The 71,691-nt window shown below is 44.6% G+C and overlaps 3 protein-coding genes and 1 long non-coding RNA gene across 16 annotated transcripts; 2 read left to right on the plus strand and 2 right to left on the minus strand.

Moving 5' to 3' along the window:
• Window positions 1–8,541: 8,541 nt before the first annotated feature.
• Window positions 8,542–14,073, minus strand: LOC123071929 (uncharacterized). Of its 8 annotated transcripts, XR_006434659.1 has the most exons (7): window positions 13,757–14,073; window positions 13,470–13,642; window positions 13,034–13,160; window positions 12,854–12,913; window positions 11,390–12,693; window positions 10,816–10,932; window positions 8,542–10,365 (listed from the first exon to the last, which is right to left on the minus strand). It is a non-coding gene; the product is annotated as an uncharacterized lncRNA (long non-coding RNA). The 8 variants fall into 8 exon arrangements; XR_006434656.1 differs by having other exon boundaries at window positions 8,542–11,442; window positions 12,565–12,693; XR_006434657.1 differs by having other exon boundaries at window positions 8,542–10,932.
• A 384-nt stretch (window positions 14,074–14,457) lies between these two features.
• LOC123071933 (uncharacterized) lies at window positions 14,458–15,962 on the plus strand. Its single transcript, XM_044495512.1, has 4 exons — window positions 14,458–15,137; window positions 15,440–15,539; window positions 15,615–15,701; window positions 15,772–15,962. The coding sequence occupies exons 2-4, from the start codon at window positions 15,446–15,448 to the stop codon at window positions 15,945–15,947; spliced, it is 357 nt and encodes a 118-aa protein (XP_044351447.1). The 5' UTR covers window positions 14,458–15,137; window positions 15,440–15,445; the 3' UTR covers window positions 15,948–15,962.
• Window positions 15,188–27,134, minus strand: LOC123071932 (proline-rich protein 18). 5 transcript variants are annotated; one of them, XM_044495508.1, is made up of 5 exons: window positions 26,010–27,134; window positions 25,247–25,435; window positions 24,702–24,747; window positions 17,352–17,453; window positions 15,188–15,517 (listed from the first exon to the last, which is right to left on the minus strand). In XM_044495508.1, the coding sequence occupies exons 1-3, from the start codon at window positions 27,096–27,098 to the stop codon at window positions 24,730–24,732; spliced, it is 1,296 nt and encodes a 431-aa protein (XP_044351443.1). In that variant the 5' UTR covers window positions 27,099–27,134; the 3' UTR covers window positions 15,188–15,517; window positions 17,352–17,453; window positions 24,702–24,729. The 5 variants fall into 5 exon arrangements, with proteins under 5 accessions (XP_044351443.1, XP_044351442.1, XP_044351446.1 ...); XM_044495507.1 differs by having other exon boundaries at window positions 24,702–24,773; XM_044495511.1 differs by having other exon boundaries at window positions 25,928–27,134.
• Window positions 27,135–28,160: 1,026 nt separating this feature from the next.
• Window positions 28,161–36,881, plus strand: LOC123071931 (proline--tRNA ligase, cytoplasmic). 2 transcript variants are annotated; one of them, XM_044495506.1, is made up of 13 exons: window positions 28,161–28,396; window positions 29,114–29,161; window positions 29,269–29,354; window positions 29,965–30,057; window positions 30,515–30,631; window positions 31,212–31,399; window positions 32,113–32,179; window positions 32,642–32,764; window positions 32,879–33,031; window positions 34,219–34,503; window positions 35,562–35,780; window positions 36,375–36,468; window positions 36,594–36,881. In XM_044495506.1, the coding sequence occupies exons 2-13, from the start codon at window positions 29,134–29,136 to the stop codon at window positions 36,656–36,658; spliced, it is 1,518 nt and encodes a 505-aa protein (XP_044351441.1). In that variant the 5' UTR covers window positions 28,161–28,396; window positions 29,114–29,133; the 3' UTR covers window positions 36,659–36,881. The 2 variants fall into 2 exon arrangements, with proteins under 2 accessions (XP_044351441.1, XP_044351440.1); XM_044495505.1 differs by having other exon boundaries at window positions 28,163–28,400.
• Window positions 36,882–71,691: the final 34,810 nt, after the last annotated feature.

A 71,691-nucleotide genomic window follows, 5' to 3' on the forward strand; every position in this document is an offset into this window, starting at 1 on the left:
TTGGAGGCAACATGTGAACACTTATTTACTACTCCCTCCGTTCCAAATTACTCGTCGCAGAAATAGATGTATTTAGAACTAAAATACATCTAGATACATCCATACCTGCCACGAGTAATTCGGAACAGAGGGAGTAGGTTATAACTGTTTACATTTTCACATATAATATTCTATGCAGATCGAAGTCACCGTCACCGATCCGTGTAGATCGAGGTCATGTTCACCACCTGAACGACCCATCTATGAGCTGTGTGTTTGCATTGAATCGAGGCCGCACACCCCACCTGAACAACCCATGGCTGCTATTCATTTAGGTGATTTGTCTGCATAATTTTTTGTTTGTGTAGGCCGTAACTTTTTGGTTGATTCATTCAACTTTATAGCTGCATAGATCGATGCACTCAGGGCACTAACAAATTTCTCCTCGATTGGAATGTTCAACCCATCCAAATAGAGAATGAAAAGCTTTGTAAGCATAAACTCAAACACTTGGTGGTCAGATTTTTTTTTCAGTTTTGCTAAAGCACATCTAGATGTGCCATAAGTATTGCACATCTAAGTCCTATATCATTGATCTTACGTTGAGATTCGTGTGAATATTTTCTTTTTCTTTTTTCTTTTCCTCTTCATACTTGATTCACTCACTTAGATGTGCAATAAGTAGGGCACATCTAGATGTGCCTTAGACATTTCCAATTTTTTTTGTGGATTATTCTATTTGTGCAAGATCTGAGGCATGAATCAACAAAAAGAATGCCTATGCGCCAACGGAAGGATCCCAGTTCATTCCACAGGATGGTATAGTGGGCCAGAAAATTTATTAATCCTCTATCTGCTTCAAAGGAAAAAAAGAATGAAGCTACTAACCTTTCTCTGGCCAGCGGGCTGAGGGCATGTGACGGTGTTGTGCATGTCAGCGGCGGAGGAAAGAGGAGTTGGCATCAGGGAGCACGCCGACAGCAGGGAGGCCCATGCCGCGGCACACCGGAAGCAGGAGGGACGCGCCTCCTTCACGCATGCACCCTCTACCCTGCAGTCCCCATGGCAGGGCCGGCTCCCGCAGGTTCACCGCCGCGCCCCGCACCCAGCGCCGCGTCCCTGGCTGCCCGTTGCGTCCCCTGCTGCTGTCGATGGTCGAGGGGTGAGGGACGCCGCCGCCAACGACGGAGGCCGAGCCAGCTGCGTCCCGCGCCGCCGCCGCTGCTCGATGGAGGAGAGGGATCACGCCGCCCGTCGACATAGACCGAGGCCGCTGCACCCCGCTCCGCTGCCGCTGCTCGAGGGAGGAGGGTCGTGAGCCGCCGGGCATGTGGGTTATATTTTAGCGAGGGGTGGCGGCGATAGGTGCGATGAGGCAGGGGCGAGAAGAGATGAGATCGCGGAGAAGAAAAGAGATGCGAACGCGGATTTCACGCTGCGAGAGACAACAACCGGCGATGTAGATGGGGATCGTGCGATGGAGCGGTGTCAGCGTGCAGGGAGCCGATTTCCTTCAGTTTCCTTAGCGATCATAATCCCGTGATTGTAGGGGACAACGGGCACTGGCAGGTAGAATATTCCTTCGCTGGTGGAGTACGGTCAGTCATTGAAAATTGTTAAGTCCACCCCATAAAACTATTAGATCAGTAATGGCTGTCGGATTGAAATTTGTGGGATTAATCATGCGGTGTTGATCGATCGTGTGGTTTTGTGGGACAATTTGTTGGGTGCATGTAAGAAAGTTCTTATTTGATTGTTTAATAGTAGTGAAGACAAAAGCTATAGAACATGATTACTACAGTAGCATAATCATGTGAGCACACAAAAACAGTAAGGATAAATATTGGGTTGTCTCCCAACAAGCGCTTTTCTTTAATGCCTTTCTAGCTAGGCATGATGATGACAATGATGCTCACATAAAAGATAAGAATTGAAACATAACGCGAGCATCATGAAGCATATTGTTGGGGAACGTAGCAGAAATTCAAAAATTTCCTACGTGTCACCAAGATCTATCTATGGAGAAACCAGCAACGAGGGGAAGGAAGTGCATCTACATACCCTTGTAGATCACTAAGCGGAAGCGTTCAAGAGAATGGGGTTGAAGGAGTCGTACTCGTCGTGATCCAAATCACCGGAGATCCTAGTGCCGAACGGACGGCACCTCCGCGTTCAACACACGTACAGCCCGGTGATGTCTCCCATGCCTTGATCCAGCAAGGAGAGAGGGAGAGGTTGAGGAAGACTCCATCCAGCAGCAGCACAACGGCGTGGTGGTGATGGAGGAGCGTGGCAATCCTGGTGCTACTAACACTTAGCAACCGAACCGGTATCTTAATACCCTGGTGCTACTAGGAGTACTAGTAAAGTACACATTAACATAATATATATCCAATATACTTCTATCGACCTTGCCAGCCTTCTCATCTACCAAGTATCTAGGGTAATTCTGCTCCAGTGGTTGTTCCCCTTATTACAGAAGCACTTAGTCTCGGGTTTGGGTTCAACCTTGGGTTTCTTCACTAGAGTAGCAACTGATTTGCCGTTTCATAAAGTATCCCTTCTTGCCCTTGCCCTTCTTGAAACTAGTGGTTTCACCAACCATCAACAATTGATACTCCTTCTTGATTTCTACTTTCGCGGTGTTAAACATCGCGAATACCTCAAGGATCATCATATCTATCCCTGATATGTTATAGTTCATCATGAAGCTCTAGCAGCTTGGTGATAATGACTTTGGAGAAACATCACTATCTCATCTGGAAGATCAACTCCCACTCGATTCAAGTGATTGTTGCACTCAGACAATCTGAGCACAAGCTCAACGATTGAGATTTTCTCCCTCAGTTTGCCGGCTAAGAAAATCATCGGAGGTTTCATACCTCTTGACGTGGGCACGAGTCTGAAATCCCAATTTCAGCCATCGAAACATCTCATATATTCCGCGACATTTCGAAAAACGTCTTTGGTGCCTCCACTCTAAACCGTTTAACTGAACTATCACGTAGTTATCAAAACGTGTATGTCCGATGTTCGCAACATCCACAAACGACGTTTGGGGTTCATCACACTGAGCGGTGCAGTAAGGACATAAGCTTTCTACTGTCCGCATAATCGCTACTGTCAACTTTCAACTATATTTTCTCTAGGAACATATTTAAACAGTGGAACTAAAGCGCGAGCTTACGACATAATTTGCAAAGATCTTTTGACTATGTTCAGGATAATTAAGTTCATATTATGAACTCCCACTCAGACAGACATCTCTATAGTCATCTAAGTGATTACATGATCCGAGTCAACTAGGCCGTGTCCGATCATCACGTGAGACGGACTAGTGATCATCGGTGAACATCTTCATGGTGATCGTATCCTCCATATGACTCATGCTCGACCTTTCGGTCTCTTGTGTTCCGAGGCCATGTCTGTACATGCTAGGCTCGTCAAGTTAACCTAACTGTTTCACATGTGTAAATCTGGCTTACACCCGTTGTATGTGAACGTAAGAATCTATCACACCCGATCATCACGTGATGCTTCGAAACGACGAACTTTCGCAACGGTGCACAGTTAGGGGGAACACTTTCTTGAAATTTTAATGAGGGATCATCTTATTTACTACCGTCGTTCTAAGCAAATAAGATGCATAAGCATGATAAACATCACATGCAATCAAAAATAGTGACATGATATGGACAATATCATTTTGCTCCTTTTGATCTCCATCTTCGGGGCTCCATGATCATCATCGTCACCGGCATGACACCATGATCTTCATCATCATGATCTCCATCATCATGATCTCCATCATCGTGTCTCCATGAAGTTGTCTCGCCAACTTATTACTTCTACTACTATGGCTACCGGTTAGCAATAAAGTAAAGTAATTACATGGCGTTGTTCAATGACACGCATGTCATACAATAAATAAAGACAACTCCTATGGCTCCTGCCGTTTGTCATACTCATCGACATGCAAGTCGTGATTCCTATTACAAGAACATGATCAATCTCATACATCACATATCATTCATAACATTCTTCATGGCCATATCACATCACATAGCATAGCCTGCAAAAACAAGTTAGACGTCCTCTAATTGTTGTTTGCATGTTTTATGTGGCTGCTATGGGTTTCTAGCAAGAACGTTTCTTACCTACGCAAAAACCCCAACGTGATATGTCAATTGCTATTTACCCTTCATAAGGACCCTTTTCATCGAATCCATTCCGACTAAAGCGGGAGAGACTGGCACCCGCTAGCCACCTTATGCACCAAGTGCATGTCAGTCGGTGGAACCTGTCTCACGTAAATGTACGTGTAAGGTCGGTCCGGGCCGCTTCATCCCACAATACCGTCAAAACAAGATTGGACTAGTAACGGCAAGCATATTGAACAAAATCAACGCCCACAACTACTTTGTGTTCTACTCATGCAAAGAATCAACGCAATAGACCTAGCTCATGATGCCACTGTTGGGGAACGTAGCAGAAATTCAAAATTTTCCTACGTGTCACCAAGATCTATCTATGGAGAAACCAGCAACGAGGGGAAGGAGAGTGCATCTACATACCCTTGTAGATTGCTAAGCGGAAGCGTTCAAGAGAACGGGATTGAAGGAGTCGTACTCGTCGTGATCCAAATCACCGGAGATCCTAGTGCCGAATGGACGACACCTCCGCGTTCAACACACGTACAGCCCGGTGACGTCTCCCATGCCTTGATCCAGCAAGGAGAGAGGGAGAGGTTGAGGAAGACTCCATCCAGCAGAAGCACAATGGCGTGGTGGTGATGGAGGAGCGTGGCAATCCTGCAGGGCTTCGCCAAGCACCGCGGGAGAGGAGGAGGGAGAGAGGTAGGGCTGCGCCTTGAGGGAGAGGTTCTCTTGTCTCTAGCAGCCCTAAAACCCCACTATTTATAGGAGAAGGGGAGGTGGCTGCGCCCCCATCTAGGGTTCCCGCCCTAGGGGTGTGGCAGCCCTAGATGGGACTTGGAGGGGGCGGCCAAGAGGGGGGAGAGAGGGGGCGCGCCCTAGGGTGGGCCTTTAGGCCCATCTGCGCCTAGGGTTTCCCCTCTCCCCTCCTAGCTGCGCCTTGGGCCTTGGTGGGAGGCGCACCAGCCCACTCTGGGGCTGGTCCCTTTCCACACTAGGCCCATGCAAGCCTCTGGGGCTGGTGGCCCCTCCCGGTGGACCCCGGAACCCTTCCGGTGGTCCCGATACATTACCGGTGAACCCCGAAACACTTTCGGTGGCCAAAACCTCACTTCCTATATATTATTCTTTACCTCCGGACCATTCCGGAACTCCTCGTGACGTCCGGGATCTCATCCGGGACTCCGAACAACATTCGGTAACCACATACAAACTTCCTTTATAACCCTAGTGTCATCGAACCTTAAGTGTGTAGACCCTACGGGTTCGGGAACCATGCAGACATGACCGAGACGCTCTCCGGTCAATAACCAACAGCGGGATCTGGATACCCATGTTGGCTCCCACATGTTCCACGATGATCTCATCGGATGAACCATGATGTCAAGGACTCAATCAATCCCGTATACAATTCCCTTTGTCTAGCGGTATTGTACTTGCCCGAGATTCGATCGTCGGTATACCGATACCTTGTTCAATCTCGTTACCGGCAAGTCTCTTTACTCGTTCCGTAACACATCACCCCGTGATCAACCCCTTGGTCACATTGTGCACATTATGATGCTGTCCTACCGAGTGGGCCCAGAGATACCTCTCCGTTTACATGGAGTGACAAATCCCAGTCTCGATTCGTGCCAACCCAACAGGCACTTTCGGAGATACCTGTAGTGCACCTTTATAGCCACCCAATTATGTTGTGACGTTTGGTACACCCAAAGCATTCCTACGGTATCCGGGAGTTGCACAATCTCATGGTCTAAGGAAAAGATATTTGACATTAGAAAAGCTTTAGCATACGAACTACGATCTTTGTGCTAGGCTTAGGATTGGGTCTTGTCCATCACATCATTCTTCTAATGATGTGATCCCGTTATCAACGACATCCAATGTCCATGGTCAGGAAACCGTAACCATCTATTGATAAACGAGCTAGTCAACTAGAGGCTTACTAGGGACATGGTGTTGTCTATGTACCCACACATGTATCTGAGTTTCATATCAATACAATTATAGCATGGGTAATAAACGATTATCGTGAACAAGGAAATATAATAATAACTAATTTATTATTGTCTCTAGGGCATATTTCCAACACATATGACTAGCACATTTAAGTCTAACCCACTTCCTATGCATAGGGATTTTGTGAGCAAACAACTTATGGGAACAATAATCAACTAGCATAGGATGGCACAACAAGCATAACTTCAAGATTTTAAGCACATAGAGAGGAAACTTGACATTATTGCAATTCTTACAAGCATATGTTCCTCCCTCATAATAATTTTCAGTAACATCATGAATGAATTCAACAATATAACCAGCACCTAAAGCATTCTTTTCATGATCTACAAGCATAGAAAACTTCTCCTTTATAGCATACGTATTATCACAATAATCATCATAGATAGGAGGCATGCTTTCATCATAGTAAATTTTCTCATCAAAGCTTGGGGGACAAAAAATATCATCTTCATCAAACATAGCTTCCCCAAGCTTGTGGCTTTGCATATCATTAGCATCATGGATATTCAAGGAATTCATACTAACAACATTGCAATCATGCTCATCATATAAAAACATTCTATAGATTTTTTCTTCTAGTACTTGAGCACAATTATCCTTTCCATCATATTCACGAAAGATATTAAAAAGGTGAAGCGTATGAGACAAACTCAACTCCATTTTTTTGTAGTTTTCTTTCATAGACTAACTAGTGCTAAAACAAGAAACAAAAAGATTCGATTGCAAGATCTAAAGATATACCTTCACTTACCTAGCCTCCCCGGCAACGGCGCCAGAAAAGAGCTTGATGTCTACTACAAACAACCTTCTTCTTGTAGACGTTGTTGGGTCTGCAAGTGCACAGGTTTGTAGAACAGTAGCAAATTTCCCTCAAGTGGATGACCTAAGGTTTATCAATCCATAGGAGGCATAGGATGAAGATGGTCTCTCTCAAGCAACCTTGCAACCAAATAACAAAGAGTCTCTTGTGTCCCCAACACACCCAATACAATGGTAAATTGTATAGGTGCACTAGTTCGGCGAAGAGATGGAGATACAAGTGCAAAATAGATAGTAGATATGGGTTTTTGTAATCTGAAATAATAAAAACAGCAAGGTAACTAATGGTAAAAGTGAGCGTAAACGGTATTGCAATGATAGGAAACAAGGCTTAGGGTTCATACTTTCACTAGTGTAAGTTCTCTCAACAATAATAACATAGATAGAACATATGACAAGCCCTCAACATGCGACAAAGAGTCACTCCAAAGCCACTAATAGCGGAGAACAAACGTTGAGATTATGGTCGGGTACGAAACCACCACAAAGCTATTCTTTCGGATCAATCTATAAAAGAGTTCGTACTAGAATAACACCTTAAGATACAAATCAACCAAAACCCTAATGTCACCTAGATACTCCATTGTCACCTCAAGTATGCGTGGGCATGATTATACGATATGCATCACACAATCTCAGATTCATCCAACCAACATAAAAGTACTTCAAAGAGTACCCCAAAGCTACTACCGGAGAGTCAAGAACGTGTGCCAACCCCTATGCATAGGTTCCCAAGTGTCACGAAACCCGCAAGTTGATCACCAAGACATACATCAAGTGTTCATAAAAGACTCAATCCGATAAGATAACTTCAAAGGGGAAACTCAATTCATCACTAGAGAGTAGAGGGGGAGAAACATCATAAGATCCAACTACAATAGCAAAGCTCGGGATACATCAAGATCGTGCCATAGATGGAACACAAGAGAGAACACGAGAGAGAGAGAGAGATCAAACACATAGCTACTGGTACATACCCTCAGCCCCGAGGGTGAACTACTACCTCCTCGTCATGGATAGCGCCGGGATGATGAAGATGGCCTCCGGTGATGGGATCCCCCTCCGGCAGGGTGCCGGAACAGGGTCCCGATTGGTTTTTGGTGGCTACAGAGGCTTGCGGCGGCGGAACTCCCGATCTATCTTCTGTTCTGGAAGTTTTAGGGTACGTAGGTATATATGGGTGCAGGGAGAATGTCGGTGGAGCTACGGGGGGCCCACGAGGCAGGGGGCGCGCCCAGGGGGGAGGGCGCGCCCCCCACCCTCGTGAGCACCTCCCGTATCTTCTGACGTGGGGTCCAAGTCCATCAGGTGGGTTTCCTTCCAAAAATAACTTCTCCAGTTGATTTCGTTCCGTTTTGACTCCGTCTGATATTCCTTTTCCTCGAAACACTAAAATAGGCATAAAGCAGCAAATCTGGGCTGGGCCTCCGATTAATAGGTTAGTCTCAAAAAATAATATAAAAGTGGATAATAAAGTCCAATATTGCCTAAAACAGTAGATAAAGTAGCATGGAGCAATCAAAAATTATAGATACGTTGGAGACGTAATAGTACATAAGGAAGGGGATTGCACGATGCTTTGCTGTGGCAGTTCCCTTTCTCGTGAAAGGGTACATAAGGAAGGGGATCGCACGACGCTTTGCTGTGGCACTTTCCTTTCTTGTGAAAGGGTACGTAAGGAAAGTGACCGGGGATTGAAAGGATTGATTAGCAGTAAACGTGTTTAACGCTAAACGTGTTTAGTTGCTCACCATTAGGACAATAAGGATGGTCGGATTAAAGCTAATGGATGGTCGAGATTTGTTGGATCTGCCCCACTGGGTCTTTTTATATTGGTATATTTATATTGGTATATATATAGATACTAGTAGAATGCCCGTGCGTTGCTACGGGCTAGCATGCATATAATAAATCAGACTAATGACTAAGATCGTCTTTAAATTCAAAATTCATTTCTTCCTCATATGTTTGAACGTGTCCGGACATCAAATGGACTCCCAGTAGGCTCCCAAAATTCAACCTTCTAGACATTTTGGGCTCCCCTGAATCTAGACCATATGTGTGAGAGAAACGTGGTTGTCCAGATTATCCGTCATGTTATCTTCAACACGCATGCCAACACAAAAAAACACCCCGCGATGCACCCTTCCCATTTTCTGTCGAAATCTGCCCTTCACGCTCGGTTTCCCTCTGTAGCAAGGCATTTCTCGTTGGAGTCCTCTTCTTTAAAACTGGATAATGCCCACCTCACCTTCGCTATGGTGCCCTCTCTCCTTCACACCGTGCTTCCCCACGGACCGCCGAGAAGTCCCCTACCAACCACTCAACTCTCTGCCTTGATCCCCTCCCGTGGTAGTGCTAACGTGTTACGCCTCATCGGCTCGCCATACCATAGCCGCCTCCTTTGTTGGCTCAGTGCCCCCTCCCCCTCGTCTTCTCCGACACCGTCGTTCTTTGACAAATCACCAAATCATGTGAAGTTACAACTTACAAGTGGCATCAAAATTGTGCCATATAAGTTACATGTATTTAGAGAACATTTTAAAAAAGAGAAATGTGAAGCTGTAGATTCTAGTTGATAGCTATACCCAAAAAATGGCTAACTGTTGGTATTCCGGCAAAGTGGTGGCCATGCATCCCTCTATCCACAGTCTGGAAACTGAGCTAGGCCACATTTTAATCAAAACACACAGAACAAATTATGAATTTCTTGAAGTCTTGAACCGACCATTGAGCATTCATTCAACTTCATAACCATATACCACGTATATTTGTTTTACTAAAGCAATGACCAGAACACTACTTTGTCGCTTTTATATAATATATAATGCAATGAAAATGTTAACAAAAGATGCATGTTCCATGCATGATAAGTCACAAACTTTTAATCAAAACTCCCTCGAAGTGAATGTCGTTCAAGCGACCAACACTGGGTTGATGACAGGTTGGCCGTTGACAAATACCTCAGGAAATAGTCCTTTTGGAATTTTAGGCTAGCCCTTGGCTTACCCTTTTTACTTACTCTCTTTCTTAGCTGTAATAGGAAATACGTTTTACAACCAGACACCAGCACAATTTTGTCAGAAGAAAGCTCTAACCATAGAAATGTCTGAATGGAGAACTGCAGAGGAACATAGTTCCAGTCTCTTGGAGAAATCCTCTTGGCATCAAGCAACAAGGATGTTTGGAAAGGTGTAGTTCCAAGCATTAAGCAACCATGGAGTTCAAAAGTCAAGCAACAGAAAAAGAACCGGTAGGCATCCAAAGAAAATCCCTTGTTAGAAGGTTCACCTTTTCATTTCAGGCATGCACATCCAAAACGAATATATGTCCACCAACTCGTTAAAATTGCCAGTGAAGAGTTCGGATGCGATAAACTCTGATTTGCCTGCATTTTTGTAGAATGGTTGTTAGTACATAAATTCCTAAAAAGGCGATTTCTTGAAGCAAAGTAATTGTGTGTGTGTGTGTCTTATCCTTACGAGTATATCCACAGTAAACACAATAGGTATATTTTTGCTCAACACAACAAAGATCATCACCATCAACTATAAGCATAACCGTCCATTGCAATGGGAGTCAAAAAAATTGCCACAACAGTACAAGGTCCAATCCAACCATGAGGTCCCAAAAAAAGAGGAAATAAAACAAGGAATCTGGAATGTTATGGCCAATGACAGATTGAAATAACTCAAAAGAAAGTCCCCATCTTTCCAAATCAAACAGAGACTGGACCACTTAAAAAACAGAAAATTATTGTATTGTCACAACAAACCGGATAGAACAATCAAGCGATTGGAGCAAGATTCACGTGAGGAAACATAGGAGAGTTCATCACCTGTCTCGATGCATCTGCTTGAGGTTATCGTTGGTGCTCCATGCGAACTCCGGCTTTATTTAGTAACCTACTGACTGAATGATAATGCTGACTCATTTGAGAAATTGTCGGTATTATCTGCGTAGTAAAATGCCACTACTATTTAAGGAACGAATTTCCCTTTCTTAGTTCGCCCATTGGCTCAGAAAAAGGAAGCTTAAAATATTTGATGTCTAGATCAACCGGGGAACAATATAAGCTTCAGTATAGACTGAAACAATAAAGCTTCTTTAAACCATGGACGTACGTTTTCATTATAAGCAATGCTCAACATGTAGTTCTCATTTTCATTATTTAAACCTTGATGTACCAAGAATTACAATAATTCGCAAAGAACTTACAGGTAAGCACATAGCTAATCAATATAGGTACTACCGAGAGTTTATCAGTTCTGTTTTCTAAACGGTGTAGCAAATAGCTCTATCTCACAATTGCTCGTGTTCTACCCAAGGCTTTGAGATGATATGTTCAGATAAAAAATCCAAGTGCTGAGTACCAAATTCTTTGAGAACACATATAAGAGAAACTTAGATACCTGTGAACTCCAAATGCACGAAATGCCCGAACAACGAATCAATTCTTTAGAATCTGCAGAAGCAAGAGCACAAAAAATTGTATTATTAGGTTTAATTATGAGAGGAAGATGCAAGGAATCATCTGAATCAAATTTTATTTGTCATCAGTCCTAAGTCGAGCTTGATCTTGTTGTCTTGGCTGCTGCATTCCACGACCATTATCTCGAAATGGTGCAAACAGAACAGACTCTAATTAGAACAGAGAAGAAGAAATCAGAGATATATCATGGCAAGTGAAGACCTGAAGAACACAAACCACAAGCGAAGACATTGAGTATTCCAGGCGCGATCACCATGATGTCTTTGTGAAACGAAGACTATTTCAAAAAACCACCAGAGCAAATCATGGTTAAATCAAGATTATTTTGAAAAACCACCAAAGGAAATCAAACAACCCAAAAAGTACAACAAGACTCGGCACGCAATTGATAATCTCTCCTACTTAAATTCAGTCAAGTAGAAGCATGCTACCTAGCCCTTGAATCCCTCATATTTAAATTTGCATGCAAGTCATATGCAACAACAATATATCCACTGAATCACACTTCCGGGCTTCCTTCTCATTGTCTAGTAAGCTGGCATTGATAAGTCACAAGATTTACAAAAGCTGAGACTAAAAAAGTCCTTGACATAACTATCATATGTATATGTACTCCCTCCATTCCCAAATATAAGTCTTTTTTAGAGATTCCAATATAGACTACATTCATAGCAAAATAAGTGAATCTACACTCTAAACTATGTCTACATACATTCGTATGTAGTTCATATTGAAATATCTAAAAAGACATACATTTAGGAATGGACGGGGTAGTATATAGAGATTCAGGAGGGCCAAATTAGGTACAGAACAATAAATGCATAGTTGGCTTTTCAGGATCAAAAGAACCTTCTATACAATATAATGCACCGTCAGTTCCTCGCTAACTGCTTGCAAATAGTATTCCTTAACACCTGGCATAAAACAGTACAATCACAGTACCATTGCTCTCTTTCCGACAGTTGGTATTCAAGGAGGAGCTAGTAATGTCGGTGGAGGCAGATCTAGTTGATAATAATTCAACATTCAATCGAAAATCGAACATACAGACTATTCACGCCATCCATATCTCAATTCAGATTAGATGTGTCTTACCTACACCCAATACTTATCAAAGAGGTAGATACTGCATCTGCAACTCACTTTACATATTACACAAGCCTTGGTTCAGATAGTCGTCTGCACCTTCTACCAATTTATTTGCTCGTGTTCGCTGCACTGTCCCTGCTCAAACAAAAATTATAGGTCAGTGCAAAGAGGGATAACATAGAGAGTTCAGAAAAAATATCTAATAGATGATACAAGCAAAAGCTTCAAGACCCATAGAAGCCTTTGTAATATGCATGACATCAAGAAAAGATTCTGCATGCATAACCAAACTGACATCGTCTAGGAGAGGAGGACAAACATCTGGAAGTGCACTACCTTGTCTTCCTTAACCCATCTGGATGACAAATATGAACAAAAATTCATTTGTTGTGGCAATGAGGGTCATAAAGAATGGATACCAGGAAATCAGAGTTAAGGAGACCAAAATCTGTCCAAAGATCATAAGCCAGCTTACATCACAGGATGATATGGTTATCGACTCAACGGAGTTAGGGAGGGACAACAATTGCAAAAATAGTCCCGTATATTCCTCGATTGCATCCTGATCGTATTTGCACGTGCATTCAGTCTTCATCTGAAAGCTAGCCAAAGGAACACATGAGCGTCAAAGAGCACCAAATGTACTTAGCAGGAGACCAAAGAACCAATAATGCAGAACATGTGCATGCATGGAGGAAGAGCATCCCGCTTGCTTGAGCTCAAGAAAATTGACACATGAGAAAATAAGTGTTTCTGTTTCATAAGAACTAGCTGAACAAAGAGAAACCACAGTTTAACAATATAGCACGTGATGTAAACATATAGAAGTACACTGTACACGTCTGTTCCTGTGATTGCATCAAAAAAGTGGTAAAACATAAAAGAAAATAGTACATGAGTTCGATTCTTACCACAAATAGGCCCTGAAGCCTTTGAATGAAATCGAGCACGGTAGGGGCAAGGAGACATCCAAGGAAATCTGCTTGTCGCCTACACATCGATGATTCTCAGTCAAACCAAATCAGGGCGATTGAGACCGGCACCACCATCGTCATGTGCATGCCGACAGATCAGGTCGACAATCCTAGGTTAGAATATCCTAGGTTAGAGGGACCATGGAGCGGCCGTTGCCTTGGGAACGGAACGGGGGTAGGGATGGGCATGGTAGCGAGGAAGTGGGGAAGGGAAGGGAGCTCACCGCGCTCGGAATCTCGGGAGGCGGCAACGGTGGGGGATAAAAAGCGCGTCAACGTCGCCGTAGTTGCCATTTGATAGCCATCGCCATCAGCGGCGGGCCAGCCCTAGCGCATCTTGGGATCGGTGCAGTGCGTCCGTGTTGCGCGCCTCCGTTGCTGAGGGGAAAGAGAGGGGTGTGCGGGCTGGGCTCCTGACTCCTAAGCTATCGCCTCTTTGGTTCAGGGAAAATAAACCACGGGAAAAAGAGAAGGAGGAAAATCGGTGGGGGGTGGATCGAGCGAGGCCTGGAGGGGCCGACGAACGAACGAACGACGTACGAACTCGTCTTTTAGGAGTAGAGATCAATTAGGAGTAGAGATTGATTTGTACTAATCATATAAGATCAGTTTAGATTGATTGATTGACACGTCAGGGAAAGATCTATTTTGAATATAGGTTGATTGATTTTCTTCCTCTCCTCACCCAAACAATGAAGGAAAGCGTGCTCTGTTTTGAAAATAAATTATAGATTGATTAGATTAGATAGATACATTAGGAAAGCATGGTGAGGGGTAGATTAGGAAAGCGTGGTTTTCTTTGTGTTGTTTTTCTGCCTGGTTTTATGTCCATCGGTTTTGTAGGGGAGATGAAAAAATCGGTGGGGTGGGATCGACTGGTGGAGGTATCGTTCGATGGGGTGGGGAGATGACAAAAAAAAACCTCGTTCGATGAGGTGGGGATGACGAAAATAAATCAGCGAAAATAAACCGCGCGGACTATTCACCAAGTGCTTCATTAGGAATAGAGATCTCTACTCCTAATCTCTACTCCTAATCTCTACTTCTAATGGAGCAGTTGGTAGCCTGGTACTCCGGTTTTATTTTCGTCCGGTTTTATCTCCTCCCACCTCCCACCACCCCATACAACTGATTTTAATCTACGTATCGACAAAAAACCAGATCGACGCTCCTAATGGAGCAGTTGGTAGCCTGGTACTCCGGTTTTATTTTCGTCCGGTTTTATCTCCTCCCACCTCCCACCACCCCATACAACTGATTTTAATCTACGTATCGACAAAAAAACAGATCGACGCTCCTATACGGAACGAGGACCCGATCCGCTCCTTGTTTCCCACGTCCGTCCTGGATCTGGATCAGGAGAACGCCGCCGCGGCTGCCGCCTCACATACGTCGCCCGTGACGGATCACGAACAAAACCGCCGCGGATCAGCAGCCCGCCGCCGGCGCCTCAGGTACCCACACACCACGATCTCGTCGCGGATCAGCAAGACACCGCCGCCGCCGCCTCGGGCAGCCACACGCCAATCTCCGACAACGACGCCTACAGCGGCAAGCAGTGCAGGGCGTCTTCACTGATCAGTTATAAACCTTGCTTTCTTAAAGGTATGTACGCTCATGCTCTCTTAAAGATCACGCGATGGTACAAAAGACAATTGTCACCAGATGGAGCCATATGCAACAGAGCCATATACGATGGAGCCACCAGATGGATCCATACGAATAAATGTGCCCCATGTTCCCAGTTCGAACACCAAAAATACATCCCAAGACAATAAATGTTTATCAGATGTATACAATGTAGTCATTTCTTCCCCATGTTCCAAGTTGGAACACCAAAAATACATGGCAAGCCAATTGTTCAGTATACATACCACATCAATACTAATGCTGTTGAAAAATGATAGGTACGAATGGGAAATGCAAATAGCAAGGCGCCGGAAGAGAAAAAGGTGTCAGATGTGCCTGTACCCCCTCTTGCTGACCTACATTCACAAGGGAGCCAAGGTACGTTAGAGTAACATAAATGAGTCAGATGTCAAGGGTGCCCAACAATCATTGTATCTCGCTAATGTGTTCCAGGCCATAATGTTGACGGAAATGTTGATGAATACAACCCAGCAATCATTCCCGTAGCTGACAATGTTGACAATTATCAAATGACTCCAGGTATTGGAGTGTGTAAATACCCCTATCTGTTGTATCATATGGTTTTAACATGATCAATCGTGCCTAACAGACTTGGAAGCACACAAGGAAACAGATGGAACTGGCATGACACGGTTAGAGCAGGACGAGCTTGCAAACCTAACCAAACACCCTCTTTCTGAGATAACAATTGTTGATCAGCCTGGGCATGCGAGTTTACGTACGTGGGTTCCATATTTAAACACACTATCTACCCTATTCGGTTAGCAGGAAACTGCCTCATTCTGTACTGGTTTTGTTATGTAGACAACCCATCAATCTCCTTCTGTAGCCATGATGTTGCTTCGTTCCCTGGTCCGAGTACTCTCACAGATATTTGTGCCTGCGGCCTTGCAGGAAGTTCATTTGGTATGATCCGACACGTGCATCATGGACAGTGATCAAACGTCTCTATGAATGTACATGTTGACTAATTCTCATCTAGATTTGTTGTTTATACATCGTGCAGACAATAATGTGCCTTCGTTCCCGGATAGGAGTACTCTTGCATCACTTTATGCCACAGGTCACACAGAAGGCTCAAGAGGTGTGAACCGATATGCCTTTCATATGGCCAGATTTGTGCTTAAAGGGATGCATGTTCATGTATTAGCCTAACCGACATATTTTCTTTTGTTCCTGCAGCCAGAGAATCTGCCCACAATGATGTGTGTCTTAATGCCCTTGGTTGTGGTGGTTCAGAGCTTGTGACATCGTCTACCCCAACATGTGATGTATACCCAACTCATTCCCAGACAACGCGTGCTGTTGTGAATGACCAAGTGAGTTATAGCATAACAGACGACAAAAGGGAGCAGAGAAACGCACGACGGCGAGCAACTTATCGAAAGAAAAAGGATGATCAGGTCAAGCTCCAAAATGAAAAGCAGACTGTTTCCCGACCCCCTCTTGGTGATATCACTAATATTAATCAGCCTTCCGGTTCAATGCCAGGTAAGGGTGTTCAAAGTTATGAGCTTACGGCGGTGACAAACCAAATTTGGGAATCAAATATTAGAATACGCACTTTTAGCTTTGACTTACAATAATTGATTCAATATGAAGTTAAAAACTGGAGTTTGATATATGAACGGTCAAGAAATGTCATATATCGGAACGCTTAAAAAAACATCTGCGGTGTTAGAAAGACGTAAATGGATTTAAAAAATTAAATTAGATTTACCGGCACTCAAAGACAGAAAGTAGCTTTTCTAAAAAAAATAACAGAAATTTGCTAGAAGGTGAATAATATGATAGATGGTTCTCGATTTGTCTGAAAAAGAAACAAATGTGGAGTATGAAACATTAACTATCACAACGTCAGTAGCAAACGTTGATATGAAATAGATGTATAGTGCCCAAGATGGGTATATTATCAATTGGGCCAAGTTCTCCATTGGCACTGCATGTATATATTTTTTCTCTCGTTGCAATGGCAAAATAGAAGGATTTATGTAAGCGGACTTGCCAATGTTCAGAATACATATGGTTCTAAACTTCTTCAGATTAGCATAAAGAGCAATTAATCATAGTTTGCTAAACTGAAGAATATACTGATCAGTGATAACTGAATTCTGAAAGAGCATTTTACTTCTACATGCGAGAACAAGTATTAGACGAATTTGATGTTACCTCAGCAGTGAGCTACACATTAGTGTATTTCTTGCCAATAACAGAGGTCCAACACTGAATGACACGGTTGTGTATTTCTTGCCAAAAGTTCCTTTAACAAACCTGCAAGTAAATGCACTCAAAATTAGATGATCATTACAAAATACCGCAGGATTTCACATCAACTCACTGTAGTACGAAATACATGCTGGCTAGACAAGAAATATTAGGGCATTTACAAACGAAATATATGAAACAAAAAATGGCTGAAGAAAACAATAGACGTGTTGGCTTGGTTCGGGATCTTCATGATTGTTGAGCATTGATGAGATGATTATGTTTTAACTTTATTGTTGAACCAGCCAACCCATCAAATCGGAACTATACATCCCGACCCCCTCTTGGTGATATCACTAATATTGATCAGCCTTCCGGTTCGATGCCAGGTACGGGTGTTTAAAGTTTTAACATAACAATGATAATATAGATTCATTTATTGTACCCATCGAGCTTGAACTATACATCCTTGTCACATGATGATGCTCCAGAAGATGGGTCCGCATCAGCCATTGCTGAATTCAATCATGAAAAAGAGTTGGCTAGGAGGCAACATGCAAGAGACCGCAGTAGTAATATGGCAGACGAACGAAGGGATCGGAGAAACGCACAGAGACGGGCATCTTATCGAAAGAAAAAGGAAGAGGGTACGATCAACCTCCAAAACAATAATCAAGTGCAGCGTGAGCGACGAAAGGAACAACGAAACAGCAGGACCCCTGATGAGCAGGGGGAGTCAAGTGCGAAGAGAAAGGCAGACTATGCTAGAAGGAAAAACACCCCGTGTGCTGAATCGATCGCAATGCCACGTCCAGATCTAACTAGCGCATTGTCCAACTCTCCCTCTTCAACACTCACGTCAATTGTCCGACTCTCACACTTCCAACCATCACGCAACAATCCGGCAATGAACAGATAGATCGTGATACAACTATCAAGTCGGCCCCCACATACATTCGCAACACTGAAACCGATGGTAGTTATCCCATCAACGATCATCTTCCATTTTGTAATCATTCATCGGTTAATTATACCAAATTCGATAATGTTGTAGGTGCATACCTAAGCAGAACCTTAGGTGATGGTGCTGTAGATGGCGACCTCATCGAAATCAATGAGCACCTACAAAGTGCCGACCTGCAAACCAGTGATCCAGTAACAATTGCGGATAATGGATTTGACGAGCAGAGTCATGAGTCCAGAGCTCGGCGTAGGACAAGAGAGCGAGCTTGCAAGGAAGTATGGCGGCGATGAAGCGTCAGGAGAAAATTGGCAAGCGAAAAACATGTACGCAGGTGCCACGTGGTGAGAGGAATGCTATGCTAGATCGTCGTAATAAAAGGTTTGTAGGTAGGGTGAATACCCCCAACCGTCAGGTCCATCTCCATACCGAAAATGAGCTCAACGGGACAACCTACCATAGTGAAGCACACAGTGCCTCAACATCATCTAGCACGCCGGAGTACACGATCAGAAGTGAAGGTAACACGCCCATCCTTACTCTCCCTGAGACTGAACCCTCATTTGTGTTGTTTGGCACCTGGGCAGACGACATGGACGCTTACCTCAATGGTCTCATGAATGATGATGTCAATCCTGACGACCTCTTTGACGATGAATATTACCGGTTTTGCTGGTGAAGGTATGTACAACCGCTTGAGCGTGATCCACATGTTGGGGTATCACACTAATTGGAAACATTGTTTGCAGGCTCAGATGCTGATGACTTGGAGCACGGACGAATTGGAAGACTCAAGTCACAAAAACTATGTCGACCATGATCCATTTGACTATGTGTACTCAAACCTGCCAGCCAACACACACATCCTGAAGCACGCCGCGAACTGCGACCACTGCAAGGCCAAGAAGTTTGTGAGCGAGGCCCCAGGATTCTGCTGTCGCAGTGGGCAGATCGAGCTGAAGCAACTGGAGCCCATCCCGGAGCTCATGAGGCTTTGGTCTAGCACTGATGCGGATGCTAGGCATTTTCGGGAGAAACATACGGTTTTTCAACGGACACTTCTCCTTCACAACCCTCGGCGTCAGCCTCGATGAAACATACACAAACATGAAGTCTGGGGTGTACACGTTCCGGGCGCACGGCACCATCTACCACAATGTTCATTCCTTCGGGCCAACATCCCGTCCAGATCATCTACAGTTGTACTTCTACGACGACGACCCAGGCCTAACCCATCGCAAGGCTGCCACCGAGCAATTAGACCAGGATGTCGTCAAAAAGTTGGTGCACATACTCAGGGAAAACCCATACTCTCAGCAGTTTAGGAGTTTGGGTGCGCACAGGGACAACCTCGACGATTACAGGATAGACCTCAACACTGACCAGAGACTAGACCAACGGAAGTATAATAGACCTCTGTCATCTGAGGTCGCTGCAATTTGGGTTGAGGGCACTGACCTAGCGAAGAGGTTCGATCGTAGGATTACACTTTGTGGGAACGACAACCAGAGGCACAGTATACATGTGACGGCTGGCTTGTATGACCCGCTCTCTTACCCACTCTTCTACCCAAGGGGGGAGCTCGGTTGGCACCCGAAACTACCTAAACGTAATGTCCCTTGGCCGGTTGTGCAACAACCAAGAGGTGGACGTGATGATGATGATGATGATGATGCAGGTAAGCCTTATGCGTATTCTGTCGTTTTGATGTATTGTGTAGTTCTCATATGAATTCTAACTTCCGCGCTACTCATCCATGTGCAGAGGGGAATAGCAGGTTATGCGTCTCCGTGAGAGACTACTACTGTTACATGCTGCAGACACGACCTGGGATATTCAATCCCATACTCTGTGGAGCACGATTGCTCCAGCAATGGGGGGTGGACATGTACATCAAGATTGAGAGTTGTAGGTTGAAATGGTACAGGAAGAACCAGACAAAGATCCGTGCCGACCTGTATAAAGGAGTTGTTGATGCAATTACATCCGGGGAGACCCGGGCAAGCGCTGTTGGAGTAAGGATAGTGCTCCCTGGAACGTACCCAGGTGGCGACCGCGACATGAAGCGGAGGCATATGGATGCCATGGCAATTGTCCATACGTACGGGAAGCCTGACATCTTCTTGACCATGACCTGCAACCCTAACTGGGAAGAGATAACGAATGAGTTGTTTCCTGGTCAGACAGCACAAGATCGACCTGATCTTGTGGCTCGTGTGTTCCATGGAAAGCTAGAGGCTATGAAAGAGCTCTTGTTCAAGAAGAATATCCTGGGTGTTGTTGTCGCACATGTATACGTAGTCGAGTTCCAGAAGAGGGGCCTCCCCCACGCACACTTTTTGTTGATCATGGATTCTGCATATAAGCTTGTCGTTCTGGAGCAGTACGACCGACTCATTTCTGCCGAGCTCCCAGACAAGCAGAAGTATACTGAACTCCACGCCTTGGTGGTGAAACATATGATGCACGGACCATGCGGTGCTCTCAACCCCAAAAATGTGTGCATGCAACAGAACGAGTGCAAGTGCAGATACCCACGGCCGTTCAATGAAAACACGGCACAGGGCAAGGACTCATACCCAGTTTATCGTCGTCGAGATGATGGTCGGCAGGCTAAGGTCCGTGGTAAAATGCTGGACAACAGATGGGTTGTGCCGTATAACCCTTACCTTCTGCGGATGTTCAATTGCCACATCAACGTTGAGGTTTGCTCTAGCATAAAGGCCGTCAAATACCTTTACAAGTACATATACAAGGGCCATGATAGGGCTTCTTTCAGCATCGACCAGCCCGACGCCAATGGTAACATTGATGAGATCAAAAGATACGTAGACGCAAGGTGGGTTACTCCTCCAGAGGCGATGTGGAGGATATTTGGCTTCCCCTTGTGTGCCAATGACCCGCCTGTCCTACAGTTGCCTCTTCATCTCCCGAATATGCACAGGGTGGCCTTCAATGAGCAAGCTCACTTGACCGACGTAGTCGCCTCTGAGAATGCTTCCAAATCCATGTTAACAGAGTATTTCAAAGCTAACCAAAACCACCCATGGGCTAGGAATATATTGTACAAGGATTTTCCTGGAAGGTTCACATGGCAAAAGGGTAAGAAGTATTGGAAAGAGCGGGTGGAGCGTTATCAGATAGGTCGAATTGTGTCTGCCAATCCTGCCGAGGGGGAGCGATACTATCTACGTGTGATGCTAAACCATGTTGCTGGCAAGACATCCTATGAGGACCTGCTTACCGTGGACAGTAGGCTATGCGGGAGCTTTAGAGAGGCTGCCGAAAGGTTGGGACTCATCGAGGCAGATAACACGCTCGACGACTGTCTTACCGAGGCAGAGCAATGGGCGATGCCATGTTCGCTCAGGAGGCTCTTCGCAACAATTTTGGTGCACTGTGAGCCAGGCGACGTGCGTGGTTTATGGGATAGGCACCTCGAGCCTATGTCTGATGACTATCGGTGATCACACATGTGCCCGATTGAGGTGGAACAGATGGTGTTGCTTGACATTAGGGGTATGTTGCAGTCCATGGGCAAAGACATAGCTGATTTCGCTCTTCCATGCATTGACGATGCGTTCGACCCAACCGAGGGCGAGGCCAGAGAAGTGATCGAGGAATCCAACATCGATTTTGACATCAATGACACTAAATTGGCATCGTCGCTAAACTTCGAGCAGAGGGTTGCATACGACGAGATACTAGCTGCTGTTGATGGCGGTGATGGGGGTGTGTTCTTTGTTGATGGCCCGGGAGGTACAGGGAAGACCTTCCTGTACAGGGCGCTGCTCGCCAAGGTTCGAAGCGAGGGAAACATCGCTATCGCTACCGCGACGTCAGGCGTCGCGGCTTCTATCATGCCTGGAGGCAGGACTGCCCACTCGAGGTTCAAGATCCCATTGAGTTGCGACGATGGGGCCTCCTGCACCTTCACAAAGCAGAGTGGTACCGCCAAGCTACTGAGGATGGCCTCATTGATACTATGGGACGAGGCCACCATGACTAAGCGACAGGCGGTCGAGGCACTGGACAACAGCATGCGCGACATCATGGGAAGACGGGACCGACCCTTTGGAGGAAAAACTGTTGTGTTTGGCGGGGACTTCAGGCAGGTGCTTCCGGTCGTCAGGAGGGGGTCCCGGGGTCAGATAATCGATGCAACCGTCCGAAGTTCACATCTATGGAAGGGTATGCGCCAGCTAAGGCTCGTCACCAACATGAGGGCTCATAATGACACCTGGTTTGCGGATTACTTGCTAAGGGTAGGCAATGGCACTGAGGAAGTTGACGATCAAGGAAACATACGACTCCCTGAAGATATTTGTGTGCCATCTACAGGCGAGGGTGACGACCTAGAGAAGCTGATTGACCATGTGTTTCCGAGACTAGATGACAACATGTCCGATCCGAATTACATGACTTCACGCGCAATCCTCTCCACCACAAACGACAACGTCGACAAGATAAACATACGCATGGTAGAGCGTTTTCGGGGAGAAGAAGTAATCTACCATAGCTTTGACAGTGCAGAAGACGACCCATATGGCTACTACGCTCCCGAGTTCCTGAATGGGTTGACTCCCAACGGTCTGCCTCCGCATGCACTCAAACTGAAGCTCAACTGCCCTGTCATACTTCTGAGGAACATTGATCCGGCTAATGGTCTGTGTAACGGGACGAGGCTTGTGGTCCGAGGTTTCGAGAGGAACGCCATCGACGCAGAAATCGTGATCGGACAACACGCAGGTAGGAGGGTATTCCTTCCTCGAATACCCCTATGCCCGTCTGACAATGACATGTTTCCATTCAAGTTCAAGAGGAAGCAATTTCCTGTAAGGCTTAGCTTTGCTATGACGATTAACAAGGCTCAAGGACAGACGATTCCGATTGTTGGCGTGTACCTACCTAATCCGGTGTTCTCTCATGGTCAACTCTACGTCGCGTTGTCTCGAGCCACCGCGAAGAGAAACATAAAGATCCTCATTGAGAAGGAGAAGGAGAAGGATAATGGCAAGAAGCAAAGTGGTAAATCAAAGAAGCGAAAAAGACCTTCCTTGTCCTTACAAACCTCGATGAAGAACATCGTCTATAAGGAAGTCCTGACAGGCTGAAGTCCGCACTTACGAAACCGGCGGGTTTTGAATATGACAATAGCATTTACTCTTATTCTACAGATAATTTGTTGCTCTGGAGCGCTTTTGTACAAATGTTTATCTTTGTTTTTTATTTGACTGCAATCTTTATTTAAACGTGTGCGACCACTATCAAATTAAGAATGCCCAGCTACAAATGTTTATCTTTGTTTTTTATTTGACTGCAATCTTTATTTAAACGTGTGCGACCACTATCAAATTAAGAATGCCCAGCTTCAGTAGCGTTGCTACGGGCCAGTGCACGTCATCTTCAATTTTATCACGTTTTGCTCAGACTCTGAGGATTTAGAGTATGCATCTATACAGTTTTGGCATCCAGTACACCTATGATTTGAACGCCTCAAGATGTAGGTATAGCCAATATGACCTGTTAGATAATAACATGAGACGACCGCCCCCTGTTTTAAGTCTATATGTTTCAGTTTGGTTAGTATACACTAGACAGATTTAATTATTGTGGCATTTTTGTCTATCAATAATGTGTGTGCATGTTTTCCTTAAGGAAACAACATATAGTTGTCTTCATCACCGGGAACACACTTTAGGTGCAGATCATGATATTTCAGTTGGGCAGTTTTGACATGGTACATTTTTTCAGTCAATATTTGTTTAACTTAAGCAGCAGTACTTCTCTCTTCAAATGACACTACGACACCATAAAGAAGTTGCATACATTTCAGCCGTTACTAATGTGACTACCATTGAAAATGTCATGTCAGACTCGAATCACATCGTAATAGTTGTTATAAAAAAACGTACTATTGCTTGCCCACACATTGAAGTACTACATTTTTTATTACCCTGTATTTCTGAAAACTTTGCTACCATGCCGGTTTGTTGCTAAACTCGTAAAGGTTTTCAAAATTAAAACTGTGGTTCCTAAACCCTGTTATGCTTTTGTTTGCAGCACAATATGGTGATGCACAGTTACCACTTACCAGTAAAAGTAGTTCCTGTTTTAATTTTGAGTGAACTGTTTGTTTTGGCCACGAGATACTTTTTAAGTTTAAGGCATTAATTAGTTTTTCTTGAATAACTTGTGGGTGCATGCAGAAAACACATACTTCAGCATTTAATTGAAAAGGCTACTATTCTTAAATAGTAGTCTCTGTTGTTTCTCTTAAATAGAGAGCTCATAGAATGAATAAACAGAAGTGTAGATGTGATGAATAGAGTAGATAGAAGTACTGATCTTACAATTCTGTCATGTGAAGTGCATCATCGATTACGTGGCAGAAAACTCCTGTCCAATTGAAGTGCATGGATTTTCTCAAGTTCATCACGTTTGAATGCAAACAAAAATAAGAAGGAATGTCAGGATGTAGTTTGTTGATTGTAAACATAAATAATATGGTAGCAGCCGCTTCTTGTTTTGAAAATTGCAGTGCTCGGTTGACTGTATCAGATTAAGAATGCCCTTTCGACTAATCCAAAATTCGTGGCTGTAATTTCAAATTGCAGTGCTCGGTGACTATAGCCAAGAAGTAAAATTTCATATTGCCTAGCTAGCCTGATGCATAATGAGTCATTTGAAATGCAGATGATGAAGGAAAACAAGTATTCGTCTGTCAGTAAGTAATAATTCTGTTAAGAACAGAACTAAAGGCAAGAAGAGTGCAGGTCAGAAAAAATTCAGATAACTGCAGGATAACGAAGCATGCATCTCTACTACGCCATATGTGCATAAAGTTCGGCAACCATTAAATCCCTAGCAGGAAACTAATGTGTGTCCCTAAACTTACATGTGGTAGTTTACTTCGGCATCGACTGAAACTGGCCTTGATTTCAGGTAACTGAAACTTAGGATGCGCATTGAAACTTAGTATCCCAATAGACTGCTCAGCTTCGATAGATGAAGGTTCTCCATCATTAGCCTTGTTCTCATCATCATATTTGGCTGATTCTTGCCTTTGATCTTGAACTACAGAAACCTGTAGTGTGGATATACTCAGTACATACTGACTGACAAGGTATCAGGAAAATAAAGGAGTAGAATACCAGAGTTTCAGAGGTAAATATTGACAGTAGCAGATTATATTATATGCTTATGAACAACTAACACTTGTAGGAATAACTAATACTAATTTAGTACTATGGAAAACACCACGGCTCAAAAAAAAAAAAACAATTACCTAACTCGCAAACAAATAAAACATTCTACTATATATGAAGATCGATCCGACCATAAGGTCTCTGATTATGTTGGATATCCCTGTACTACCTCCCTGTTTATAAGTATTAAAAAATACAGTAGTCAAATGTTTTATACTCCCATTCTGTCCCTCCCCTAAAAACTGAATCACAGGGATGTCATTGCTCTGCTCCAACAGAACAATTATTCCAATAGAACAATTATTCCAACAGAAAAACTAATCTAACAGAACTTGTAATCAGGATGTCACATTACATATGAATCAACTTACCATCATTTGTTCAGATGATGCAAAATATTTGTGCGTATAGGCCATGTTACAAGCAGAACAAAGTAAACATGAAGAGCCTCACCAGCACGATTTCGTGCAAGTGCTGGCGGCAGAGACGATTGCAGGGGGAAGCTGGATCTAGCAATGCCACACTGACGCCTCGTGGGCGACTTGTTGGACATGGAGCAGCAGAAGGCCCACGTTGCTTGACGACGAGGCAGCGGCGGCGGCTCACAGGATCCAAAACCGTCTTCCACGCCCATGGTTGTTGTCTCCGCGTCCGCCACGGCAGGCGTCTCCTCATGGCCAGCGCTGCTGCATCATTGGCCGATTGGCCGGCTCTGCTTGCTGCTCGTGGACGTTGTGTGCTCCCCTGATGCCGCCGGAATGGAACCACTGCTGCGGCGACGCCAGGATTGCAGGAGCCACCTCCCGGACCGAACCACCGTCGCGTACCAATGGTTGGAGAAGCACGTCGCGGACGAGAGCGTATCAGATGAGGGCTTCCTTGGTTCAGGGAAGACGGCGGCAGCAGGGATGAGGTCGAGGCGGAGCTCGAACTGGAAGGCAGTGGGCGTCGTAAATCCGAGCTCGGGGTGGGGAAGATGGTGGCGGAGGGTGGGATGGGGCAGGGCCGGCGGTGTGCAAGCGCCAGAGCATGGGCGGTACTTGGGTGCCGACGACCTCCAGCCGTCCAGCGGCGGCGAGCGGTGGACCACGACGCCCAGGCTGCATAGCAAGCAATCGAGAGGGGGGAGGTGGCGAGCAGCGGACCTCCAGCGGCGGCGAGCGGCGCACCACTACACCGGCGGGGCACCCTAATTCTTTTGAACGGATCGGGGAAGATAGGAGAGGCGCGAGTGGGAGGAGATGGGAGCGATTCCGTCGATCCACGGCTCCCCAGCAAGCGCGGCTCGAGGATGGCGTAGCTCTCGGCGAGGCGGAGTTCCTGGTCTCCTCGGGGAGGAGGTGGTCCAGCTGTGGGCCGCGGTGGGCGAGGTGGGTCGGCGGTTGTTGAGCTGCGCAGGTGGGCGGCGGTGGTTGCCTCCTTCGCAACAGCGCAGGAGGGCGGCGGCAGCGGCGGCGGCGGCGTAGTTGGGAGACGCACGTGGTGGGCGGCGCGGTGGGGAGAGGAGGGGGAGAGACTGAGAGGGACATCGGCCAACGCCATCGCGGGGGAGAGGAGGGGGATAGAGTGAGTGGCTGGGAGGGGGAGAGAGTGGGTGGGGAGAGGTTTTTTTTTCTGAGCATCGGGTGGGGAGAGGTGGCCCGTTTAACTCAGGCCGGACCGTGCCGTTGCGGGCCGGCCCATTTGGCCAGGTCTGGCTATGAGGAGGACAGGAGTCAGGGGAGGTCCGCATAAGTATAAGATTGTAGGGTGAAAAAAATGCAATTGAAAATATATGTGTTAGTCTCACTTTTGTTTTTATTATATATTATAGATGTTTATATAATACAGTATAAAATATCATTATATTTTGTATGTTTCACCTTTGTCCATCAGAGATAAACAGGGATGGACTCGAATGATGTTTTAAATATATCAACTGACATATGCACCGATGTAACGATGACGGCCCGGACCGAAACACCACGAGAAGAGGTGCTACACATGTTAACGTAAAAGGTGCATTATTTTATATTATTGTTTTTCAGAATATATGAGACAAGGATATGGATTTTGGAGATGCACAAAAAGAACCTATTGACAATGGTTTTGAAGCGACGTCGCTGAAAGGGACCACCGTTTTTTTTACAATATAATGATATGAAAGCGGTGATATCTCATAAAAAACAAAAAAGATGTCAAATTAAACTTCAATTATTATGCAACTATGACCATGTTATATTGTCTTTACCTGTGAAATTTAGCATGCATTATCTTTATATAACTTCATCAAACCATTTTATATAACTTCATTAAACTATTTTAGAAGCCCGTGGCAACGCACGGGCATTCTACTAGTAGATATATAAAGTTCGTTCAGCACATCAAACCATTTTATATAACTTCATTAAACTATTTTAGAAGCCCATGGCAACGCACGGGCATTCTACTAGTAGATATATAAAGTTCGTTCAGCAAAGGAAACAAAGTCATTGCACCGTATGCTGACTAGACTATACACATCCTTCCACCGATTGCCTAAGACCCCACGCCGATCTCATGGGGCCACTTGTGTACCGCGTGCACGGATCAAACGGGAGCGTCGGCCGTGCTGTCCAATTGGCTACTTGCGCCCTACTCTTGCTTTACTCACCCGTCGGCCCTCCTTTATAACAAGATATTGCAAAAGCGAGCCTCCCCCAAAACAGCGGCTCTCCCTCCCGAGCGCGACCTAGCCGCCGCCGCCGCCGCCACTCGCCGGCCGAAGCCTCCGCTGCCCCGCCGCCGGTACAGGAGCCTAGCAGCGCCTCCCTCCCTGGAGCAGGCGCTCCCACCCAGCAGAGCCGCCGCCGAGTCCATAGGCAGGTAGCCACAACTCCTTACTCCTTCCTCTTGAATCCCTCTGTTTGCTCATTTTTTCCTGACTTTTGTATTCGATGAGTACTTGCTGTAGATCTGATACTGTGAGAATATAACGATGATTATTTCTTGACGAGTACTCGCTTCATGATTTTTCCAATGCATGTTCACGTTTACATGTGAGAGGATTTTGCTTGATAGGTGTTTGTGATAATGCTTGTAGGGGCAAATGTTTACAAATTGTAGTTTCAATTTTTTTTCAGATGAGCAAATCTTTTGGTTTAAACACGTTAGCAGTGAAACATGCATTGATTGACGATTTAAGAAATCTTTTAGTTTCAGTTAAGTTGTTTTATCTGCACCGTCTTGACCTGAAAATAAAATCAAAGCTTAGCAGTGACATGCAATTTAAGAAAGCAGGAGCTTTGTCTTGGTTATACTGGCCGAAATTGGTTAACGCGTGGTATTAATGGCATGATAGATGTCCCAAACCTTGTTTATTACTGGGAATATAGTGGTACTGTTACGCTGTGTTGTTGATTTTAACAGTAAAACCTAAAATATTACCGTTTGAATGTGGTCGTTTCTCCTTTTGGTATCGGCTCCGTACTGATACACGTATCAGTAGAGCAAGCAAGCCGAATCCCTCCCTGCTTGCTCCTCATGAATTTTTCCGAGCTTATTTGATCGTGATTTGTCTTTCGTCTACCTGGCTGCAGCGGTGGTTCGGGATCTAGCCATGTCAACCAACAAGGGCGGAGGCGGAGGTGTGTTCCTGTTTGTCTTCTTCTTGAGCTGTTGACTCCTCTGGATTTGGGTTTTGATATTTGATCTTTGCGTTCTCTGAGCTTGTTTCTTGGTTCGTGGATTGCAGGGAAGAAGAAGAAGGAGGTGAAGAAGGAAACAAAACTGGGGATGGGGTACAAGAAGGATGATAACTTCGGGGAGTGGTATTCTGAGGTGCGTCTCCTTGCTTATCGCTGGCTTGGTGAGGTTTATTTACAAGTCGATTTGGGCGCATGGTGGATTGGTGGGTGCAATGTGGAAATAATTATGTAAGGTGCTCATAGTATCTGCCCAAGGCAAGATTTCATATGATGGCAGTGGGAAAAGTTCTATGTTGTGATAGCTTTAAGTTTGTTGACACATACTACTGCACTAATCTGCAATATTGGCGCACTTGTTATCTACTGCTTCCTTTTTTCTTTTTGAACTGTTCTACGTCAAATATTCTGTTTGTATGTTCTTGAAGAGAAACTACTGATCTTCCAGGATTTGACGGTGTTATAGTTTTTGCCTTTGAGTATCAGACATTCTATTAGCTTACCTGTGCTCTCGTGACTGGTACAGTGGTGATCATATTTATTGTTTCCAAGTTGTGCTTTGTCTCTTGCTTGTAGGGTTAGAGCAGAGAAGTTTCTTGCATTTTTCTTAGAGCGGAAACAACAAATGCAAAGGATTCTTCTATAATAAATAGAAACAACAAATGCAAGCAAAATTTCCTTCATACTGTAAATTAATCCTGCTCCTGGTAGGGGCTTCTTTTAAGCTTTTTTATTTGTTCGTCCAGGTTGTTGTTAACAGCGAAATGATTGAGTACTACGACATCTCTGGTTGTTATATCTTGAGGCCTTGGGCGATGGAAATATGGGAGTTGCTGAAAGTAAGTTCTATCAATATCATCTGGAATCTGAAATCCAAATGACCAAGCTGTATTTCACTGTTTCTTAGTAGTATATTCCCTTCTATGGAATGAAATATATGCATCCTTTCTTAAGAGTTGCCTCTTTTTCGGAGACTCACTTTGGCTGCCATCTGAAGCTTCTCTTATGCTTATGCCCATGTTGCTTCCTTTTCTTAACATCTGATAACACATAATCCTTAATGCCTCTTTTCAGTTTTTTATGTTTAAGTTCCATTTTTCCTTCATTGCTGTGTTGCTGTCTTGTTTGGAAGCTGTTATTGCATACGTTTTCTTATCATATCAATACTTTATGACTCTGAATCAACATCAGTAACCTTGCTGTTGCTGTTTCTGTTAGTTTTTATCTTTCAATTACCAAACGATAGCGACATTATTATCTTTTATTTGTAAGTAACATCAATATGATTTGGTGCAGGAATTTTTTGATGCGGAAATAAAAAAGTTGAAGCTGAAACCATATTATTTCCCTTTGTTTGTTACGGAGAGTGTTCTGCAGAAGGAAAAAGACCATATTGAGGGCTTTGCCCCTGAGGTGTGCCTTTTAGTCCATTTCTTTTCGGATGAAGTATTTTGCAAGTTAATATATTGGTTTAGTCAGCTATTTAGCATGTACAACTACGACAGTACTGTTGATAAATTAACAGTTGATAAACAATAGTGCCAACAGCTCCCACACCTGTGACGAAGTTTGTAAAGGTACCACTATGGACCAAACGAATAATTGTTTTCTTTAACCTTAACACACCTACTCCCTCCGTTCCAAAATAGATGACCCAACTTTGTACTAACTTTGTACTAAAGGTAGTACAAAAACTTTGTACTAAAGTTAGTACAAAGTTGGGTCATCTATTTTGGAACGGAGGGAGTAGTAAATTGTGTTTTACTATTTGCTTTGACCTGTGTAGTGGTTTTTATATGAATTCATGATATAGGACAGAAAACCAAAGGTATCGGAAACAATGTGCTTGGTTACCAGTTCATCATGATTCAGATTTATGAGTATTATGTTAATTATTTTTCTCTGTGCTTTGGTTCTAATTAGCTTGTGCCATATTTGCTTTATCTCTTTCATATGTCTTCTGAAGATAGTAACCTTTTCATTTGTCCTCCAGGTAGCGTGGGTTACTAAATCAGGAAAATCTGATCTGGAAGCTCCTATTGCAATCCGTCCAACAAGTGAGACGGTCATGTATCCATACTTCTCTAAATGGATAAGAAGCCACCGGGACTTACCTTTGAAGTGTAACCAGTGGTGCAATGTTGTTAGATGGGAGTTTAGCAATCCAACTCCTTTCATAAGGTAGCTCACTGTTTGGTGGCCCATCATCACATTTGTTTAGGCACTTCTCCGAGTTTGACTTTCTTATAGTGCCTGCAGAGCTCTGCCCCATCCCTGTCTTGTTAGTAGTTAATGGTGCGATAGTGTCTAATTGCATGCTTGATAATATATTAAATTATTGCAAAAGCAGTACATTCATTCGCAAAAAGCAGTGTATTAGCAAGATGGCTGTTGAAATGCTAAGCTTTTTAAGTGTTCCAAGGGTCAAGGACATCACATTTATTATTCCCATCAAAATCATGAAATTACTATAGTGAAACTTTCATGCTAATATTGAGATGATTGGTTGCTAGAACATTTGAAACAAAAGAACCAAAGGAAGGTAAATGAGCAGAATTTACACTGAAAATTTTCAATCTGGCCACTTTACAATTCCAGTATTTCTGTATGGTATCAATAACACCGACCATTTTTGTTGTTCATTTCTTTTTTGGGGTGAGAATTACCTTTCTTCATTTGTTACATTCTAGCAATCTGCTGCTCATTTACTCACAATCATGTTGATATTTTCACAATTGATTTTCTCAATGGATGTATAAACCGAAAATTGTAAATTCCATGCTCTGCAAAGCTTGTCATTATGGCTATACGATGTAATGCTTGTGACATGTCTGGACTAAACATTCGGCATCTGCTTTAAGTTATTTGACATGATCTGTAACTGTTCTCCTCAGGAGCCGTGAATTTCTTTGGCAAGAAGGCCATACAGTTTTTGCAACTAAAGAGGAGGCAGATGAAGAGGTATTACATCCTCCGTTCCTGAATGCATGGCATGTTGACTATTTATTAGGCCATATACACTTTAACCAAGATACAGGACTGCACTACCCCCTATTTATTAGGCCACTTATCACTATTAGGAGGCGGATAATTTCGTTTGTACTAATAAATGACATTAGCATTTGGAAATAACCAAATGGAGGGTATATACTCGTTGAAATTGTAAACTATGGAAACTTGGATCAGCGTTTCGACCTCTTGTGTGAATTGCACAACGCTACACACCCATAACTTTACTAGTAAGCTATAAGTTGTTATTCTGCTCGCAAAACTATTTAAGTCAGTCCTCATGGGTCGGAGTAACACCTGAATGAATGCAGTATTGTGATATCAGTTCTATGTTGTGTTCGATAAGATGATTTTATGAAATTTGCATGTTAGATATCAAATGGTTAACCAGTCATTTATGGCAATGTTTATCAGGTCCTCCAAATATTGGAACTCTACAGGAGAATATATGAAGAATTTTTAGCAGTTCCAGTGTCCAAAGGGAGGAAAAGTGAGATGGAAAAGTTTGCTGGTGGACTTTATACAACCAGTGTAGAGGTATGGATAAGAAACTGGTTGCTGCATGTAGCTTTTTTGAAGCTGTCCTGGTAAGAATACAAGTGCTATTTTCATTTACTGCAAGGTTAAAGTTTGTCGGTTGTTTCTCTTTAGGCCTTCATTCCAAATACTGGCCGTGGTATACAAGGTGCAACTTCACATTGTCTTGGTCAAAACTTTGCAAAGATGTTTGATATCACTTTCGAGAATGAAAAGGGTGAACGGTCCATGGTGTGGCAGAACTCTTGGGCATACACTACCCGCTCGGTAATTCTTGTATTTCTTCTACTCAAAATGGATTTTGCTGGGATTCTTTTTTTTATTGCTAAAGTTTTGGAAGTGGCGTCACTTTTTGAATCATATTGGTGCGCTTACTGCCTATATATCCTGTTGTGATGTAGATGTTGCAATAAGCTTATAGGTTTGATCATAAAAGATAAAATGTTGGAGAACAGGTTCATGGTATTTATGATATTTGGTTTTCAACATGAAACCTATTATCTTAAAGAAGTATAGTGTTAATGTTGCAAAGGCATTGACAGAATGGTAAATATGGAGTACTAGTGTGGGGGAATGCCGGTATAAACCTGGATGTATTTTTCTTTCCAAAATATATAGGTTTCGTTTAGAGGAATCTCGAAAGACAGGAGCTCTGCAATTTACGAGTAGAAATTGACTTTGCCTAGTGTAACTAGGGAAAGTCGTGCAATAACCAGTAGAATGCCCCCCTGCTCCAACAATGGGTATATTGTATGTAACGTAATTAATCTAATAATTTTGTAGTTCCATGTAATTCTATGTAATATCATGTCTAGAGTTGCCTAACTCAAAATAAGGTCTGATCCATTGATTTTTTTGATGAAAATCATGATGATGAGTCTTCCATTTTTGTTCTATCCATTGTTTTGTTGAGAACTTAGTGTGCCCTAATACCAAGCACTGGTACTACCTCCGTCCCACAATATGAGATTGTTTTTCAAGCTAACATAGCTTGGAAGACGATATTATATTGTGGGATGGAGGGAGTAGCTTTTAATGCTAGCCCAAAGTGTTGGCAATAGTCATGTGTTCCAACTTTGGCTATATCACGATTTTGTTTGTTAAAATAAATTATCACATAGTATACTCCCTCCATTCCATAATGTAGTGCGCCCGTGCTTCCCGAAATTCAAGTTTGAACGTAAATTTAACCAACGAGACCGATTGCGGTGGGAGCAAAAATTATATCACTGAATTCATATCGAAAATATGAATTCAGTGGTATAATTTTTGCTTCCGCCGCAGTCGGTCTTATTGGTTAATTTTACGGTCAAAGTTGAATCTCAGGAAACGCAGGTGCACTACATTGCGAAACAGAGGGAGTATTATTTTGCATATGTGATTTTTCAGTCGCTGAATGTTCTGTTTAGTTATGCTTCCATTTGTAATATGTAGGCTTTACACTCTTATTGCAGATTGGGGTCATGATAATGACACATGGTGATGACAAGGGCTTAGTGCTGCCACCAAAGGTGGCACCTATCCAGGTCATTGTTATTCCTGTGCCATTTAAAGATGCTGACACAACAGCTATTAAAGGGGCGTGCGAGTCGGCCGTTTACACCTTGAACCAAGCTGGGATTCGAGCAGATTTGGATGCTCGTGAAAATTACTCTCCAGGTTGGAAATATTCTCAATGGGAAATGAAAGGTGTTCCTTTGAGAATAGAGATAGGTCCAAAAGATCTGGCAAACAAGCAGGTATTGGTTATTTCTTAATCATGTGAATAATTTGCTCCATAATTTATCACATAGTATATTGTTTTGTGTATATGATTTTCATTTTGCGCTTTACAAATATTCACAATGGGCACTATTGCCTTTCATATCCGTCATACAATTCTGCCACCTTATGACAGGTTGCTCTCCCCCCTCATATAGCATGTTTTCTTTTGTTCCTATTTGTTGAAGATGCTAGATGTTTTGCTTCTTTAACTTGTTCCTGGAGCCTAACATGTGTGTATGCGCTCGTGTTCAAAATTTTATGAAAACTGACATACATTGGACTTAGGCCGTAACTACTTTTTACGTGGTGAAGCAAGTGGCTAATGTTAACATACAAATGTTAGAATTTAAGTACTAGGTATATTTTTAACAACCGACCCGAAATTAAAATTCTCTCTTTAGCTGTCAAGATTCCAATGAATTGTGATTAACCTTCTGTCTACTGATGACCTGTATCCTGTTCGTTTTGTTCTCTTACTGGGTTTTGGCAATTTTGAGACGGTTAGCAAACTATTTTTTTAGAACCCTTTTATAATTGAATCTCAAAATGGAAGGGAATCATTGATTCGTTGTGCATCTATGATATGTTTTCTTCACATCATTCTTATTTAATAATACTTGATATTCGAAAAGATACTGTATGTAAGTAATTTCCTGATTGTTCTGAATAATCAGGAATAAGCATTCATGTGTACTGAATAAGCCATTTGTTCTACAGTTCTTTACACGAAATATCTTAATTGCTGACTACTGTTTAGATCTAATGCTGCATGGACTGAGTTCTCCTTTAAAAATAGATTTGGTGGGACATCTTAGTCAGAGGAACTGTTGTGTGATTCCTTGAATTAGTATATACAGATTTAGAGTTATTTTGACTTGCCTGATTAACCATATGATTTCGCCCACAAATTGGTTCATCTTTGAAGAATTGGATTTGTACAGAATTGTAGCAAAGATTCAAAACCCTTAATTTCTTACCATTTCATGAACTTCCATTTGCCAGATAAATGAAATATAATGTTTTGTATTTACAGGTGCGTATTGTCCGGCGAGACAATGGTACAAAGGTTGATATTCCTTCAACCGACTTGGTTGAGCAGGTTAGAGTGTTGCTGGATGGGATTCAAGTAAACTTGTTGGAAACAGCGAAAGCAAAGAGAGACGCCTGCATTAAAATCATCAGCACCTGGGATGAATTCATAGCGGCTCTCAACGACAAAAAGTTGATCTTGGCTCCATGGTGTGATGAAGAGGTATTTTTATTTCCTGCCCTACATTTTTGCTATTCCCCTCCCACCCTGATATTTTTCAGTTCTTAATAACTAATAGGAACTAATTACTATGGCACACATGTTTGTATCTAGCGTATGTTATGCACTTCACTATACTGCAAAGCTGGTTGTAGTAGGAGTAATGGGATTTGCACATTTGTGGAGGTTGTTTTGATACTTGTATTGTATAGCTAAACCTTGATATTATATAAAACTCCACAAAGTTGGTGAAGCTGAAGCTAATGCATGGAGGAGGAAGTTCTAGTTTCAGTTTGCTCATCACCTGATAGCTCCATTTACAATCCAGGCATACATAAGATTCAGAGCACCCCTACTTTGTTAGGTCACTTATTGCTCTTGGATGCTGTTTGTGCTCTCTAGTTCATATTAGTAAATGCTGTTGTTAATTACCATGATCCTCATGAACGGGAGGCGGAAAAATTATTTCAAATCATATTAACCGCAGGATGACTTGTTCGAGTGGAGGACTAGCATTTGGCACACATTCTATGTTGCTGTTGTTAATTGCAAACTCTGGCATGTTTAGCATACAATTTCTTCCCTTGTGCTGTGCAGGAGGTGGAGAAGGACGTGAAAGCTCGGACCAAAGGTGAACTTGGGGCTGCGAAAACATTGTGTACTCCATTTGACCAGCCAGATCTTCCTTCCGGTATGCTATGCAGACAGTGGTGCTTTTTATTTCATTTGGATTTCTCTTTTGCTGTACTTCCTGCAAATGATGCTTCCATTTATGCCGCACTAACCTTGACATTGATGTTCTGCACAAAACTTCAGGAACCGTGTGCTTTGCTTCCGGAAAGCCTGCTCAAAAGTGGTCATTCTGGGGTCGCAGCTATTGATCTGTGTTCTGTCACCTTATACATTGGCATTTTCGTGGATCGTTTGCTCTGGCAAAGCTGTTTATTTCTTATATATACTACCTGATTTTTGAGTAATGCTTTCCTGTGATACCTGTAACTGCGGATTAGTTGTCCATTTGCTATTTCGTAATGATTGCATGTTGATCAGTTCGGTGTCGAGAAATATACATTGTGTCAATGTTGAGGATATCACTTATCATAAGCGTTTCGGTCTGCTGGGGATTAGAGATTGGCTATTAATCGATTTTTGTGTGTGCAAATTCCAGGTTCCTAGCCCTAAAATATGCTTATATTCAACACAAAACAGTATTGGATATAAGTGTTACCTTAATTACTTGCCTTGGAATCCTTGTACAATGGCAAGCAAAATAGAACAATAATATATATACATAACAAGGTCCAAAAAACACAATTAGACATAGTTCTTGCACACACGGTGATAGCTATAAATTGGCACTACCGATAAATGGTGATGAAGGCATAATCTTATTGATCTCACCCGAGTAGTGATGATAAATCAGACGATAAATCACTAAATTGGTTGATGTTTTGAACAGTGCATTCTGTATTGCCACTGCATAAAGTGCCTGAGTTAGACCCAGGTGCCCCGTCGAGAGCAGGGTGTTGAGCGAAAAAGTAAAATCTATAGAGTTGGGGACTAATGAGTTGTGCGCTCGCCTTTCTGCTTCGTCTGCAGATCGGATTCCTTCTCTCTGCTCCATCCAGGCTTGGATGAATTAAGAGCTCTTACCCATCCCCAAAAGTCAAATTTAATGGACTTTATGATTTGGAAAATTAAACTTTGTCTGGTCCATCATCGAACCTTTAATTCCTTGAAAATATAACTTTTCAACGTAGCCCAATAGTCCATATTTGCTCCATGCAACTATGTGTAAGAATGGGGGAGCTATAGTGCATGTGTTGCCGCCGCCCGTGGTGCCTCCCAGCAGTCCTCCGCCGTCTTCTGTGAGATTTTGGCGATTTTTTCTCACCTTTTTGTCTTACCCATCGTCTTTGGCAACGTTGGAATATCTCGCTGGGGACGCCCTGGTCCATGGAGGATGAATTTCGCCCGAAAGCCTCTACCAAATTACTTTTGCAGAACATCTATCTCGACCTAGTGGCAAGAAGTTGTTGGTCGCGTGGAAGGAAGAGAAAGAAGATGAATAAAGACTTCCATGTGGTAGTTTGGTGAGGCGAATTTTCGTGTTTTGACCCTTTTCAAATACCAATTCAGGATGTGACCCCGATAGGAAAGAATTTTGGGATTTGACCTTTTCACTACCGCCAGGGGTTCTGGCGGTAGGGTTAGACAGGCTACCGCCAGGGTCCCTGGCGGTAGGGTGCGACGGAGGGGGATGGCGGCCGTTTGCCCGAGCTAACATGGATAAGTACCCTGCCGCCAGGGACCCTGGCGGTAGCCTGTCTGACCCTACCACCAGAACCCCTGGCGGTACGGGGTGGCTTGGGTTTTTGCCTCGGGAAGTTTCTGTAACGAAAAATCGCAGTGCCCTAGCGGTAGGTTTCAACCTACCGCCGGGGGGGGGGGGGGGATTCGCGGTAGGCTCTGTGACCCTACCGCCAAATGGCTTGGCGGTAGGGTCCTGTGGGTTTAGGTTTTTACAAATTTTAGTGAGTGTTTCTTTTGTAAAGTTTTATCACAGGTTTCACATAGTTTCACAAATAGCAAAATATGAGCTCACATATTAATAAAGGTTCCACATAGCAAATATCAAACAGTTTACACATAGTTTCACAAGTAGCAAATAGCAAATAGTAAACTTGTCCACATAGTTTGACAACCCCAACTAACGCAAGTAGTTTCACAAAAAGCTTTCGCAAAGCCAACAAACAGTGCAACAAGTTCTTAAGACAAGTTTATAGAGCGGGCAGACATCTTCAGAGCCCCTTGTATGTTAGGCCTGGACATGGAGACAGATACAACAGTGGATCCACCGGTTCAGGCGGAGGCGGAACGCTGGTCGGCATTCGACCGTTCAAGCACTCCCACCTTGCCTTGCCCGCTGGAGTTTTCGCCTCTGCCCTTCCCCAGCTGATGATATCGAACGCCGATGCACTTGGGGGCGGCATCCTGGATCTCTCCTCCGCATTGCTCTTGAAGTAGATTCTCCAGCCCAAATTGCGTAGCTCCCAGTTGGAGTGCTGCTTGGCAGCTTCAATGCTCCCTTCCCGACGGACATGGGAGATAGTTGGATCTCCCTCCATCTCTGCAATCACTCTCTTCCACTCCTTCACACTCTGCGACCAACACTTCACATCGTCGAGGATCCGCTCTGCCCTCTCGTGCCACCACATTGTCCTCGTCGCCTCTAGGACCTCGTCTGAAACAGCTCCCACCGGCTGCAGAAGCTCGGGGAGGGCCTCGTACAGGTACGACAGTGGCAAGGCAGACGAGTCGTGTTGGAGATGAATGGGCGATGGTTGCGCCACGGTTGCAGACCTAAACATATGGATGCATAACAGAAGCTCATCACAAAAGTTCATCATTAACTAAATAAAATACATATATCAAGATGGTTCAAATGCATCATATCATATCATATCATATTTCTCCAACAAAAACCATGAACTAGGGTTCATCTTGAGGGGTTAACCATCTTTACTCCAACAAAATCTACTACTTGCATCATATAAGACCCACATGCATCCTATATCAAAACAAATATCTCCAATATTCATCATATCATAAATTTTCTTAACAAAAAAATTAAGAACTTGAGGGTTCAACATTTGTTCTCCAACTATATCCACGACTTGCATCATAGCATATCAACATGCATCATCATATCACAATAAATTCCTCCAACATGCACCATATCAAAAAAAAAATCCTCCCAAAATAATATGAACTAGGGTTCATCTTCACATAACCATGCCAACTAGTGACTAGAGTTCATATCTAACACAATATAACATCTATAATCAACCTAAATCAATCCTAGGGTTCAAAATATTTAAATCTAGTTCAAAAAGGGGAGTGATTTGAATCAAGTAATGCGACGAATCGGAACCTATTTGACTAAAACTAATTGGAGGGATCGAATGAGCTTACTCTTTTTTTTCCTTCGGGGCCATCTCGATTCGCAAAAACGGTGAAGAAACGACGAAGATCAGAGGGGGGGGGGGGAGTGGAGGAGATGAGAGAGGGGGCGAGAGGAACAACTCCTCTGTTCTTGGGCGGCTGGGTGGGGGGAGAAGGGGGTGGGGCGGCCGGCCCGCGGCTTATAACTGCCCACACCCTACCGCCAGGGACTCTGGCGGTAGGATGGGACGGAGGGGGGACGGAGGCCGTTACCGGTGCCGACGTGGATAAGTTTTCTACTTCCGCAGGTTCTTGCTGTGGGCTATAGAATCCTACCGTCGGGCCTCGTGGCGGTAGGAGAAAGGGTCAAATCTCGATTTTTTTTCAAACGGGGGTCAGATCTCGAATTTATCTTTACCTAATAATAAAGCAAATTGGGTTTCTTTCGCTCGTCATGGAATTTTTTAGAAAAGTCCCTCTATTTCAGAGAATTCAACCCGTAGTCCTATTTTAAGTTAAAATAAATCATTTTTTCATATTTTACACAAAAGTCCCTGTGTTTTGTTGAAATCAAGCCGTAGTCCGGATTTAAGTCACACCCGAATCGTTATTTTACATTTTTCGACCCCCCTGATGTTTTAGGTAATTCATCCTTGGATCATATTTAAGTCAAATAATGTTTTTTGAAATCATCCATATCTTTTAAATCGTAACTCCAATTTGAACATGTTATATATGAAATTTGATTAGAAAAATATGTAGAATATGAATATGAGATTATTTTCACCTATTAAGTATTTTTAATTGGAATATATTTAAGTCAAAGAAATGATTTTCTAAATCATCCGTATCTTTTAAACCGTAACTTCGATTTTAACATACTATATATGAAATTTTATTAGAAAAATATGTGGAATCTAAATATGATGTTAATTTTACCTGTTAAATATTTTTAAAATATCGTTTTGGGAGCAAACTTATAATTCATGGTGTAAGATCCGTTTTCCTTTCGTACCGGTGGCGACCCGGATTGCAAATAAACACCCCACTGTAACATATAGGGAAAAGAAAACATCGATAACTACACATGCATACCTCTGAAAAATTTCACAGGGGAAAACAACAGATTTCTCATCGCGAGAGTGAGAGAAAGCGAGAGAGAGAGGGGGGGAGGGAGGGAGAGGGAGGAGAGAGGGAGAGAGAGAGACGCCTTAGGATTAAACATATTCAAACACGTTCTTTTTGTTTTGTGTGAACACCGAGGCCATCGCTGGCGAGGGTGAGAAGGAGGATAAGCGGCAACACAAATATGATGCCTCGCAAAAATAAAGAAGATGGACCTATTATGGTCTTGGGTGATGGTTGTTGGGTTAAGAGTGTGTGTTATGTTTTCTCTCCTGTTGCAACGCACGGGCTCTTTTGCTAGTACCACAAAGGGTCAAAACACGAAATTTTGCCTTTGGTGATGGGCTAGTAACTTTCTAAAAAGAATGGGGAATTAAAATACAATAGATATGATGGGGAACTAAGTTATGGAGAATGTGCTAAAGATGCTCAACACCTACTTTCTGATACCAAACATAGTCATCACCGCCCCATTGTTACAGGCAGCTGCTCGAGCATGTGCATGCACATGCATGTAGCTGCGGGGACAAACAAGAGTGCATAGCAAAAGCGAGAGCACCAATTCAGAGTATGTAGAAAATTATGAGATGGATGAATATTGTGTTGTTTCTGTTGTATTGATCTCTTCCTCCATCAGTTCGGACTTTTGAATGAGTTGGCTGGTGCATGAATTCAATATGGTATCCGAGCCAAGAGGTCTTGAGTTCAAGACCCTGCCAATGCAGTATTAAATAAAAATGATTCTGCGGCCTACATCGATCCCACGTCTAAGGACTAAAATAGCCTAGACGTGAGGGGGAGTGTTGAAATATATTGCCCGTCTCCCTCCATCAGTTCAGACTTTTGAATGAGTTGGCTGGTGCATGAATTCAATAGAGTACACACTTGATTTCGTCCTGGAAGAAGTAGTAACATGTGCACTTGTGCCTAACCATGTGGAGGCTGTGGTTGTCGCCACGCACAATCTCTATGCCAGTGAGCATGACAAACAGCGTGTCATCGGCATCAAAGGACTTGGCAACACAGAACTTGCCGGCGCCGAGGCTCACCAGCTCGGCAGTCATCAGGCTCCAGCCCTCCTCCGTCAGCGTGTTCAGATCTTCAAAGACATGCTGCATGACGGGCTGCTGCTGGTCCCGTGCCATGGCGGAAAGGTTCAGCGCGCACAGGTGGAAGTTAAGGCTGCGCGGAGAAGCCGAACCACAGGTCGAACTCGGGGACGTAACGGGCTCCCTCGTGGAGGGGCATCATCCACTCCCCGATGCGCCGCCATTGCTCCACGTGCCTCGATGTGTCGAAGCAGTAGGTGCCGATGTTCTTGCCTAAGTTGGCTCCCCATGACACGTAGATGGTGGGGCAGTCGTTGGCATTGACGGTGGTCGCGTGGGAGGCGACGTCGGAGTAGGAGGGCTCGTAGCCGGGCCGGAAGATGAAGGGAGGCGGCGGGAGAGTCCGCCAGCGCCAGCCCCTGTGCATGTCGCGCACCTCCTCACTGCCATGCCTAGGCCCGTACTCGAGGACCTCGAAGCAGGATCTGGTGTTGTCCCGGTCCTCACCGAAGCAGGAACTGGTGTTGTCCTGCATGGTCCCGCCGGTGCACCTCTCCATGGCGTAGAAGCTGTTCTCGGCGGCGCCGGGTGATGTGTGCACCAATGCCGTAGGTTTACTTGGGGCGACTCCAAGTGTTGAACAAAAGACAAGCATAACCATTTGTTTTGACGCAAGTATACCAGAGGCTTCAGATTCTAATCTTCCGGCTGTGCTACAACTTGGCTCTTTCTTCTTTGAGGTTTCGCCGATGGAGCCGAAGAAGGACACGGTGAAGCCAAACTTTAGAACCCCTCCAAAGTGCACTAATATTGGTAGTATTTCATGTCCGGTGAAGTAGTTTCAAGCATGCAAGCAAATAAGTAGTTCTTTTATTTTAAATTCATCATGTGTGATCAGCGTGGCCGGTTGATTAAGTAGCTTTCTAATTAAAGAATACTACTTGAGAATAGGAGGGTCCACGTACAGGTTTTTTTTGAGCAACAAACAGCGAGGAAGGTCCCCATTGTAATTCTCATTTTCATTTATAAGATGGGGCAGTTACAAATGGATGTACAGGATGGATCAAGTTAGAAAAACAGAAAAGAAAATCTACAAATGATCTAGCCAGCTTTGCATTCCCTCCTTCAATCCAGGTTTTGCCTTCTTAATGATCATGCTGAAGTGCTTCTTGAACATAGCAATACAGTATGCCATATTCTTGTCCTTGTGATAAAAAATGATGCTATTTCTGTGCTTCCATAGACTCCAGCAACCAGCAATTAAACACTCTTTAAAACATCCATAAGTATCTTGTTTCCTACCCTCCAAGAGCATTTCCATCAGGTTATAATCAGTGTCCCATTGATATCCAATGTTCATCCAGAAGTTTTGGCTGAAATCACAGCTAAAAAGTAGGTGCATTAGATGTTCATTCGGTTCATCATCACATAACTCACATTTACTAGTCTCTATGTAGAAATTCTTCCTTTTTAGTAGGTCTCTAGTGTTCAATATATCTTGCAACAGGAGCCAAAAGAAGAATTTCTGCCTGGGGATGGAGCAAGACTTTCATATCCACTGATATGGTTTAGGAGCATCAGGAGGATTTCCCAAGTATTCAAGGTATATTCTCTTATTAGAGTACTTTGAGCCACCCCAATGAAATTTCCATGAATCAGGTGTTTGCTGGTTATCTCTGCTATTGATTACCACTCTAAGATTGTTACTTTGTTGGACTGCAATTGTGGACATAGGAAGATGAAACAGGTCAAAGAATTCACTCTCTTCCGAGTTGCTGGCATATGCAAGAGTGATATCCGAATTTATTGCATAAGAATATAGCTGGGGCATAGACTGTGTAAGTATGTGTGAGCACCATTTATCTGACCATAACTTGATTGAATTACCATTCCCAGCATAGCAGATAGTCATATCCTTGAAATCATTCAAGATAGAGCAACAGTCTCTCCACCAGAAGGAGCCCACCCTAGTAGGGAAACTGGGTACCTCACCATTTTCATAGTAGTTGTTCCAGATAAGGTTAACCCAGGGAATATCATGCTTATTAAAGAATTTGAAGAGGAATTTTGTAAGCAGAGTTTTGTTTTGTATTCTTAGAACTAGTACTCCCAGACCCCCTGCTTTTTTAGGCAAACAAACATTATCCCATTTGACAAGGCAGATTCCTTTTTTATTCATATCTTTGCCATACCAAAGGAAATTTCTACTAGATTTTTCAAGATGGTCCAGAATGGTGAAGGGAACTCTGATGCAGCACATAGCAAAAATTGGTATAGCTGCAACAATGGACTTGAGATGTACAAGCCTCCCAGAGTATGACATCATGGAGGCAATGCCAGATAGCATGTGGTCAAGTCTTGATACCATGGGCATCAGATCAGAAACTTTAGGCCTTGTAGATCCCATTGGTAAACCAAGATATGTAAATGGCATGGCTTCTTTTTTGCAGTTAAAGGTGTTTGCCAGTTCCTGAGCTTTATCATCAGAGATATTGATAAGTACCATAGAGGATTTACTGTAGTTTACTACAAGCCCAGTGAAATTGGAAAAATTATCAAGGATCTCAATAAACTTCCTGATTTGTGCCACATCAGCTGGCAGGATAACTAGAGTATCATCAGCATACTGTATGATGGGGTAGCTTTCAGTAAAGTTGGTCTCAATAGGCAAAGAGAGTAGATCATTCCTCCATGCTTCATTAACCACGATTTGTAATAATTCTCCAACCATAACATATAGTAAAGGGGAGAAGGGATCTCCTTGCCTGACACCACATTTGCATTGAATGCACTTTCCAGGCACACCATTTAGTATGACAGATGTTGTGGCAGTAGATAGGATAGATGTGACCCATCTAATCCATTTGCCGCTGAAACCCAGATGCTTCATCATGAAAAGGATGGACTTTTAATTTACCTTATCAAAAGCCTTAACAAAGTCAATCTTAAAAATGATGATTTCTTTCTTGGACTTGTGACACATATGTATGTATTCAAAACTCCAAGCAAGGCAGTCTTGAATATTCCTTGACTTGATAAAACCATATTGATTCTTGCTAATTCTAGATATAATAATCTGTTGTGCTCTGTTAGCAAGAAGTTTGGTAAGAATTTTGATAGGCATACTAACAAGAGAAATTGGCCTATAATCATCAGGGGTTTCAGGATTATCATTCTTGGGTATCAGAGTAATATAGGCAGTGTTAACAGGTGCAAGTGATACAATTTCATTGTAGAAATCATTGATGAATTTGTAGAAATATTGCTTGATGATGTGCCAATATTTCTTCATAAATATGCCATTGAAACCATCAGGTCCAGGGGATTTGTCATTAGGCATATTTTTGATGATATCATCAATTTCTTCATTGGAGAAAGGTCTGTCATAATCATGTAGATCATCATCCATAGCAAGATGTGATATATCAAAGTTTTATGTGTAATTTGTAACAGTGCCTATCTTATTCTTGAAAGATGCCCAAATAATAGCAGCTTTATGGTCATGATCAAATGCTTGCTGTCCACGTACATGTTGTGCCAGTTAGCTTGTTTTTTTTCTTTCTCTCCGAGATGTAAAAGGAGGGGATCTTCGTATTAGTTTGAGACAGTTAGTAGTTTAGGCCCTTATGGTTAGCTGATGTCTAGGATATAAAAGGCAGCGTCCTGAGTCTTGTACGCAGATTAGTTTGGAGTTGAATAAAAAACCTAAAAAACGCCTCACGGTGAGGGGCACCAAAGATGCGTTCTTGCGATTCCTAGGGTTTCGTTGCTGCTGTTCCTGTGTTGATCTCGTATCAATATTCGGGACAAGCCTACTCCTTTGGTTTTTTGCTACATTGTTTTGATCCAAAGGCTTTTCTTCTTCTACGTCGGACTGTTTTGTTTCTACGCTGGTTGCTGTCACTATTCATTGATATTTTGCAAGTACCGTGAAAGATCGGACCAACCAGCGACTCGTCGTCTAGCCGAGTCTACATCAAGTGGTATTAGAGCTAAGGTTGTTCACGGTATTGTGTTGATCAAGATGTCGACCTTGGTCAACAAGGAAGACGAGGTTGCTGCTGATTCTCAGGAAGTTGTATGTCCAATGTACGCGGATGATATTCCTCAAAATATTCGGGATGGTTTTGACCACACATGCAACTACATCAAGCAATGTCATGATGCGCTCGGCAAAAGCATAGATGTCCTGATCACTTGGTTCGATGGTTTGGCAGACATCATCAATATGCCGACAACGAATTCTGCACCATCACAGACTGCTCCGGCTGCTCCACTGTGTTATGCACCACCGGATCGCGATGGACATGCCGGCGTGCATGATCGCCATTTGGCGGCACCTCATGTTGGAGATGATGGTCTTGATTATGGCGTTGACCAGGTAGCGGGGTACGCTCCACGACCACGACACTATGAGCCTCGTCCTGAAACATCCTTCGTGGTGGAGTGCATGACCGAGTTGGTCAAGCTGTGCGTGTGCCTTTGGACGATGGAATTGGACGCATACAAATTTCAATCCCTTCGTTCTCCGGCAAGTGCGAACCAGAAGGCTATTTGGAGTGGGAGATGCGTGTTGATCAAATTTTTGGCGCCCATCATTATAGCAAGGAGAAGAAAGTTCAACTTGCTGGAATTGAGTTCACCGGTTACGCACTAATTTGGTGGAGTCAAATTTATCGTTCAAGACATCGCCCGATGACTTGGAGAGGTATGAAAGAATTCATGAGGCGACGTTTTGTTCCCGAGCACTATAAAAGAGATATGTATAACAAGTTGCAGCGGCTCTCTCAAGGCAATATGAGTGTTGATGAATATTACAAGGAGATGGAGTTGCTTATGATACATACATGGACGATGGAGGATCCGGAGGCAACCATGGCACATTTCTTTAATGGAATAAATATTGAGGTGCAGGATCGTGTTGAGATGGTGCTCTACTACAACATACAAGATCTTGTGCACCAAGTCGTGCGTGCAGAACAATAGATTAAGCGACGCCAAGTTAGCACAGTTCCCAGTACCACTTTGAACACATGGCGGCGCTCGCAACATAAGAGTGAGGATGTAGGTCCTACACTACTAGGAAAAGGGCTATAGATGGGATGGACACTAATGGCACACCTGTCAGGTGGTGCGCCATTAGTATATACTAATGGCGCACCATGCTCTGGTGCGCTATTAGTGTGGAAGACACTAATGGCGCACCAGGCACAAGGTGCGCCACTAGTAACAATTATTTTTTAATTTTTCCAAACTTCTAATGGCGCACCGTGGCACAGTGCGACATTACTAGTGTAAACTAGTAATGGCGCACTGAGCCACGATGCGCCATTAGAATATACACTTTTTTTTCAAAACTTCTAATGGCGCACCAGAAGCAGGTGCGCCATTAGTAACCAGGGTTACTAATGGCGCATTTGCATCTGGTGCACCATTAGTAAGCTGGGACCAACAAGGTATTTTGGACAGCCCACCTACCCACTCACTTTCCCCACTTCATTCTCTCCACCTCCTCCTCCAAGCTTGTCTCGGCTGCCTCCTCCCCCTCACCTCATTTGCACCATAAGTTCATCCAAATTAAGTGGTTAAATTACCTTTTTTTGATAGGTAAGTAAGGGGGGAAGCTATCTTTATGTTGTTCTCCCTCTCCAACAACGTGCACATGCACTTTTTGTGGCCTAGCTAGATCTATGTATGTTCGTGGTGTTGCATATGTTTGTGGTGTTGCATATATGTTTGTGTTTGCAGGTACCGGTATTTGAAATGCGATAGTTGCCAATATTTTGCCGGAATGTTGATTCATTTCCGTTTCGGCAAGAATTTTGGCACTATGCATTCTTTTTGGTCCTATTTTTAGGAAAAGTCATGCCAAATTTTTTCTTGGTTCTAAAATATCGTTTTGCTCTACCCCGTAGGCGACCATGGTCCGCACGATGACCGAAGGCATCGTGAATAGGTTTTTGAGCTCCGCTAAGGCCGAGATGTTTCAAAAGAACGAGACGAAGATAAGATGTCCGTGTCAAAGATGCAAGATGAAGAGCCTTATTGCGGACCCGGATTCCGGGCAGATGCGGGACCACCTGCTCTTGCGTGGTTTCATGGATGGCTATCGGTGGCAAGGTGATGAAGATGACTATGAAGTCGTCCATGGGGGCCGGGCGGCAAGAAATGAGCAAGACTCGGGCGGGCGAGAAGACGAAGAATCTCCAGGACATGATCACGACAGTGATGCTGTACACAGTCATCATGTAGAAGATGCAGGACATGATGATGAGGAAGATGCCGGAGCAGACAAAGGGCATGATCATGAAGATGAAGATGCCGGCGGAGCAGACGACGATGGACCATCGATGGGCTGGGTGCAAGACCCTCATGTTCAAGAGCTGCTTCTCAAGCAGACGGATAACGCAAGAGCTGCCGCCCGAGAGAAAGCCAAGCTGGATCAACTGGAGATAGACGCGGTTACTCCATTGTATGAAGGATGCAGGCCCGAGGATACCCGCCTGAAAGTAACGCTCATGGATCTGGAGATGAAGGTAAAACACAAAATGACCGACGCATGCTTCGACGAGAACATGTCATTCTGGCACGAACGTCTTCCCAAGGGGAACAAGTGCCCGACCAGTTTCGAGGAGGCGAAGAAAATCGTGTGTCCTCTGGACTTACCGGACGTGAAATACCATGTGTGCATGAACAATTGCATCATTTATCGGGACGAGCACGCGGAGTCTACCATATGTCCGGTGTGCGGCGTCACTCGATACAAGAAGAGGAAGAAAGCTCCTCGAAAAGTGGTGTGGTACTTTCCGATCACTCCTCGTCTGCAGCGGTATTTCGTGGACCCTAAGGTAGCAAAGCTCCTGCGTTGGCACGCGGATAGGGAGGAGAAGAAGCGAGAAGATGATGGAAATGATCCGGAGATAAATAAAAAAGACAAGATGCTGAGTCACCCAAAGGATGCGAGCCAGTGGCAAGCGTTGAACTTCGAACACCCAGAATTTGGGAAGGATCCAAGGAACATTGTGCTGGGCACGAGCACCGATGGAGTCAATCCGTTTGGCAGCCAGAGAAGCACACATAGCACCTGGCCTGTGTTTGTGTGGATGTACAACCTTCCCCCCTGGTTGTGCATGAAGAGGAAGTACATTCACATGAGTATGCTAATCGAAGGACCAAAACAACCAGGGAACGACATCAATCTGTATCTGGGGCTGCTAAAAGAGGAGCTAGACACGCTGTGGAAAACGGCATCCAATACGTGGGACGCCGCAGAGAAAGAATATTTCCCTATGAGAGTCGCACTGCTCACAACGGTGCACGACTATCTCGGTTACGGATATCTCGTGGGGCAGGTGGTCCACGGATTTTCTGGATGCGTCAGGTGCATGGATGACACAATGTATCGCCAGCTAGATAGAGATCTCGGGTCTTCAAAAACCGTGTTCATGGGACATTGAAGGTGGCTTCGCGACGATGACCCGTGGAGGAAACGCAAGGGTTTGTTCGATGGTGAAACCGAACCCCGGAGACGCTCGCGTACGAGGAGCGGCGAGGAAATAGACCAGCTGTTGAAAAATTGGAAAGATTTCCCACTGCCAGGAAAGAAGCAAAAGGCGCCAGAGCCGGGAAAGAAGCGAAAGGCGCCAGAGCCGCTGCTAAAGGTATGGAAAACGAGGTCTGTTTTCTGGGACTTGCCGTACTGGAAGATCCACCGTGTTCCTCACAGCCTTGATGTCATGCATATCACGAAGAACGTGTGCGAGAGTCTGCTTGGTACCCTGCTCAACATGCCAGAGAGGACCAAAGATGGGCCGAAAGCAAGGGCAGACTTGAAATCAATGGGCATCAGGGAGGAGCTTCACGCTAATGATCATGATGATGATGATGATGATGATGAGGCGAAGTAGGACACAGAAAGTCGTCACAAAGGCAAAAAGGCCAAGAAGACCAGAAATGACTACCCTCCCACGTGCTTCACTCTAAGTCAGGAGGAGATCGAGCAGTTTTTCACCTGCCTCGTAGGAGTAAAACTTCCTTACGGTTACGCGGGGAAGATAAGCAGATACCTAGACCCAGCGAAGCAGAAGTTCAGTGGGATGAAGTCTCACGACTGTCACATGCTGATGACGCAGATACTCCCAGTTGCAATCCGTGGGATCATGGACGCGCACGTCCGTGAAATGCTATTTGGCCTATGCAACTTTTTCGACGTCATCTCTCGGAAGTCGGTTGGCGTGAGGCAACTTAGAAGGCTACAGGAAGAGATCGTGGTGATACTATGCGAGCTTCAGATGTACTTCCCGGCCGCATTCTTCGACATTATTGTCACGCCCAATATGCGACCCTATCCAAAAGGAACTCGAAGGTCCCACCAAGGATAGACCTGCATATTGAAACGCTTTTGCAAGGTGGATATCATTACATCAACATTACATAATAGATGGGGATACATACATAAGGCATACAATGCCACACGAATACAACATCACAATACATAGAGCATCATCCAACTACGGATGAAACACAAACAGAAACTCAAACGACATCCACCCTGCTAGCCCAGGCTGCCGACCTGGAACCTATCCCCTGATCGAAGAAGAAGCAGAAGAAGAACTCAACGCAAGCAAGCATCGCTCTCGCGTCATGATCATCGCAAAACCTGTACCTGCAACTGTTGTTGTAGTAATCTGTGAGCCACGAGGACTCAGCAATCCCATTACCATGGGTATCAAGACTAGCAAAGCTTAATGGGATAGGAAGGGGTAAAGTGGTGAGGTTGCAGCAGCGACTAAGCATATATGGTGGCTAACATACGCAAATAAGAGCGAGAAGAGAGCAAGCGGAACGGTCGTCAACTAGTAATGATCAAGAAGTGATCCTGAACTCCTACTTACGTCAAACATAACCAGAAACCGTGTTCACTTCCCGGACTCCGCCGAGAAGAGACCATCACGGCTACACACGCGGTTGATGCGTTTTAATTCGGATCTGGTGTCAAGTTATCTACAACCGGACATTAACAAATTCCCATCTGCCTATAACCGCATGCACGGCTTTCGAAAGATTATACCCTGCAGGGGTGTCCCAACTTAGCCCATGACAAGCTCTCGTGATCAACGAAGGAATAGACCTTCTCCCAGGAAGACCCGATCAGACTCGGAATCCCGGTTTACAAGACATTTCGACAATGGTAAAACAAGACCAGCAAGACCGCCCGATGCGCCGACAATCCCAATAGGAGCTGCACATATCTCGTTCTCAGGGCAACACCGGATGAGCAATCCGCACAACTAAAACCAGACCTCAATTTTCCCTAAGGGGGCGCTGCAAAGGGCTCTAGTTCGGACCAACACTTAGACAAGCACTGGCCCGAGAGGGGGGGGGCTAAAATAAAGATGACCCCTGGGTTGGCCGACCCAAGGGAAAGGGTAGGTGGTGGTGAGGCAAATGGTAAAACCAAGGTTGGGCCTTGCTGGAGGAGTTTTATTCAAAGCGAACTGTCAAGGGGGTCCCATAAATCACCCGACCGCGTAAGGAACGCAAAATCCGGGAACATAACACCGGTATGATGGAAACTAGGGCGGCAAGAGTGGAACAATACACTAGGCAAAAGGCCAAGCCTTCCACCCTTTACCAAGTATATAGATGCATTAATAATATAAGAGATATTGTGATATCCCAACCAAAATCCTGTCCACCATGGAGAAATCTTCAACTTCACCTGCAACTAGCAACGCTATAAGAGGGGCTGAGCAAAGCGGTAACATAGCCAATCAATGGTTTGCATAGGTAAGGTGTCAAAGGTTAGAGGTTCATGGCAATATGGGATGGCTTGATAAACAGGTGATAGGTAGCGCAGCATAGCGATAGAACGAAGCAACTAGCATAGCAATGATAGTATTGAGATCCAGGGTAGCGGTCATCTTGCCTGAAATCCCGCAAGGAAGAAGAACGGGTCCATGAAGAAGACGAACGGGAGCAGTCGAACGAATCCTCACGAACGCAACATTACCGGAACTAAGAAGCAACACCGGAAAGAAACAAACAACATGGTAAATGCACAAGCATAAACATGGCATGATGCACAAACAAATATGATGCATGTCCGGTTAATGAGGCATGGCATGGCAAAGTGCAACAAACATCACTACGAATTAAGTGGAGCTCAATATGCAACGAGTTGCATATTAACGAAACACCACATGCAATTATTTAGTTTGATCTCGGTTATGTACCCAACAATATTAAATGTTATTAAACATGGCAAGGGGTGAAGCATATGAAAAACTACCTATCTAGACAAGTTTAAATGAGGCCGGAACAACAAACAACAATTCCGGAAAATCCCCATGTGCATATTTTAGATTCGGTACTGTTCTGCCCTAAACCATATTTTAATGTTGTTAAACATGCAAGATGAGTGCACCAAGTTAATCTAGGCATTTTTCCACCCCATTTACATATAAAGTTTATTAAATTCGGAGCTACAGTTATTTAGTTATGAAATAAAGCATTTTCACATGGCATATTAGCAAATTAAAGCAAACATCAATTTAAACATTTTAAACATGGATGAAAATGGCATATTATTAATCTACACAATTTTCTAAGCATTTTACATATATAAATTATTTTAATCCGATGCACGGTTAATTAGTTATTACATGCATGAGGTTCAAGGGTTTTTCTGCAAAACTGGTAAATCACAGGATAAAAGGCAAAATCGCAGAGCCTAAAAAAATAGACTTTGGGCCGAATCTGCCTAGCCCAAATAGTGTACAGGAGAGGGGCGCTGGAGGAGGGCTGCTCACATTGGGCTCTTTGCCTGGCTCGGTGGAGAGGGGCCGGCTGGGCCTGGGGCTGGCGGCGGCTGGGCCTGGGGCTGGCTGCGGCTGGGCCTGGGGAGGCCAGGGCGTCGTCCTCGCTCGACGAGGACGAGCGGAGGCGGTGCCGGCGGCGAGCGCCAGGAGGAGGCCGGGGCGCGAGGAGAGGACAGGGACGGGCGGATCCGGCCCCGGGGACCCCATTCCCGGCGGCGGCAGCGTCTGAAGAGAACGGCGGCGCGAGATCCGGCAGCAAGCGCCAAGGCATTCCTGTAGGGAGAAGAGAGAGAACGAGGTTAGAGAGAGGTAGAGGAGGAAACCGAACGGGGGCGGCGGCTGCGGGTCCGGCGACCTGACCTGCACCGGCAGCTCGCCGGCCGGTGGCGAGGCTGGACGGGGAGAGGAGCTCCGGCGAAGGCCTCGGAGAGCCAAGGCGACGAGGCGACGCTCAGGCACGGGAGGCGCGCGGGCTGGCGGGGCCCGTTCGACCCGGCGGCGGCCGCGGATGGCCTCACGGCGGCGGTCCGCGGATGGGCCTCGCGGCGGCGCGGGGAGAACAGGGGGACGTGGCCAGGCCACATGGCGGGTGCCGATTGGCCCTGGCGGAGGCTGGCGGCGGCGCTGCCCACTGGGGTGGCGCCACATGGCGGCAGCAAGGTGGAGGTGCGGGAGGAGGCTGGCAGCGCGCGAGTTTCGAGGAGGGGGGATTGGCTGCAGCCAAAAATGGAAGGGGGGCTTCCTTTTATAGGAAAAGGAGGCTAGGGTTGGGGGCTTTGCTCCGTTTCGGAGACGTTCGATCGCCATCGGACGGTCCAGAGCGGAGGGGGGTAGGTAGGTGGGTCTAGTGGGCTGTGAAGAGGGCCTCGGCTGAGAAGAGAGGGGAAGTAGTGCGACCCGCACGGTTTCGGAGACCGAAAACATCCGACGAAGGTACCGACAGCGGTACCGCTATATGTCTAACGGTTGGGCAGTCAAACGGACTCCGAATGCGACGAAATTTGGCAGGCGGCCTGTCTACACTATAATAAGACCGCATGACAAGTTTCATCCCATTCCGAGAACATTTTTATGCCACTTATAAAATAATATTTCGGAGGTGCGGCGGGCGCGCGTGAGAGTGTCGGGGCTCGGAATGGACAACGGAGAGAACCGGCGGAACCCGAACGGATGCAAGTTTTATGAAAACGATGCCGATGCAATGCGAATGATGACATGAGATGAGATGCATAACAAGAACAAAATGCAAAACAACAGACAAAACCCAACCACGGAGGAAATATCATATCGCATCTCCGGAAAAGGCAAGAGTTGGAGTTACGAATATGGAAAGTTGTATCCGGGGCGTTACAACACTCCACCACTACGAGAGGATCTTGTCCCGAGATCTAGGATGGCACCGGAGGGAAAATGAAGAGGAAGATAAGCGGTAAAACTAAGTTGCTTCTTCGACAAACGAGTGAAACCACGAACCTTGAGAGGTTGAAAAGTTGAAAGAAGGAACACAACGGAGTTGAACACAATTGAGAGCACTGCGGTAGAAACTAGAAACAAGTCGCACCATGTGAACCTTGGAGGTTGCAAAGACACAAATCAGGAGTTTAATTGACAAGATAGGGTTCAAAACCACTCCGGTTACAACAAGATGATAGAGGAAGAATTCGGGCAGCACTCCGGTTGAACATGGAAGGAAATAGAACATGAACTTGAGAAGATGGGAAGATACTTGATGAAATCAACAACACACTGCCTCCGGAACTATTGAAAGAATGGCAGGGTAAGAAGGATTTCAGACATCACTCAGGTTGAAAAGAGAGGCAAAACTTGATAAGATGAAAGAACTTGAAGAGATGACACAACACTCCGGTTAAATGGATGAGCACGAAAGAACACGATCCTCACAAACGAGATGATGAGTGAAAAGAGCAACATCACAATGCCTCCGGGAGAAAGAATAGAAGATAGATCATTGGAATAACAGAATGGAGGAGAAAATGCCAACTTCTGCCACAAGTGAGCTTGGAAAGCACCCTTGCAAAGAAGAATTGAACGGAGTTGTTGAAAAATCAACAACGAAAGGCACAAGCTTGTTGTGGGCTTATGGCAAACATCTCAAAATGATGAGGTGACAACCGGCCACTGATGAAAAACAATTGATTGCTTGAGATCACCGAAGAGATGAAAAAAAACCTCTTTCACCGAGAAGGATATGGAGAAACCTTGGATCATTGATAAGCACCACAAATAGCAACATCCCCAATGGAAGGCTTTAGGTGAAATCTGACACAAGATAACTCCAAGGAAGAAATGATGGGTTTAAAATACCTCATTCTTGACAACATGTGAATCATCAAACACGAACTCGAATTGTCAAGAATGACATAACACCACCTCAAAAGATAAGGTAGAAAGAATTGCACTTCAGAATGCAAGATGAAGAATACTTGAGCTCCTCAAAACAAAACATGTGTTGAGCACCATGTTTATTTTAGAGTAAAGCTTAGCAGATCATAACTTCGAGAGAAAACTTGAAGAACAATTGAAAAAATGAATAGAATCCTTGACGAACCACCATGTAGAGCCTCCATGAAGAACTCCGGTAATGAAAGGATGATAAAAAAAGAGAAGTTGACAACACAAGGTGAAGCCTTGCGATGATTTAGATGGAGCTTCGCGACAAGATAATGCGGAAAACTTGGAACTCCGAAAAAGAAAAGATGAAACACTAGAACCGAGAATTACTTCATCATGAACAATCTCCGGAAGAAGGAATTAATCACTTGGATGAAACAAGAATAAGAATTATGTCATGCCTATCCTTCACCAATTTAAATTGATGACAAGCAATGGATTTGGCATACTACTTATTCTCATAGAAAGGATTAAAAGAGATATGGCGCAAACTTGTGAAGGTCTTCAAGGAACCACCGGTGGAATTTGGAAACAACGAATGATTGAAATGATAATCAAGGAAAAAGAATCTGAATGAACCACCGTAAGAATTGAAAATGAACGAAGAAAAAATAAAGAAACACCGGGAAGAATTTGAAAATGAATGAAGATACTTGAGAGAATTTAGATACAAGTGAACACAGAGATCCCGAGCTGATTAGATAATACTTGAACGATGCACCGGTATGATTTGGAGAACGAGAGCTGCAAGCTGAGGATGAAGAATTATGAGATGATGGGCTACAGAGAATCAATCTGAAAAGACTCTTGAATTGCTCCGGATGGATGAAAAAAATTCTCACAATCGAAAACAATTATGAGAGGATGGCATCAAGCTAGAACCATGAATCTTTGAGAGAAGGGACAAGATTTAGAGGAAAAACTCTTCTTCAATCTTCAACTGACGATGAGAAACACCACAACAATTGTTAAGGCACTCCTGGGGAACGAAAAGCGAAGAGGTAGAGGCCACAATGAAAATGATTTGAAATTGATCTTGGAAACGATCTGACTGATGAAATTCATTCTTACGTCAAACTCTGAAAAGAATTTGGAATAGCTCCAGAATAATTAGAAGAGTCAGGTAAGATCATGAGAAAAGACCTGTAGGTTAGGGCCCACTGAAAAGGAACACCATTGAAATAATTTTGAAGAGAGATTGCACCGGTTGAATTAAATGGCTTGAATGAGATAACAATCTCCAAATAGCTTGAACGGATTAAGAATGGAAACACAAATCTTCTGAGATATCTTCAACACTCCGGAACAAATGGAAAGCGAGAGGTGAATGATTGAGAGGTGCACCGACATGAGAAAGCATTTGACACGAGGAAAGGAATATGATCAACACTGAAAGCTTGAAATTAATCCACCAGAGAAGAAAAGAGAATGAAGAATAATAAACTTGAAACTGTTGAGCATCTTCATGGGAAATCACCGGATAAGAACATTGAAAGAAACGAATGAAGAGACTTCTCACAGATAAAAGGATACATGATTAAGAAATCTGAGTCCTTGAAGAAAAAGGGTGGGAGGGCGGGAAAACAAAGGCAACTTGGGGACGGATGACACAAACATCGGTGAGAAAACTTAGAGTTGATCTTGCGGATGTTGAAAATGATCGGATCCACTTGAAGAGAAGCACGCCGGTTGGAAAAGAATTAACATGACAACCTCAATGATCAAAAGGATTAGTACTCCCATAGAAATATGAGAACACCGCTTGAAAGGTATGGAATCAACACTTGACTTTGAAGCAAGTCGAATACCACAAATAAAACAAAACAAAGGATTTGGCTTGCAGAATAAGCCGAAACAAACATAAGATAGAGATTTCGTTCGAAGTTTTCGTGGTGGGGCCCACACGAGCTCGAGTGTACAGCACCATCATGTACAAGGCAGTGCACATGACATACGAAGTGTCCCCGAACCAGCATAGCCAAGGGTTCTTTAAGACACAACGAGACCACTGTAAAAACGGCCGTGGAAAGGCGTATCAAACCCCAATCTCATATCATGCATCTGTCGAAAAGATATTCTAGGAACTACTTGAATTCCCACCTATAAAACTCCCAAAACTTTCTGGTTATGCAATCTGGTGTTGGGGATACAGGGGAAGCAATATATATCTCACCCAAAACTAACAATACCTACATCCAAGCTGTATCCATCCGTCAACACATAACCAAGAAACCTTCGGAAATCGTGTACCTCAACCTTCGAAAAGCATCCGTTATACGAGTTATGGCAATACTCCCGAACTCCCCAGTACTGGGTGACGTCGAGGTTATCTCACCAACAACTGCATAAAAGAGATTTTCGATGTCGGCAAAACTCAGGTATTCCAGAACTGCAACGATAAAATTGTGACGACAACACCTCGGAGCTCAACTCCCCGGGTCAATGCCACATAATAGACAGGAGGCACCAAGAACAATGTTCTCGTCACAAAACCATCGGAACGATTCCAAGATACCCGCGTGATCCTAAAAAAATTTAGTGAAATTTGAGGAGAGGAAAGACAAAACATCTACGTCAGGAGACCTCACCAGAGCGACGAAGGGGCTGAGGAGTAAAAAGAATCCTACTCTCCGATATATATAATCCTAAGACTCAAAATAGTTTTCTTCTAGACTCAACAACGGCCAACAATCAAGGGGGCTCCTATGGTCGGTCGAGGCTCTGATACCAACTTGTCACGCCCAATATGCGACCCTATCCAAAAGGAACTCGAAGGTCCCACCAAGGATAGACCCGCATATTGAAACGCTTTTGCAAGGTGGATATCATTACATCAACATTACATAATAGATGGGGATACATACATAAGGCATACAATGCCACACGAATACAACATCACAATATATAAGAGCATCATCCGACTACGGATGAAACACAAACAGAAACTCAAACGACATCCACCCTGCTAGCCCAGGCTGCCGACCTGGAACCTATCCCCTGATCGAAAGAAGCAGAAGAAGAACTCAACGCAAGCAAGCATCGCTCTCGCGTCATGATCATCGCATAACCTGTACCTGCAACTGTTGTTGTAGTAATCTGTGAGCCACGAGGACTCAGCAATCCCATTACCATGGGTATCAAGACTAGCAAAGCTTAAAGGGAAAGGAAAGGGGTAAAGTGGTGAGGCTGCAACAGCGACTAAGCATATATGGTGGTTAACATATGCAAATAAGAGCGAGAAGAGAGCAAGCGGAACGGTCGTCAACTAGTAATGACCAAGAAGTGATCCTGAACTCCTACTTACGTCAAACATAACCCAGAAACCGTGTTCACTTCCCGGACTCCGCCGAGAAGAGACCATCACGGCTACACATGCGGTTGATGCGTTTTAATTCGGATCTGGTGTCAAGTTATCTACAACCGGACATTAACAAATTCCCATCTGCCTATAACCGCAGGCACGGCTTTCGAAAGATTATACCCTGCAGGGGTGTCCCAACTTAGCCCATGACAAGCTCTCGCGATCAACGAAGGAATAGACCTTCTCCCAGGAAGACCCGATCAGACTCGGAATCCCGGTTTACAAGACATTTCGACAATGGTAAAACAAGACCAGCAAGACCGCCCGATGCGCCGACAATCCCGATAGGAGCTGCACATATCTCGTTCTCAGGGCAACACCGGATGAGCAATCCGTACAACTAAAACCAGACCTCAAGTTTCCCTGAGGGGGCGCTGCAAGGGCTCTAGTTCGGACCAACACTTAGACAAGCACTGGCCCGGGGGGGGGGGCTAAAATAAAGATGACCCCTGGGATGGCTGACCCAAGGGAAAGGGTAGGTGGTGGTGAGGCAAATGGTAAAACCAAGGTTGGGCCTTGCTGGAGGAGTTTTATTCAAAGCGAACTGTCAAGGGGGTCCCATAAATCCGGGAACATAACACCGGTATGACGGAAACTAGGGCGGCAAGAGTGGAACAAAACACTAGGCAAAAGGCCAAGCCTTCCACCCTTTACCAAGTATATAGATGCATTAATAATATAAGAGATATTGTGATATCCCAACCAAAATCCTGTCCACCATGGAGAAATCTTCAACTTCACCTGCAACTAACAACGCTATAAGAGGGGCTGAGCAAAAGCGGTAACATAGCCAATCAATGGTTTGCATAGGTAAGGTGTCAAAGGTTAGAGGTTCATGGCAATATGAGATGGCTTGAATAAACAGGTGATAGGTAGCGCAGCATAGTGATAGAACGAAGCAACTAGCATACAATGATAGTATTGAGATCCAGGGTAGCGGTCATCTTGCCTGAAATCCCGCAAGGAAGAAGAACGAGTCCATGAAGAAGACGAACGGGAGCAGTCGAACGAATCCTCACGAACGCAACATTACCGGAACTAAGAAGCAACACCGGAAAGAAACAAACAACATGGTAAATGCACAAGCATAAACATGGCATGATGCACAAACAAATATGATGCATGTCCGATTAATGAGGCATGGCATGGCAAAGTGCAACAAACATCACTACAAATTAAGTGGAGCTCAATATGCAACAAGTTGCATATTGATGAAACACCACATGCAATTATTTAGTTTGATCTCAGTTATGTACCCAACAATATTAAATGTTATTAAACATGGCAAGGGGTGAAGCATATGAAAAACTACCTATCTAGACAAGTTTAAATGAGGCCGGAACAACAAACAACAATTCCGGAAAATCCCCATGTGCATATTTTAGATTCGGTACTGTTCTGCCCTAAACCATATTTTAATGTTTTAAACATGCAAGATGAGTGCACCAAGTTAATCTAGGCATTTTTCCACCCCATTTACATATAAAGTTTATTAAATTCGGAGCTACGGTTATTTAGTTATGAAATAAAGCATTTTCACATGGCATATTAGCAAATTAAAGCAAACATCAATTTAAACATTTTAAACATGGATGAAAATGGCATATTATTAATCTACACAATTTTCTAAGCATTTTACATATATAAATTATTTTAATCCGATGCACGGTTAATTAGTTATTACATGCATGAGGTTCAAGGGTTTTTCTGCCAAACTGGTAAATCACAGGATAAAAGGCAAAATCGCAGAGCCTAAAAAAAATAGACTCTGGGCCGAATCTGCCTAGCCCAAATAGTGTACAGGAGAGGGGCGCTGGAGGAGGGCTGCTCACATTGGGCTCTTTACCCGACTCGGTGGAGAGGGGCCGGCTGGGCCTGGGGCTGGCTGCGGCTGGGCCTGGGGCTGGCTGCGGCTGGGCCTAGGGAGGCGAGGGCGTCGTCCTCGCCCGACGAGGACGAGCGGAGGCGGCGCCGGCAGCGAGCGCGAGGAGGAGGCCGGGGCGCGAGGAGAGGACAGGGACGGGCGGATCCGGCCCCGGGGACCCCATTCCCGGCGGCGGCGGCGTCTGCAGAGAATGGCGGAGCGAGATCCGGCAGCGAGCGCCAAGGCGTTCCTGCAGGGAGAAGAGAGAGAACGAGGTCAGAGAGAGATAGAGGAGGAAACCGAATGGGGGCGGCGGCTGCGGGTCCGACGACCTGACCTGCACCGGCAGCTCGCCGGCCGGTGGCGAGGCTGGACGGGGAGAGGAGCTCCGGCGAAGGCCTCGGAGAGCCAAGGCGACGAGGCAACGCTCAGGCATGGGAGGCGCGCGGGCTGGCGGGGCCCGTTCGACCCGGCGGCGGGCCGCGGATGGGCCTCGCGGCGGCGCGGGGAGAACAGGGGGACGTGGCCAGGCCACATGGCGGGTGCCGATTGGCCCTGGCGGAGGCTGACGGCGGCGCTGCCCACTGGGGTGGCGCCACATGGCGGCAGCGAGGTGGAGGCGCGGGAGGAGGCTGGCGGCGCGCGGGTTTCGAGGAGGGGGGATTGGCTGCTGCCAAAAATGGAAGGGTGGCTTCCTTTTTTATAGGAAAAGGAGGCCAGGGTTGGGGTTTTGCTCCGTTTCGGAGACGTTCGATCGCCATCGGACGGTCCGGAGCGGAGGGGGGTAGGTAGGTGGGTCTAGTGGGCTGTGAAGAGGGCCTCGGCTGAGAAGAGAGGGGAAGAAGTGCGACCCGCACGGTTTCGGAGACCGAAAACATCCGACGAAGGTACCGACAGCGGTACCGCTATATGTCTAACGGTTGGGCAGTCAAACGGACTCCGAATGCGACGAAATTTGGCAGGCGGCCTGTCTACACTATAATAAGACCGCATGACAAGTTTCATCCCATTCCGAGAACATTTTTATGCCACTTATAAAATAATATTTCGGAGGTGCCGCGGGCGCGTGTGAGAGTGTCGGGGCTCGGAATGGACAACGGAGAGAACCGGCGGAACCCGAACGGATGCAAGTTTTATAAAAATGATGCCGATGCAATGCGCATGATGCTATGAGATGAGATGCATAACAAGAACAAAATGCAAAACAACAGACAAAACCCAACCACGGAGGAAATATCATATCGCATCTCCGGAAAAGGCAAGAGTTGGAGTTACGAATATGGAAAGTTGTATCCGGGGCGTTACAATTATGGTGCATCTGCTGGTCCATATCGTGGAGGATATCATCCAACTCGGGCCGACGTTCCTGCACAGCATGATGCCGTTCGAAAGGATGAATGGTGTCATCAAAGGATACGTTCGCAACATGTCACGTCCAGAGGGAAGCATAGCCAGGGGCTTTCTGACCGAAGAGTGCATCTCCTACTGCATGGATTATCTAGGCATCGAGGACCCCGTTGGTCTGCCCGTCAACAGGCACCTCGGCAGGCTCGCTGGATGGGGTCATCGTGAGGGTCACCGCGAAATGCATGTCGACTTCGAGGGTCGACTCGCCGACTTTGAAAGAGCAAACCTAGTCGCGCTACAACACATAGACGTGGTCGATCCTTGGGTGGTAGAGCACAAAACCTTTATTGAGAAGACGTACAATGACCGAGGCCAACAGAGGACGAACGGAGATATAATCAAAGAGCATAACTCATGTTTCACGCGTTGGTTCAAGCAGAAGCTTCTATCGTACCCTTTACATGAGGATTCTTCCGCGGAAGAACAACTCATATTCGCCTTGTCATAGGGCGCCGAGCACAACCCGATGACCTATGAGGCGTACGATATCAACGGCTACACATTCTAATGGCGCACCGCCGTGGGGTGCGCCATTAGTAATCTCCACCCTAGCTAATTCCACCCTCTCCCTCGCCAGATCCCTTCGTCCCTCTCCCTTGCCAGATCCACCCGCTACCCCGATCGACCCCCGCCGCCGCCGCCCCGACCCCTGCCGGACTCCACCCCCACCGCCCCCGCACCCCCGCGCCCCCCACCAGTGTAGCTCCCCCGCGCCGCCGCCCCAACACGTACATCCCTTCCCTCCCCCCTAGCTTCTCCTCCTCCTCCTCCTCTCACCGCTCGTGCCTTCTTCTGCTCAGAAGGTCAAGAAGGCAGCCCCTTCCTCCGGATCGCCGCCCATCGCCTCCTCGACGCCGGCGCCTGAGAAGGCCATGTCGGCGCCCCCCGCCGCCCTCGCACCGGACTCGCCACCCGCGCCCAAGCTCAGGCCCGCCCCCACGCCCTATGAGGCGCACCACCGGCTGACCAAGTCCCAGACGTCCCCGTCCCCGCCGTTGCCGGACTACGCGCCGCCCCCGCCGCCCAAGCCCAGGCTATCCAAGCTCGAGGTATCCCCCTTTTTCTTCTCTCTAAATTTTCAAAATTAACAAATGTTCACAAATCTTTAGATTTTGCTCTCTAAATGTCAGTTAACAAATTCTTATTCTTACTGTCAAATCTTCTTTTCTTTTTGGAACCATGCATACTGTGTTATGTTAGTATGTTCAGTGGTTAGTTTTTGCCACACCCACATTCCAGATATGTCCAGCAGCACGTTCTCGTCTCCATCTAATAGAAAGCAAAAAACTGCCTTCAGTTTGGTAGCATGATTTCCCTTCAGTTTGGTAGTTTCAATGTGTTCTGTGTTCTCTATTTTTGTTGAAGGAAGGCTAAATACTCCTTGTTCCCAAATTGTCAAGCTGCATTTTACTCCATCTCTCTCCAAACTGTCAACTGAATTTCGCTCACTAAAATTTGACACTGGAGTACTGTCCAAACTGTATTCACTGTCTAAATTTCATTGATGTCAAATTTTATTTATGTATCAAGTCTGACATCAACTTGTAAGAAGAATAAGGGTGAGTCCAAGATCAGGTGAGTGAGTGAGTGATGTGGTTGTTGAAGTTCGGACATGTTCAATGAGAACAACTACTGTGGAGATTAAATTCAATGAGAATAAATTCAAATACATCCAAATAAACCCATCATGTCAGGATTCTTGATCAAAGACCCACTTAGGAGTAGTTTGTCATTGTTAAACACAAGTTTAAGATGAATATGCTTGTTTTGCTGTGATAATCCAAAATGCTACTTTTGAGTACAGTAGCTGTAAAATTTAGTCTATCTTGAGCTTGATCTTGGGAGCTTCTTTAGCAAGATCACTGAATACAGTGATTTGTTGCGTAGGAGTAGCTGTAAATGCTTAAGATTATTTCCCCCACAATGCATAGCAATTGTCTGCCAGCAGTCATGTGGCTTCACATTGCTGGCATCGGTTGTGTTGTGTCACATGGCCCAGATACAAGTGTCGCTTTCTGCATTTTGTGCCGATGAAGTAGATATAGATAGGCTTTCTGCATTTTGTCACATTTGCTTCAAGTAGATAGGCTTTGCTTTGAATGCTTCTGATAATCTGAATGTTGCTGGATAAGAAACATACAAGTTTGGAACTTCTCTCTCTTGTGAGCTTTGTTGTCAAACTGAATGTTGTTGAATAAGAAACGTACTACAAGTTTGGGACTTCTCTTATGAAACACAAGCTGCTTCATCTTTTGCTTTGGATCAGATGGAATAACATGATCATGATGTTTCTTTTTAATCAGTAAACCTAGGTGTTCGTCACCTGTGGCCTTAAGATCGATAGAAATGTATGTTGCTATTTTCTGTTGATTCTTTCTGGCCAGTTCATTCATCATTTAGGGCTTGATGTATGGAGGCTTGTCTACTTGCTGCTAATACAACATAATATTTGATATGAGCAGGGTGAACAACCTTCAGGTCCCGGAAATCTACTCAAGGCTGCAGACACTTCTTGTCTCACTTCTTTTATCATCGGTATAATATTCATATTAAGGAGTTTCTATAAGTTCATTGTTCTTATAAGCATCAGGACTTTTTTAATGGAAATTTACAGTATGTTTGAGGGTGAACATTAAGCAATGTTTGTTGTCAAACAAATTAAGAATCTTTTTAATTTATGTATTTACTATTTTTTTATTTTACTGATCAAGATGGTGTATTTGAACTCGGGAGCAGAGAATCCACGTCCTGAACTCCTGATTTGTCCCTCTATGCATGGTGTGCATATACTATTTGCCTATTTGGTAAAAAAATAGTTTAGTTGCCTATTTGGTATGCTTGTCATGTCACTTGTAGTACAAGCTTAGTTAGGAGTACTCCATCTAGTAGTAATTAATTTGTGTGGCTGTGGAAGTCACTTGCTTTGGCATAGTAATGTTTTTATTCTAGTATTATTTTGTGGTGGTGTGGGTAGCAACGTGCATGCTACTTGTGATGACGCTACTTGTGATCTTCTGAAATGTCGACCCATTGGGGACTTCATTACACGGGGATAATGATTTTGCAGGTACCCCGAAAGGCCCTTGAGTTTGCCGAAATATCGATTAACTTCCGTTCTGGCAAATTTGGGTACTCCATATGTCCTATTTTCAGCAAAGGTCATGCTGAAATTTTCCGTGAATTTTAGCATGACTTTGCTAAAAATAGGACATATGGGGTACTTGAGACTAATGCATGGGTCGGGGTATCTTAGTACTTCGTTAAGTAGGATCAACTGCCCCTTTATTCTTGCTGCATTAAACCATAGGTGGCAATAGAGCCAAGTGGTCTTTCCTTTTAAGCGTGGTACCTTTTTGTTTTGCTAATGTGTACTAGATGCTCCCATCTTCTGTGTCATTGTTACCCTAATTTATAGTCCAGTACAATTGGACTTTCAGTATAGCTTGTTATCATGCATGTTTTATGATCTGTTGTAAGGGTACTAATTGGTCTCTTCTGCTGCTTATCAGAGATGGGGGGAAGCAGCCACCGCCTCTCTGCCACACCGCAGTACGAGTTGGATGCTTCCGAGTTCTTTAGTATCATACTTGGGAATTTAGGATCATCCATGACGCAGGTATATAAAACGAGAGATCTCCCCTTCACCCTCTCATTATGATATATGTTGTTTGCTACATCACTCATTGTCCCAAACTGCAGAGGTTGCCTGACAGTTTTATGAACATGCTGGGTGAAGATCCGCCAAATAATGTGAAGCTGCGACAGGCCGACAACGGGTTACGCAGGCAGTGGGATGTGGAGTTGGTGATCAAGGAGGGCCACATGTACTTGTATCATGGGTGGGAGAAGTTCTACCGTGCCTACGACCTGCGGCTGGGGTACTTCCTTCTCTTCAGGTACGACGATGATGCCACCATGCTCATCGTGAAGGTGTTCAACGCGACTATGTGTCGCATGCGCTACGCTGACGATGATGATGCCAGTACGTTCTGCCTCTTCTTATTCATCTACATTTGGCTTTGTCTCACATCGATTGTTAACGGTCATTGTTGCATTTGGACAGGCAATGGGAGCAACAGCAGCGACACTGGCTATAGCCAAAGCAGCAGCAACTATGGCTGTAGCAAAAGCAACAACGATTCTGGCTTTAGCGAAAGCAGCAGCGATTCTGGCAGCAGCATAGACAACAAGAAGGATGATCCGGACTGGAATGCGGGAGAAGAGGAGCAGAGTGGGGATGAGGAGCTACAGGATGATGATGGGCATCAGGCTGAGGATGACCTAGCGCTGGTGGTGGCTGACCAAGGGCAAGAGATGGTGGTGGCTGACCATGGGCAAGAGATGGAGGTGGCTGAGGATGACCTAGCGATGGTCGTGCCCGTCCTGCCTGAAGGTGGCCTCGCGATGGTGGTGGTTCCTGACAATGATCACGCACCGGTGGTGGCGCCGGCGATCCCACAGCTGGGCGACATGACCACTCCAATTGTGGTAGAAGACTACATCCCACTGCCTCCACTGCCTCCACCGCCTCGCCGCTCTTGGCGCATCAGGCTGAGGAAGGAGAAGGAGAAGAACAATGCATGAGAACTGAACTTTGTAGGTATGTCAGATCTCCAAAATGATATATATATATATACTTAGTTACCTATGTTATCTCTAATATGCTTAGTTTCCTATAGGTTAGCTTCATTTTACCTAAGTTGGCTCTAATATGCTAACTTAGAGCTTATATGCTTAGTTTCCTATAGGTTAGCTCCAAAATTACTTATGTTAGCACAAAATGATCAAGTTTACATAATAAGCTTATAGTCTTCTTCTCATTCTTCTTATTCTTCTTCTTATTCTTCTTCTAGTATTCTTCTAGTCTTCTTCTTCTTCTTCTCTTCTTCTTCTTCTTCTTCTTCTAACTTCTTGTTTATCATTTTGCAGATTTGATTTAATTAACGAAAGCTTGCATGGATGGAGTGCTTCTTTTCCATTTGTGTTTTTTACTTTGTATCAATGTGAAACTTTTGTGAATTGATGGATAACGATGTTGGATGAACAATGTGAAACTTTTGTAATATGTAACGATGGAACTATGTGTTGGCTATGTATGTATATATGATGAAACTTGTGTGTTGGATATGATTGTTATATGGATGCTTGTTGTATATATATATGTGTTGAATATCTCATATGTGAAATCAGGACCTGAGATTAAGAAAAAACAAAAAAAATTTAAAAAATTGTTACTAATGGCGCACTCCCATGTGGTGCGCTATTAGTATAGCAGATAATAGTGGCGCACTGTGGGCAATACTAATGGCGCACTATGTGGTGCGCCATTAGAACACCAGATTCTAATGGTGCACATGTGGTGCGCCATTAGAAAAAAAATCTAATGGTGTGATGCTAGTGGCGCACCAGTAGTGCGCCATTAGAAGGCAAAACTGGTGCGCCACTAGCATGCCTTTTCCTAGTAGTGCTAGCTCGAGGACAGTCATGTCAAATCACTCCCATGGTTCCGTGCAAAAGGATGCTTCAAAATCAGGACTGTCGAAGTTTGATTCTAGTGCACAGTCCACCACACGTACCGGTAACATAGAGTGTTTCAAGTGTGGAGGAAGAGGGCATATGAGGCGTGAATGTCCTAATGAGAAAAGAGTGTTGCTCACAAGAGATGGATATGCGTCCGCTAGTGACGAAGAGGCAGTTTCTGACACTTCTAGTGAAAAACTGAAGAAACAGAAAAGGTGGTTGCGAGTTTTGAAGCTGCTGAATCATATCCGTCTTTGATGGTGCAGCGGGTTCAAGAGGATCGCATTGAGGATAAGGGACATCGTTGGAGTATTTTTCAAACTCAATGCAAAATCAACAACACCAATTGGAAGTTAATTATAGATGGAGGAAGCTACACCAACGCGGTCAGCAAGGGATTGGTGGAAGCTTTGGAGTTACCTACATGAAAGCACCCTCAGCCACACCGTGCCGAGTGGATGTATCATACAGGGAAGATGAAGGTTACACATAAGGTTCGTGTGAATTTTTCTGTTGGCGATTATATTGATATAGTGACATGTGATGTTTTGCCAATGGATGCGTGCCATATATTGTTAGGAAGACCATGGCAATTTGATCATGGAGCCACACATGATGGGAGGTCTAACACTTATTCATTTTGGAATAATGGAAAACGGAATGTGTTGAGACCGATGTTTGCCAATGCCATCAATGTAGATGCTAATGTTTCTCTACAACAAAAGATCACAAAGGTTGTTTTGAAGCCGAGGACGGCTTCGCTTCAAGAGGGGGAGGATGATGTGTGCACCAATGCCGTAGGTTTACTTGGAGCGACTCCAAATGTTGAATAAAAGACAAGCATAACCATTTGTTTTGACGCAAGTATACCAGAGGCTTCAGATTCTAATCTTTCGGCTGTGCTACAGCTTGGCTCTTTCTTCTTTGAGGTTTCGCCCATGGAGCCGAAGAAGGACACGGTGAAGCCAAACTTTAGAACCCCTCCAAAGTGCACTAATATTGATAGTATTTCATGTCCGGTGAAGTAATTTAAAGCATGCAAGCAAATAAGTAATTCTTTTATTTTAAATTAGTCATGTGTGATCAGCGTAGCCGGTTGACTAAGTAGCTTTCTAATTGAAGAATCCTACTTCAGAATAGGAGGGTCCACGTACAGGTTGTGCTAGTTAGCTTGTTTTTTTTTTCTTTCTCTCCGAGAAGTAAAAGGAGGGGATATTCGTATTAGTTTGAGACAGTTAGTAGTTTAGGCCCTTATGGCTGGCTGGTGTCTAGGATATAAAAGGCAGCGTCCTGAGTCTTGTACGCAGATTAGTTTGGAGTTGAATAAAAAAACCCAGAAAACGCCTCACAGCGAGGGGCACCAAAGATGTGTTCTTGTGATTCCTAGGGTTTCGTTGCTGTTGTTTCTGTGTTGATCTCGTATCAATATTCGGGACAAGTCTACTCCTTTGGTTTTTTGCTATATTGTTTTGATCCAAAGGCTTTTCTTCTTCTACGTCGGACTGTTTTCTGTTTTCTTTCTGCGCTGGTTGCTGTCACTGTCCATTGATATTTTGCAAGTACCGTGAAAGATCGGACCAACCAGCGACTCGTCGTCTAGCCGAGTCTACATCACCGGGCAGGGCGACGGGGATGCACACGGGGAGGAACCCCTTGGGCTCGTTGAGCCAGGGCAGGTTGAGGAAGAGGCGCTCTTCGGCGTCGTACAACACGCTCTTGCCGGCCACGTTGGCGCTCACGATCTTGCCCTCGCTGCCGCGGGTGCCCAGGAGCGCGAACAGGTCCAGGCCGGCCGTATGCGGCAGCGGGGCAGTGGGGGACGGAGCGAAGCTCACGGCCGGCTCGGGGAGGACGAGGGTCTGCATTCCCTCGGTATGATCCGCCATTCCCTTGTTCGCGCTTGCTGCTGCTGCTGCTTCGTCCGCTGACCCGTAGAAGAGATGCTTGTAGGGGTCGATCCGGCGCACAGAGTGAACGCCGGTGGAGCTGTTCTCCACCACCAGATTTAGAACCCGTCGTATCATCTTTGATCAAGGGTCCGCCGGCGCGAGAAAGGGGACGGCGGCGCAGATTGTGGACGGGGGAGCTATCAGGGCTAGGAACGCGCAAAATGCACGATAAGATTTTTTGTTTGTTGCGAAATTCATGGGCGTGCGCGGAACAAACTGGGGCAGCCAGTCAGCCGTAGGGTAGATCACGGATCGACGGCTCTGGAACAGAGCGACGGAGCGACACTATCGGACGTCCGGGCCCCTGGGCCAGTCCAAGTTTTGCTCTGAAAAACATGACCTGTAAATGCCAAGCCCGGCCCGAAATGTATATAAACCATATCATTCTTTTACTTAGTTTAATTATTTCCCAAATAACAAAATGCTATGGTAAGCCACCTCGTTACCAAGGGATTATATCCTTCGGTAACTACATATTTGTTTTGCTTTTCATTATCGTAACGAGGGAAGTCTTCACTTAAGCACATATTTGAGTGATCGTTATCACAAAATGGGCGGCAAGCTAAGGATATAATCCCTCGGTGTGCCTAACTTGAACTTGTCCTTTTCAATCTTGTTGATGATCTTCACTTGATGTCATCCTCACATGGAGTATCTGAATTTTTCTTTTGATGCAAGCCCATGAGTATCACCTAGCCTACACAGACGACTCTATCTGTTTTTTTTTGAAAGCCACAATGAACCTTCACTTCACCTAATTGCTCCAAGACGTGATCAGCAATGACTCAATTCTCTCGTGGTCATTATTGAGTTGCACCGTAAGCATCATGTTGGTCATCACTTGTCTTCGTCGCCCTCTACCACAATATGTTGAGGCACATGATGAAATATCCACTTGAATTACTTACTTCAAGACTTGATCATGAATCAAGTCATGAGCTCACCATGATGGTATCTCGGAGTCATGTTCTGAAATCTTGTCATAATTCATTCTCTTGAGACCTTGAATCCATTCAATATTGTTCATGCATTGCCTATGCAACAATCCTAAAAATACATTTCAATGACAACATTGGTCCATAGGGATTGTAATTAATTATGAAAACCACTCTTTTTCTAGTGAACCCAAAACTACACTTAACACCCGCAAAAAGAAAAAACTACACTTAGAGGCTACATGCACTTTGAACCCATCCATCCCAAGAGCAAAACACAACCCTACCAACCTTGCTCAAATATTTTGATCCTCTTTTTCAGTCTTGACCGCCCATGTAGCTCTATCACTAATCAAAGCTCCTAACATGTCGCACCGCCACTGGAAACCTTAATGCCAAAATACAAATATTTGTAATGACACTTGATCAAAGACATGCACGTTTGAAACATGAACATATGTGCATTTTACATGGAAAAAATTATGCCACTGTTCTCCTGATAGGTTTATCGAGTGAGTGCTTCCTCCTTATTATTTTATTGTGTTCTGAATCCCATACAAGTCTTGTACTATAGATGGAGTCCTACCGGACTACGGCATACCAACCGTGCTAGACGTAGCATGACTACAACTCTGTTTCGTGTCCACCAAAAAAGAGAGTTGTTTGCCCCTTTATATAGTACCAGCTAGTCATAGAATAGATGAGAGAGATCTCCACTAGATTAGCACGTAGAGAGTTTGTCCTCTCGTGTAATGTAATACTCCTTACAATTATAGTGATACGCCTTCGTGCGTTCCGTGATTTTTCTCCCGCAAGGGTTTCCACGTAAAAATTTGTGTCTCTTTGTCTCATTTATTTCTCGTTATCAAGTGGTATACAGAATCAAGTTACAGATACGAGATTTGAGACGAGAGAGTTAAGGTTTCGTCGTGTGCGCCGCCGCACGCGAGCCGGCGATCCACCGGATCGATTTCTGCTGCGCCGCCCTATGCAGAATCCGAGACCGACAGGATTTCATACGCAACCAGTTGTGTGAGGCCGACACAAACTTCCGCCGCACCGTCGCGTCAAATTGCAAGGCGCCGGGTTCCTTCGCGGCTGCGTACAAGGATCAAGTCCCAAGACTTCAGATTAGCCGCCTCTCCCTTCACGTGAAGCCAAGTCCAGAATTGTTTAATCTTTCTACAAGGTCAGATCAGCTAACCACTACTAGCTACTAGTACTATTCGTCACGTCAAGCTACAGATCATGTGTTTGGTCTTCGATTACCCGAGGCGTTCTACCAGGTGCTATCTGTTTTAGTTTTTTTGCTCCGTATATTAAATTCTGTCCAGAATTTTTCTACCGGCTTATACTATTTTGTGTACATAGATTTAATCTACTCATGATATCCATGAAATACGATGTTCTGCTGCTGCTGGAGCATGACACAAAGTTTATCCCTATAACAAGTCGAGATGCGAGCGTTGTTGGCACAAGCCGATTATCAGGATGCACTCAGTATTTTTTCTTCAAGGTGGAGTTTTG

This window comes from Triticum aestivum, chromosome 3B (genome assembly GCF_018294505.1).
Source record: "Triticum aestivum cultivar Chinese Spring chromosome 3B, IWGSC CS RefSeq v2.1, whole genome shotgun sequence".
NCBI classification, from domain to species: domain Eukaryota; kingdom Viridiplantae; phylum Streptophyta; class Magnoliopsida; order Poales; family Poaceae; genus Triticum; species Triticum aestivum.

Excerpts from the sequence above, each read along its gene's own strand:
- LOC123071933 (XM_044495512.1), top strand. The coding sequence starts at position 15,446 with ATGGGAAATGCAAATAGCAAGGCGCCGGAAGAGAAAAAGGTGTCAGAT. Across the intron at positions 15,540-15,614 it reads ACATTCACAAGGGAGCCAAG|GCCATAATGTTGACGGAAAT; the intron begins GTACGTTAGAGT and ends AATGTGTTCCAG. Across the intron at positions 15,702-15,771 it reads CAATTATCAAATGACTCCAG|ACTTGGAAGCACACAAGGAA; the intron begins GTATTGGAGTGT and ends CGTGCCTAACAG.
- LOC123071932 (XM_044495507.1), bottom strand. The coding sequence starts at position 27,098 with ATGGCGTTGGCCGATGTCCCTCTCAGTCTCTCCCCCTCCTCTCCCCAC. Across the intron at positions 25,436-26,009 it reads ACTTGCACGAAATCGTGCTG|GTTTCTGTAGTTCAAGATCA; the intron begins GTGAGGCTCTTC and ends TCCACACTACAG. Across the intron at positions 24,774-25,246 it reads GCCGAAGTAAACTACCACAT|AAAATCCATGCACTTCAATT; the intron begins GTAAGTTTAGGG and ends GATGAACTTGAG.
- LOC123071931 (XM_044495506.1), top strand. The coding sequence starts at position 29,134 with ATGTCAACCAACAAGGGCGGAGGCGGAG. Across the intron at positions 31,400-32,112 it reads AATCCAACTCCTTTCATAAG|GAGCCGTGAATTTCTTTGGC; the intron begins GTAGCTCACTGT and ends TGTTCTCCTCAG. Across the intron at positions 35,781-36,374 it reads CTCCATGGTGTGATGAAGAG|GAGGTGGAGAAGGACGTGAA; the intron begins GTATTTTTATTT and ends TGTGCTGTGCAG.